We start from the raw sequence: 72,089 nt of genomic DNA on the forward strand, positions 1-72,089 counted from the left end.
GCATTTGTTGAATATTACTGTGTGTAATATGCAAAGATGTGGAGGTATTTACATGCTTAAAGGATCAGTGCAAAATAGGTTTGTGCTAGTGCTAGCACAAATGTAATCAAATGAGTAATGATAATTCTGATTATAATGATAACCAGCTGTGATAAACAAAACCAAGCACAGAGGTGACAAAGTAATTGATATATTCTTTATTTTTGCCATATATTATATAAACAATTTATTATTTTTTGTAGCCATGAAGTCCTAACACTTCCTGTAACAAAATCAGACTGTATGTTGTACCCGGGGGGGAGGTTAAGTGAGGCGAGAACAGAGTGAATGAAAATCTGTCCTGACTGGGTACTTTCAGGATGCCAGGGCACACGTGGGGAAAGCATGGGTACCTGTCACATGTTACTTGTATAGACCCAACGTCCTTACATGGTTAAAGTTTAACTGCTATTTTCCCAATGGATTTCATTTTCTGGTGATCAAAAAGAAGCGTTGATCTTATCACAGTACAAAATGCACATTTGCATGATTACAGGATGCTGTGCACTCACTCTTACCTGCACACTTTGAAATCAACCCACATAATCACTCAACCAGTTAGGAAAGAGAAATGTTTTTCAATAACAAAGTGAAAGGTTCAGTAGCCCACATGGTCAAACAGTGGTTGATCATTGATGCTGTGTTGACCTACCTTGTGTTCCAGAAAATGCTTTCAAGTAAAGGGGTAAAATGTTTGGTTGTCTTTCTTCAGCATTTCTAACCATACAGGCCATATACACCCAGTAACATGTAGTGAAACATTAAAGAAATCACATATTTTGTATATTTAAAGTGTTGTACATTTTTCAATCAACATAATCTTGTGGGTCTTTGAACAATCACTGAAAAACACTGTGACATCTGCTTAAATTCAGAGTCTCCTTTCTGATGATGACAGAAAATTGATAAAACATATAAATATTTGTACATTTATTCACATACAGTATATTAACACACCCATGCCTGACCTGATAACTGGTGTTTCCTAGATACAGGGTTCATATACAGTAAACTCTCCTAATATGGGGACTGTGACACAGAAACTTGCCAAGGATTACTTCACAGTGAGGGATTCCCCAAATCAATTTCCTTTATAAGGGAGCACCCTAATATGGTCGCCACACAGCTACAGATTCACTGTCTCTCCCTAATATAGAGGAGACAGGAGCCTGTGTTCAACGGAGTTGTGTTCATAGGGACACGCACCTTGTATCAGATCTACATATCCCTATGCACCATGAGCGTAACAAGAATAACATACTTCTTTATTCAAAGAGAGGATGGTGATGACTCTGTATGGTTATGAATTTCAGTAGTGTTGTGTTGGGTTAGCAGTTTGACGCATTTTGACCAAATGATCAAAAGAAACTGTTAAAAATGGCATGAAAAAAAAAACTGTGGCTACAAGTGACAATAATGGGATATGCTAAATGCTAAAACCTGTTATTACAGTAGCTCAAATGGAGAAGAAACATAAAGGCAAGTCCCAAACAATTCAGAGCCGTTGTACGAAGACTGCGAAGGCCGAACCAAAATGAAACAGTCTGGTCTACAGAGGATTTTCGCTTTGCATCACCAGCTGTGTTCACCCTTGCTAAGCGACAGGAACCTTGAAAACATACAACTTTTTTTTCACAAAATTTGAGGTTTTAAGGCCTGTTAGTTGTACCGTTAGCTGCCGAACTGAGCTGAAACCCAACACTTGCATTTAAAAGCGTGATCCTCAGGCTCTCTGTTGATGTTGTTTGCTGCCAACCACCTGGGTTTGAATCTGACCTATGATCCTTGACTGCATGTCATCCCCCTCTCTCTCCCTGACTTGGCCATCACAATAAAAAGGCAAAAAAAAATGATTACATAATTATAATAGAAGTAATACGTTCTTTCTACTTTAGAAAATACTTTAAGCTTTCATTAGCTGTGTTGTTAGACACACAGACAAACCTGTCCTAACAGTAGGCCCTTCAGTAAATTCAGTCAATGCATAAGATAACTGATTGGCCAAAGGTCGGCTTTGGCTTTTACAGATTTTAACCATATACTGTGCATGATTTTCATTATGCAGAAAACATGTTTTGGCTGCTTAAATGTATCCAACCAAAAGCCCCTGAAAGAATGTTTGCTCTCAAAGTTCAGACTAACTTTTTTTTTTTTTATTTATTTACAGACCTGCATGGAGGACACCAAGATTTTTGGCCTCTGCCCGACAGCCAGAATAAACACCAAGCAGACAGACCAAAAATACACTTTCTTCACAGACACCCACAGGTCAGGTACCCACAGTTTATGTTGCCGTTTCTCACACAGAAAATAACTCGTTTTCTCAGTATTGCAAATTCTGTATTTGGCCTGCCTGGGTTTATACTGTCCAGTTTCAAATGCTGGCAAACTACAGTCACACAGACTCATGAGTAACTAATATATAGATTCAGGCACAGGAAAGTTCATTACACTCACAGACAGGCAGCTGTAAATAAAGTTTTCCTTTTAAGGCCCAATGTAATACAAATGTATTATTGGGTTTAGATTTTATATGTAGAAAAAAGCAGAAAACCAGAAATACTACAAAATAAAAATTCTCTATAGACATATGTTACATGGAGCAGTAGATAGAATATACAGTCGTTGTTCTTGGTTTTCCTACTTATTCATTTTGGCTTATAAAGATGGCTCATATCATGTATATTGTGCATTAATGTTGATCTATGTCAGAGGTGCTGTGATAGTGCTAGTGCATCTTTCACTGTATATGAAAAAAAACTCACTGGGTCCAGAAAACATACGATTCGTGACCCCAACAGACTAACTTTCGTGCCTTTTTTGCCTCTCATACAGTTGGACAGTAACGTGATTAGATGCGAAACTGTGGCACATGATCTGGCCTGGTTAAATTGCATCTGTAGTTACGAAATTAAGCGGCGTGTGGATTTTATTCTGCTCCCTAAATTAGTAAACCTCATTTTCTCTGTACACTTGACTTTCAAGTCTCAGTTCACCTCCCTCTTCTTTTTCCTATGTCACACACATCCGCACTCACACACATGCACACACTACGTTGGCACAAAGAACCTCTGTATGAAATATGTGGGTTACATATACCAAAATGAACTGAGGTGAAATCAGTCTGTGGTAGGCGCCATTTTTTCCCAGTGTCGAAATTCATCATCTTATGTTTGCCATGCATAAGCTTAAGCTCTATTTACAGGCTGCAACAATTGGTCCTTTCTTTTTAAAAAAACCGTGCCATCCTCCAAGTCCAGTAGTGTTATATAACATACTAGTTCCATGGGAGAGGTTAGTGCATTGATATTTGTAAGACACCATTGAACTCATGCTAATTTGACAATGCTACAGCAGTTGGGCCTATTTCAACTTAATCACAGGATCTAAGAAAACACAACTGGGTATGGGTTTGGTAATCCTGTGGACTATTTTAGTAGTTTACAGTTCTCTGTTAACCCAAACTGTAAATGATGATAAATGATGAGGGCAGTTTAATTTTCAGGGAAATGACTAATCCGTGGTGATAAGAGCTTTTACAGAGGATTTAAATGCAACTTAGGCCAGGAAACGCTTCATATGGACATTTGTTTTCCCGTCAGTACACCACCACAGAGGACTAAAGCTCAAAGAAAACCTGTTCTGCAGGAGCCTGCAGAGCCCGGATAGCTCAGTCGGTAGAGCATCAGACTTTTAATCTGAGGGTCCAGGGTTCAAGTCCCTGTTCGGGCGGTGATGTTTTTGAAAATTAAAACGTCGTTATGTAGAGCATGCAGTTATGATAAGTAATTAAATATGCGACAAAGTACAGGGAACATGCTCTGAGTTTTGTGAGTGTTTTACAAGGCGAACTGAAAGTAGTATGGCTGTATAGCTGCGCACCTTGTTATGGCCAGTAGCAGCCTATATTGTAAATAACTGATATTATAGTGTAACCTACCCAAAGATGAATTAAGAGGTCTCTCTTATTTCTTATTTCGCGACCCTTCTGTGTAAACATCAGCTAAACTCTGTCCCTAAAACGTCCTCGGTGAAGATCCTGCGCCCCCCAAAACAAAAAGTGAAATCACGTGAATGAGTAGTGACGGGGCGGGTTCGCCGGAGCGCCTCAGCCAATCACCGCCTCTGTTTGGCCGCTTCCCATTCGACGATAAACATTGGGACTTGACCCGCCGGTGCCACACTGAGGCAGGGGACGTCAACGTGAGTGGGGCCGAGTCGCGGCCGTGGTCGCTGTTATTGAGACTGGAAGACCGGGGATTGCCCACCGACATTAAAGACAGGCACACTATGGTGAAGCATCATCCCGTTTCACAAGTAGGAGACGCGGATCCGTGGCTCTGACATCGACCTCCGCCGGAAGCCCGTTAGCTTGTGAAGCTAACGCAAGCTAGCGAGTTAGCTGTTACATACCGTCGTTTTTTTCATGCAACTGACCTCCACCACAACACAGACGCACTGAGAATCATTGGCTTGCTAGGTTGGGGTCGTTATCCCCCTGTTTTTTTTTATTTTTCTTCACGTCTGCTCCCCATTGTCCCCCGTGTGGTTCCCGAATATGATACATAATGAGTCAAAGAGATACCTTAGTTCATCTGTTTGCTGGAGGGTGAGTATGTTCCCATGTTACATACACACAAGAGTTTAGCTAGCTAGCTCCATGCTCAGGGCTAACTGTTGTTGCTAGCCCGTGTAGCTACACATACTGGGATGTTTGTGTTGGTTTGTTCGCGATACTGGGGCTTGGTTAGTGGGATAATGTTAACCTGAAGGTCCGTGTTAGCATCAGTGGGTCAGACGCCATCTAACCAGTCGTGTTAATGCCTGTGCGCCCGTAGGGTGAGCTCAATGTCATAAGTTACAATGACATTTCAATGTATGAATGAAATGGCTGGTGTGGGAGCCGTGTTCTGTATTCATTGTCAGTCATCGTAGCATTATTTTATTTTATTTTTTATTATTTTGTACAGAATGCTAACCTCAGGATTAGCTTCGTTTCGAGAACACATGTGTTGAAAGTGAGCCTAACCCACTTTCGGTGTCATCAGCCGCTATGGTTGGTGCATCAAAACAAACGTGGGCAGCCTGCCACTAAAGGTCACTCAGAAAACTGGGTTTAGAAACCACAGACAAAACATGTGTACTCGGATGTGACTGATACAACACCTAAATTGTGTGGACACGTTGGAGTGCAGTCTAGTCTTTTCTGCTATAGTCGTCTGCCCTGTATGATGGTGGGGTACATTTTGCTCAAATCTTATTTAATTGCAGTTTGGAATTGTTATAGGGAGAATATAAATACACATTTCTGCATAGACTCGTTGAAATTGGGTAAAAGAACATGCTGATATTTTTACAGACTCATGGCAAAATTAAATGTTGTAGATCTGTACCAACTTGCCTCAGGTAGACTATCCAGGTAATGAGTTGAGACATTTGGTGTACCATAATTATTTCCTGTGATGGTAAATGAGCACTTCACTTACCATTAACAAGTTACAACATCAGTGACTCTCATGTTGTCTTTTTATAGCCGTTATTATTTTATAGTGAGGCTGCACTGATAGATGGGTGACTAATGTCCTCGGATGAAGAATTATAGCAATATAAACTATGCCTTCAGCATTATGTGTCTCCTCATCCATGCATGTTTTTCCCGTGCTAATATCCTGTTTTCCTTGTGGTGTGTATAGTAGCTGCCTGACGCCCATCAGCTTACCTGTGCCAAAAAGTTTGTTGACAGGATTTACTATCTCTGTTCTGGTGCTGTTTGAAATTTAACCTCAACCAAAGATAAGGTGCTGGCGCTCCGGCTTTTAATTCCCTCTCATCTGGCCCTGCCCTGCCCAGTACAGTCCCATCAGGTTCAGGTTATTTATACAGGCCATGTAGATATTGTTTTTGTGTTTTCTCTTATCAGTCTTTTTTATATTTGTGAAATGAGCAGGTGACTTTCCCTGAAATACCTGAGCTGGTCATAAAGTGATGCCCTCGATGTTGTAATGTGTTTGTACAAGGCGTAAACTTATATATGTCTAAAGATCATGTCTTACAATTTTGTGAATGTTTAAGTGTTAAAATGTCTTAAATGATTTGTTTGACTATTCACCGTCGTCAATGTGCAGGTTTTGATAAACAGCAAAATGAGAAACACAACATATCTACAAACATTTATTTTTATATCAGCTAAACAGTTTAATGGAAATCCCTGTGATCATGCTTGCTACAAACAAAAAGTAACTTTTTGCAGCTGTTATTTGAGCCCTATTTGATAAATCCATGTATGAAAATACATATATCTGTGAGTTTGGAATGTGCTGTGGCAATGAACAGAAGCTTACTGTTGTTCCCCAAGAAACACAAAGCATTCCTGACTGGCTCTCGATGTTCCCACACTGTGTTATTTCTTGTCTACATGCCAGGGAGCTTTAGAATTCAACTAACCACACCATTAGCTAATCTATTTATGCAAGAAAATAACACTTTGCCCACCTATGACCATCTAGACTGTGTCACCACCGAAGGACGCTTAATATCAGCCTGTCAGCTGAGACTGGAGATTGTTTGCTATCTCACCTCCACATTGTCCACCTTTGTCTTTCTGCCAGATGTGGGGGCACGGTAGGAGCCATTTTAACTTGTCCACTGGAAGTAGTGAAGACCCGTCTGCAGTCCTCCTCCATCACCCTCTACGTGTCTGAGGTTCAGCTCAGTACCGTCAACGGGGCCAGTGTGGCCCGCATGTCCCCACCAGGCCCCCTGCACTGTCTCAAGTGGGTACTCAACATTTATCACTGTCACACTCATGCAACCACCATGTCTTACACACACTATGTTTTATATACATCATACAAAGCTTTGCTGAAACATAAACCTGAGTAAACATTGCCGTCTTATGGTCATTATTTGAGCTGTTCATGCGTGTAGCTCATGGTTCCTTTCCCCTGCTCTCCAATAAAAGACGTTTGGCTGCAGAGTCACAGTTCTTTCTTCAGCAGGCTTGTTGTTTGATCTGGCTCATGTCCCCCTGGCAAAACCTGCTACACCCTGAAACCCTAGTCCAAAGCTTCACCCTTTGGGAAAACCTCACACAAGAGCACATATCTGTCGCTTTGGCCAAACAGAAAATTTCATAACAAATACAACTATTATTACTTTTTTTTTATCCTGTGAGACTTTTATAAATTTCAGATTTTTCATGATTCAATGTGTCTGTTATGTCTGCCTTTCCTGCTTTAGGGGGCTGCTCCGAGCCTGTGGAAAAACTGTGTTTGGTGGCTTGATGCCACCGCTCAAATTCACTGAAGTATGAAGTCACATTTAACTGAGGCTCCAGTCACTGTGGCAGTTTTAACTTGGTTGTGTAGGCTGGCATTATATTCCTAACTAAATAATTCAGCCATGTTCTCATACTGCTGTTTAATACAGTGCTACAACCAGATGCTGACTAATTTCAGTTCTGTGTATCCATTTAGTGCCATTATTACTAGATTAAACAGATTGCAATAAACAGTGAGGGCTTGTATTTTTCTCAAAACAAAAAATACAGCTCTGTGGAGGTAGATTGAAGAACATGCGGCTTTTTGTAGGCGATGCCGGCCAGGGTACAGCCAGTGCGGCTGCATGAAAATTTCAACATGTTCCTCTGACCAGTGCCTGCACACTGCTGCCACATGAGCCAAATGTGGCACACCAGCATGTAGACATGACACACAGCTGAGGAGACGGCAGCAGATCTGCTTTTTTGTGAGCAAATTCTAATAAATGAGTAAATGAGTCTATGTTACATTGTTGTGCCTTTAGGTTAAAACTTGCTTTTCTGTAAAGCAGCTGATGTGTTTTTGAAGAAAAAACATGTAGATTAACATATTATGCAACTCGTTAGACTGGAAATTTTTTCCCCCTTATTTATGGGTGTGTTGTACGTGACCTCAAGACCCTGTAGTGTTCATTACCCCCAACAATACTAACGTGTTGAAAGGGGGAAAACAACAGACTACTGACAATTTTTCTATTTTTAGATCCCTACTAGTTTTGAATGTAGGCTAAAGTTCCTGCTGAGGGTGGGAGGAGAGAAAAGACCAGGCAGTCCTTAAAATAAGAAGGGGTTATCCTGCTGGGGGCATGAATGTGTTCAGTAGATTCAATGGCAAGTTATACACTGAATTCTAATATTATTCCTATAGAGGATTTGATTGGAGCTTGATGGTGTGTTAGAGGGATGAACAGGAGGCACCAAAAACAGAATTCATACAATTAAATCTCAACACCAAACTTTAGAATAATGGGTTAGTAGTCTTCAAAGTATTTCGCTCTGGACATGAGTGTTGATTGGACTGTAACTGACATCACCATCCTTGTGGGCCAAAGAAAAACACACACAAAATAAGTGACACTTGATAGACATGATACTTTAACTGTACCTCTGAGGAGTAGAAAGTGTTCATCTGCCTGTAATAAGTAATATCATATATATCATATATGGTGTTGGTAGAATCATAACATGTATTTGTCTGTGTGTTTGGTATTCAGATTGATACTGGAGAAAGAAGGACCTCGTTCACTCTTCAGGGGCTTGGGGCCAAACTTGGTGGGCGTGGCCCCTTCCAGGTGAGATGGCTCTTGTCAACTTAATCTTAATCATATTCTTAACAATGAATGCCAAATGATCATTGAATAATAAAAAAATATTAAGAATAACATAATTGACATTAAAAATAACTGTTAGCTTTGGCCTCTCAAGTGTTTGGCCTGCAATGCATATTTCTGAATATTATTTTGATGCTAGTTTTAGTGTTATTTCATATAATAACCAATAGCTCATTCCCCATTAAATAAAAGTTCACTAAAGAGAAAACAAGGCTTAAGGTCTATAGCCATGCTAAGCTATACCTCATCAGCTCCAGCTGTGTTTAGTTGCTGCTGTGTTTTGAGCTTAATGCTAACATTGTGCTAACATGCCTACAATTACTGTGTGAACATGAATATTAACTTTTGAGTTACCAGGAAAGCTGACATAGGTTATGCATTGATAGCAGTTTCCCATCACAACCACTTAGTAACCAAACAAACCCACTGGTGTCTGCTGTGCAAAGCCTTTTCCACAGCAGACATTTTAACATGTCATAGCAGAGCTCAGGTGGAATCAGCAGCATTAAGAGTGGCTGCACTCCATGTGGATGAACCACTTCAGTCTTCTGGTATTTTGCATTTCCTCTTTGAAGTCATGGTCACATTACTTTGCTGTTCTATGACATTTACCTCCACTTGGCCCGGAAAAAGGATGTGATTTCTGTGGGTGTGGGTAATTTTTTTTTTATAGATACATGGGCTGCTTTACAGGGAGGAAGAACTGTTAGGAACGTTGGAGTTATGTAACCACCACAGGGATCTTTGAGGTTACCTGGTGACAAAGAAACATGAGGGATTCACAGACATTTAGGTCCCATCTTCATGGCTTTCTCTGCAGTTTTTCTGCTGCTTACTGGATGGTGACATGCTCCTTTGGAAACGTGGCAAAAGCAGCAGCAGTTTGAGAACAACACTGGGTCATTGTCTGTGAAATACTCTGACTGCAGTTTGGTAATAACATATAAATGTCATGATCTTTAATTACCCTCGGTGGTAAGTGGCAGCTAATGGCAGTGGGCAGCGGTTCATGCTGCAGCAAGCAGGTGCCAGTGCTAAGTGTTTGTAGAGTGTTTGCTTAGCATGTTAGCATTGTAGGTGAAGAAATGCTGGTGCAGATCAGTGAAGGTGAAGATAACAAGGCCTCCTGAGCTGTGACGCAGTTTTAAAGATGACTGCACACACAAACACTGTTTCATCATGTGATTGATGAGCTTGGAGAATCACTAACAGTCCGACAAAGCACATTTGACTAATGACTGTAGAACTGAGCCAGATGGCACATTATGCAGTGCTATTGCAATTAGGAGGGAAAAAAGAAAAGCGGCTTGTATTTAGAGTATGGCCATGATCATTATGACCTTCTTAATTAGGTGAAAACTAATAAAGACACTTAGTGAAAACAGATCAAGATGTGCTTTTATACTGAAAAACCTCTTTGCTGAGACAGCTCATTAAGCTAAGCCTGATAGGGGGAGAGTTTCACTTGTTAATGTTGTGTAATTAATAAGCTCCAAAACGACAGGAGGTACATAGTAGACTGAGACTAATCAGCTGTATAACATGTGCTAACCTGTCTTTTCTTTTACTTCCATCAGAGCAATCTACTTTGCTGCTTACTCTACTGCCAAAGAGAAACTGAACGGTGTGTTGGAACCGGACTCCACACAAGTACACATGGCGTCGGCTGGGATGGCAGGTAACTCTACATCTGAGGGAACAGATAAATGTGTAAAACCATGTAACCTCCTGAACATTTCCAGCGTGTTTGTGAGAAATGCTGAGTATACGGACCCGGTCTGGTTCAGTGCCGGTAAACTTAGAAAAACAGTGGCGCTACATATAGGAACAGCTGTATAACGAAGGTGTTGAATTTCTGTTCTCAGCCTTTGTATTTGCATTGATCCCTCTGTAGAGAGCAAGCGGTGGTAGAACTAGTTTGTGTTATGTTGATGCAAAAGACTTTTCTCCTGAAGACCCTGTGTATGCAAAAACAAGCTTATCCAGTTTCTGTCACCGCTCACCCAGACTTTTCTTTCTACTGCTACTTCATCTCAAAACCGTTTAATTAAAAGTGTAGCCGGTTAACAGGCCAGACTTAAATGTTCTGTCATTATTCTCTGATGCTTTGTATGTCAAGGGGAGGTTATGTGCTTTTATGTCATACTGAACCAGCTGGGAATGCCGAGCCATTACAATGTGGGTCAGAGGGGCAGCTGCATCCCCTCTATGTGTGTGTGTGTGTGTGTGTGTGTGTGTGTGTGTGTGTCTGTGTGAATCTGACAGGTTCACGGTGGCGCCACTTTTAGCACACTGTGACTCAGACTTTTCAACAGCTCAGTCAAGGTCAGCGTTCGTCAGTTACATCTCTGTCCAATCAGACCGAGCTGAACTGACAGGGTGATGAGGTGTCAACCGTCTGGACATTAATCTAGATGTGTAATGATACATGATACCTACCGCAGAGTTTAGAGCTGACCTCTGCCATGGCTAACGATGGATGTACACTTGGTAGAAAGTTCACCCCAAGCTAAAACAGGATATATATATAGAGCCATACCAAAATGTTGACAGGCCAGTTTTATTCTCACTGCTTCAAATAACCACATTTTCTTGATTCATGTCAGAAATGTTTTTCCAATATTTGTTCTTATTTTTCTCAAATGTCAATAATAGATATCCAAGTACCAACACGTTAATGTAAGATTCCCTACTTTTAAGTAAAAGGTCCCTGTCAATGATACATTATTATATAGAGCTTCATTTGACTCCTAAACGCTCTTAATCTCTTAGTAATAATTACATATTCTAAGACAAATCACCATCAACTATAGCAGCTGCTATAAGAAATCGAAACCTTTGTGATTTTAACAAGATTACTTTGTACAACTTGCATGAAGAAACTACAAGCAGTGTCGATACTTAATGTCATAGCAACTTGGTTTCATCCATATCCAGAAACTCACAAAGCTCTCCTCTAAAGTCATTTTTTAAAGTCTAGTGTGTAATCTCTGCTATCTAACGACCCGTACAGCATTCAGTCCTCTCTGTCCTGCTTTTATCACAGACCTGTCTGAACGAGCTGAGACTCCTCGACTTGTCCATATCCTCACCTCCTTCGTGGAGCTGTGACATTTAGCTTGTGAATGTCTAGAGCTTATGGACAATGGTGTAGCCAAGTAACCTGAATATTAAATAAAAAAACTAAAAATACCATCCTTACCTAAACATACGTAGCGAGCCGTGTGATATACTGTAACATACATTAGTGAAGTTACAAATGACTTTAAATTTTCTTATTTCTGGACCAGAATCCACAAGTTCCTGTTTCACTTCAGCTCTCTATTCTGATGCATCAGTGTGTAAGCAGCATTTTACAGTCAGCGAGTTTAGCCCAGTGGTTCCCAATTTGGGATCAGACCCCTCCAAAGGGTCACATGATAATCTGAGGAGTGATGAGATGACTTTAATCCTCTCTTTTAGCCTCATAGCAGCTAAATGTTGTTACTGTATTGATAATTGTTTCTTAGCTGTATTCTTCCAACATGGCGCTGCTGCTCTTGGTTGCGGGATGATCATTTCACATGAATATGGTGGGTTCGTTCCTGGGGGATAATTGGAGGGAATGGGTTTAAGTTACATGGTTGCATGCCGGTCATTTTGCTACACACAAGCCTGTGTCTGTTTTAGGCTTTTACTCTACCGTAGCTCTCTTCTCGCAAGGGCATGAGACCCCCGCACCGCCAGGGGTCTCTAGCTGCATCTGTGAGGAGTTACTTGGGTCTGCGTGAGTACTCATCACAGATCTGTGCTTTTTTTTTTCTAAACATATCTGGTTCTCTTTCTCTACACATTTCTATCCTCCTCTCCCTTATTATCTAGGTCATTGGATAAGAGGCAGTGTTTTTTAACAGCTGTTTGCATGACACATACAATTTGTATGTCATTCCCTTGCTCCCCTACTCGCACACATAGGGTAGTCTATAGAGGGGCTATCTCTCTCTCTCTCTCTCTCTCTCTCTCTCTCTCTCTCTCTCTCTCTCTCTCTCTCTCTCTCTCTCTCTCTCTCTCTCTCTCTCTCTCTCTCTCTCTCTCTCTCTCTCTCTCTCTCTCTCTCTCTCTCTCTCTCTCTCTCTCTCTCTCTCTCTCTCTCTCAGCTGCCATTATGACTTTATATTTTCATTAAAAGATCATGTTTACATTGTTGTAACTTAACCAACATGAATGCAGCTTAAAGAGCATTTGTATCTTCTGTAAAGTGTTAGTCTGAGGGCACTTCTGTGTCGCAGGCAGATTGACACATTTCTATATTTTGAACAAAATGTAACCTTGTCTTTTTTTTTTCTCCACAGGTTTTACAGCCATCACAGCAACCAATCCAATATGGCTCATAAAGACCCGTCTACAGCTGGATGCTAGGTAAACATGACACTAGGGTGTGAGCTTTATGCATTACACATATTGGTTTCCAAATGGAGAGACTAACAGACTATTATAAGCCCTGTGACACAGGGACCTCCACAAATGTCTTTTTTGTTATTTTTAAAGAGACACCCACTACTTTTACTCCTGAATTCCTCTTTATTTTTAAAACCAGCCTCACAGAGACGCTGCTGTTATGGTGTGGAATCTGTTTGCTATCCCTGTGCCGCCAGGTTGGGTTCCATCTACTGCAAAGTTTCTTGCTAACAATTAACCTTATAATACATGTTCTACAGCTTCAGAATGCCTCTGTTTCTAGAATTTGAAATTTTCAGACTCCTAGTGGTGTTATCCAAAAATACACTGACACAGACAGCCAGGCATATTGTTTTGTCCCACCCCCGCACCCAAGAATTTGACGTGGGAACACTTAGAAAGAGGGGCTAAAAGCAACGCATGACTTGATGCTGCTGCGTAGTCAAAGTCTTTACCTGAGCTTTCATGACTTCATATTATTAATTGATAAACAAATATCAGAATTGTTGTTGTTATATAATGTTTAGCTACTCCAGTCTATGTGGGAATGTAATAAATAGGTTTTTTTAACAAGGGTAAACCCACTAAAAAAGGAGATTAACACCTTTTACACCGCCAGCCGAGTTTGTCGTTTCATTTGGACTGAGGACACACACACAACTGCAAGGAGTAATGTCATGGAGCCTCCGTGTGAGATGCTCCAATCAGTGACTGTGTGTTTTTAAAACATATTTCAGGGCTGCAGCTCACTCTTTAATCCCTGAGCACAGTGTAGTTACTGTGTCTCTGGTTTAACAGCACTGTGCTGAGGAGGTGACAAGTCTGTTTACAGTGTTTGTGCCCTGAAAGATATCACAGCATGAAAAAGGGCCAGAAAGTAGTGTTTTCATCCGGGTGTTTTCGTCTGGGTTCATCTTGTGTTTACACCCCTGCCGATCAGAGCTGATAAATACCTGTGTCTACTGCAAGGTCATTTGACCTGGGAGCAAATGTCGATTGTGCCCTTGTTAAAGCCCCATATTAGCAGGTTCTAACTGTTTTTTTTTTAACTATTGGAAATCAGAATTAATTCTGACTTTTAAAATGTGTCCCTTCCCTGCTTGTTCTCAGGAATAAAGGCGAGCGCAGGATGAGTGCGTTTGAGTGCGTGCGGCGGGTGTATCAGACAGACGGCCTGCGAGGCTTCTACAGGGGAATGTCAGCGTCCTACGCCGGCATCTCAGAGACTGTGATCCACTTTGTGATCTATGAAAGCATCAAACGGCGCCTCTTGGAGGCCAAGGCATCACAGAACATGGACGAGGAAGAGGAGGTGTCCAAAGACGCCTCTGACTTTGTGGGGATGATGCTTGCTGCTGCCACCTCTAAGACCTGTGCCACAACTATCGCTTATCCTCATGGTGAGTGTCAGATTAGCAATAAGCTAACATAGGCTTCTTTACTGGTCATTTTCCTTTAACCTCTTCCCTCTTTCTTTTTGCCTCTGTAGAAGTGATCCGCACCAGGCTACGTGAGGAGGGCACCAAGTATCGCTCTTTCTTCCAGACTCTAACGACAGTGCCCAAAGAGGAGGGCTACCGTGCCCTGTACCGCGGCCTCACCACCCACCTGGTACGACAGATCCCCAACACCGCCATCATGATGTGCACCTACGAGTTGGTGGTCTACCTCCTGAACGGTTAAAGTCCACCCCTCCCTTCTAGACATATGTAACCCTGCCCTTGTTCAGAGATGGAGAAAAAAGAAAACGAGATTAACTGCACACCGGTCAGCACTACAACCTGCTCACCAGAAGAGTACGGAGACAGCACGACGACCTTTGTCTCCGTGATGCGAGCGGTTGTTAAAAAAAGTTTGGAGTTTTGTTTTATAACCAAAGGGTCTGGTACAAGAAAGAGGGGTGAAAAGGTCCTTGCATTGGTTTGGGAATCTGGGTTTAGTTGTCGCAAAGAAACTCTCTCCCCATTTTTATTTTTATTCTTTATTCCATCCTTTCCTCCCTTTGGTTATACATGACAGATTCAGAGTGCTGATGACAAGAACCAGAGTTACAGTATATTCTGCCTCTAACAATACTAATAATGACAGAGAAATACAGTAATTCCAGTCCTTACTACATTGTGGATATAAGACCCTCTCCAGGTGTAGGCTTTGTCCTCATGGTGATGATCAGTTCTTAAAATATTTTATTGTGCAGCATTCCCTGCATCCCCAGAGGCCCTGAATACAAAGACGCCCAGACGTGGTAGTGAGCTGAAGTATTTGACGAAGGTTCACGAGTTAGTGCGAACTGGCTTGTTGAGGATGAACAGAGGAAAAAAGGGGAGGGAGGTGATTGGGTGACGTGCCTTGTGTGAAGACATGACATATAGACCGTGATGCACAATGGCTATAGGAGGAGGTGGAGCTCTGTCTACAACAAAGGATGTAGAAATGTAGTTGTACACTGGTTTTGTGTTATTCCAGGGGCCCTTAGTGAACCTTTTACATATCGTGAGTACGGACACACTCACCTAGAGGTTTTTTTACTAACCTCACACTGGTCGTGATATCCTCACATGCATTTACTGCTCTTTACACTACCTACTTACAGGAATGGATATCTGCTCGCTTATTACAAGTGAAGTCTGCGTAATGACACCAACCTGTGAACCTCTACATGTTTAATTAACCATGTGTGGGTGAAGAGTGATCACGAAGGTTAGTTAGAGGGTTAACAAAGTCACCAAACTAAACCAGATTATAATCCACTATTCTAACTACTGGAATGTAAGTAAACAGGCGGAATAACTTTTACTAAAAGCAAGGAAGTAAAACACTGACCAATATTGTGAATTAAAGATAAATATAATTAACAGATCTTAACAAATTATAATATTGATAGATATATAAAGTGTAAGTGACTGTGTTGCATTTGTCTGGTAAAATGCAGACATGTAGTGCATCTTCTTTAGAGGAGAGGGGATTTTCCTGTTTGTTGTCACCTTCTCAAACATGGGTGTTTTTCTTATCGCACTTTTCAATGTCTTTCTCTAGAATCTTCATCTTTTTTTATTTCTTTGGGAGCATGCAGGCTAGTTTTACAGGCGAGGACAATCCTCTTCAGTTTACTCTGGAAAACTTGTTGTTTAAACCAGTGTGTGGAGGAAGGATTTGCTTGTCATAAGCGCACATTAATGAAATCAGACCAGTATATATATTTTAAAAAAAAACAAAAAAAAACGATTACTGTTTTCTTGATTCCTTTCCTTTGTTCAGTTATCATTTAAGAAAACAAAATTTCAACACTTCAATCGGTTAAAAAATTAAATTTATTTGTTTTTGTTTGTCAGTATTTTATGTGGTGTTGGATGTCCTCCACATGGCATGGAAAGGTGCTTGCTCTCTGTTTTTTTTTTTTTTTTTTTTTTAAATAGCATTTTTATGTCATGCTTCAAACTGTTGAAGTGACAAAAACAGTGTTTTGCTGTGACCTAATCTATCCTACCAACCATATACCAGTAACTTTCCTTCAGTAATCATACAACACAGGAGCCCAGCCTGTTGACACCTGTGCATTTTCACAACTAACTGCGAACTTAGAAGGGCCTGGCTTTGCCCACAGTGCCGTGTTTATCTTCCACTGTATTGTAACTGGCATTGATAACTTATCCAAACACTTCACTGCTTCATAGGTCAGTGTGCTGGTGTGCAGCAGTAAGCAGCAAGGGCATTTTTTGGTATAACATTCAGATTGACTATGCTCACGTTCTCAATGCTGTTGTGCTTGACACTGCAGAAACAGCTTCAGTGTGTATCCCCAGATGCTTTTTTTTTTTTTTTTTTTTCTCCGCTGAAATTACTGACGTGATCCTCAATGTGAACAGTGAACAGTTTTACAGCACACATGATGAAGGATGCATTAGATTAGCCTCATTGTACAAGTCTTATTAGAGATGTGTTAACGCTTGCGACAGTGCCATCAACGCACACTATTGACATAGTGAGATGCAAGTCCATGGGTGACTCCGCTGCTGCTAGTAGTGATTGGACGTTTGTGTATCATGGTGCTGGCTACACTCCTATGGGTTTAAAACAGGACAAGTAGTGTGAGTTGATTGTACCTTATGTGATTAAAGGGTCAGTTTACCCAAATAACAACAACAACAAATTCTCTCGCACCTTCACACAGTTGAGTTTTTTCAATGCTGTGAGAACCGCAAACCAAATTCCATTCAGCTCTGATGAAAAAAAAAAAAGCCTGATTTTTCATTTCATTTCATTTTTTCCTTGTTTGGGTGAACTGACCCTTTTAACTGTAAATCTCTATGCATCTCATTTACTTGTATCAGATTCTGTTATTTGTCAGGTGATGCATTCTTCCCGCATTCTATGGTTATTTTCTTTTGCACCCACATGTTTGCATTGCGTGCGTGCGTGCGTGCGTGCGTGCGTGCGTGCGTGCGTGTGTGTGTGTGTGTGTGAGCGAGCAAGCGCGTCTGCCTAAGTGACAATCGTATGTCATTCAGTTGTGTCCTGTGTGTAAGAGACCATAGGAGTATGTATGCACTCAGAAGAATAGCTGCAAACAGTGTTGTTTTTATCTGTTTAAATAAGTTGTTGCCTTTTCCTGATGCCCTTTGTTTTGTTCCATGTTGTCATTGTTGAGCCGTCTGTGAGTGCGACTCAGTCTATGCATTCTCTCATACCTGTTTTTGTAAAACAAAGAAGTCAATAAAATGGAAAGAGTGCAAGTATATTTAAGTGTCAAATGTCTCTGTTTGCTGGGGGGGGTAGTTTACATCTGGTTTATCACAGCCTTTTTTACTGAAAACACTTACTGTGTACATAAATGCCGAGGGGGGCGGTGCGAGTGAATCAAAATCGCTGTTTGCTGGCTGCAAAACTAAAACAATGAGGCTGAAAGGCGCTATACTAAAGCTCCGTAGAGCTGATCAGGTGACCCCTCTCATACAGTACTAGTGATGGGATTCATTGCTAAAATAAACATACTGAATGACACTCCCTTAGTAACATGTTAATCCTCAGACATGTTAAATTTAGCTTAAAGGTGCATCTCCACAGTTCATACAGAGGGGAAGATGTGAAAGTGTGATGTGTGGCAGATGGCTGCACCATGGCAACAAGATTTACTTTTTCCATTTCTAAATGTTGCTGATTTACATGAATTGATTGTAATGTGACAGTTTAGTCATATTTTCATTTTTGTATTTTTTTGTTTTACATTACTGTTACATATAGATAGATAGATGAAATACTTTTTTAATCCCTTGGGGAAATTCAAATCGTCCATTAGCTCATTAATGTATTAATATTTAAGTCATGAGTCATGACCCACATTTAAGCTACTTACTGTGAATAAGGGGTAAATAAGTGATGTTCTCATCAATGACAGTATTTATTTTTAACACAATAGTGAGTGGGGGCCTTTTGCGGGACAAATGAGGTATTGTGCTACACAGTACAGACTGATGTGCTGATTACACTTATTGTTTTGAGAACTGTAAATGTGTCTCAGAAAATCTGCTTAACCTATAACCTTAAGTGAAGAACTGAACAATATATGAGTAGATTTTCTGCCACGAGGTGGCAGTGTTGAACTGCTGAGCTCCTGGCTAAGACTTCTTCCAGCACACCTTCAGCTCAATGGAGCAGATACTGAAGGATGACCTCCTGCTGCTGCTTCGTTACCCAGTTCAATAGAGAAAGAAGCACATGCCCACCACAGAGACAGTTGTGACATTAAATGAGGCAGCAGGCCACAGTGTAAACTTTGCCGACTAAAGCAGAACAAGAAACTGATGCCAGGTGAATGATGGCACAGCCTCGGCTGAGAAACACACTTACCTAATTCACAGATCATTTCCTGGCCCCAAACAACAGCATCACATCATCGCATTAGCTTCGCCAGGACCAGCCTGAGTCAGACAATACACATATTTGTTTTGTGTCAGACTGAAAGGAAGCAGGAATGTGTTCCCAAAACATGCTCCACAATCTGCCAGTAACACCAGTGTTCTTGAAATAATATAAAGTGCCTCCGGGTGTTGGTTGTGCTTCAATTGTAAACTGAGCTTTTGGGAAACACTGTGAAATGGTGGCAAAAAACCCGTTTGAGCCAGTAGAGTGTTATGACTAGCACATTGTTTACCTCTGAACTAGGGCGGAGGGTTAAAAAAAAAGGCTGTTATTACTGTTTTACTGTTTTCATTTCCACTGTCTCTGATGAGCTTTTGGTTCTGTGTTGTGATATTTTCTGCTGTCTGGCTTAATCCTAAAAAAAGGGAATCCGAGCACTAAGCTGTATTTGTGTTATGTGGAGAGATTACAGTTCTTTTTTCAGTCTTTAGGTATACATCAAGTTTTTAATTTCCTTGCTTTGGCCTTTTTTTCTGTAGCCTATGGTTTTGGCAAATGTTTTTTTAATTTCCACTTCCAATGAAGAGATTCCTCATGTCTGCAGTCCTGCAGAAGAAGGCTGCTAATCTGTCCATAAAAGGGCATTCGAATCATTAAGTTGGTGGATTCACAAGAAAAAGAATGGTCAAACTCAAAGAAGCAGAGCCTTAGATATCCTGACCTCAGCCCCTATTATGGATCAAGCTCCAAAAACAGTGGCTCCCACATTTACCATGATGCAATTTAGTAGCATCTTCCATTAGAACCTCCCTGCCTGGAAAATCTGAATGTCTTACAATTTTGTTCTACATTTGAAGCGTCAAGCCAAATTAGAGGTGACTCTGGCGACACCATCAGGGTTATTTTATTATTTTTGACACATGGAAATGTCCACTAGAGTTACTTGACCCTTGATCTATGGCAAATATGTTGAAATAATCATTTAGTTGAGCATTTTAAAATCCTACTCTTCTCTCTTTCTGTCAAACTTAATATTTTTTATGATTATGTTCTCTGGGGCACAAATTTATCCTGTCAAATGTGATGTGGGCTAACCAGCTAGCTATCTCCTGTCATATAAAACCGCACTTGATTTAACGTGTTAGCTCACAGGTTGTAGCTGGCAGAGTGGTGTCAGTCAGGAAAAGAGAAGTTTCCTGAAGAGAGTGGTTGTGCTCTAAATGATTAATTTCTCTCTTGTGCTATAGCACATGTAAGGGAGGTGTGGGTGGTAGCTAACAGTTCTCCACAGCTCTGTATCCATTAGGCCATGTCGACTTTTGAGCAGTTCACGGAAATGAACATTACACATGACGGAGGCTAAAGACGGTCTTACTACTGTTTCCCTGTGGCTTTACAGTGAGACACTGTAAAAGTTAGCTCAAACGTTACCACTGCCGTAATAAGTGGCAGTTAAAAGATCTTTCTAAATGCTAAAACCTTTTATATCAGTAGTGCAAGTGTTGAAGAAGACAGCTACACAGCTATATCCATCTAAAGTTTGCTAACTTTAGCCACCCTAAGCCAGTGGTCATACCAGACCAAGTGGCAGCAATACCTCTGTGAGTACTGTACTGAGCAAGGGCATCGAATTGCTAAAGTGTTGTAAAAAAGTACAGTCTGAGAACTACCTCTGTGACAAGTGTCGATGTTTAAAATCAGATAAGTTAAGCTCAGTTCTGCTTTTATGTTGAAATAGAAAACGGCTCTTTGTCCAAATGTATTATCTTACAGTGGGATCTTTTAATTAAAGTTCTATCTAGACTGCAATTAGAACCAACTTAATCGAAGAGCCCCTTGACAGCTCGTCCATTTTCTGTGAGAAATCTCAGGGCCCACTACCTCACCCCAACCTCGATCGGTAATTGGAGGCTCTCAGCGGTGCCTAGATACAGTGTCCTCCAGGTGAGTCATCCACTGGCTGCATGCGTGAACCTCGCACCAGTCAGAGCACGACTGCCTGCCTGCTGCAGCTGTAGCCGAGGAGGATTAAATAGTCGGTAGCTTGGATCTGTGAGCAGCCGGGCCCCAGACAATTCTCACTCCTCTAGCTCCAGATAGCTGCCCACATAGTCAAAGTGGAAAACCACAACTACGGCATGTGGCTGACATGCTCAAGGCGTTATGCACACCACACAGCATGCGTGGATTAAAAAGAAAATGCATTCGATCTGCTTCCCCAGCTCTTGTTCTGTTTCTTCTCCGAGCACTTAACCCTTATTTAGCACGGCTGTTCTGTGATCACAGGGATATTGTAAAATCATCATTGCTATTACGTACTTCTCACTTCTTAGATGTGGTTTCTTTCATTGCTTTGTGATCCAGAACCTGAAGCTTAATCTCGCCCTCTTTTCATCTAACTCTCAGCAAAAATAGCAAATGTCATACTAGTCCTTTCATATGAGGAGAGAAAAGGTAGATTTGATATAAATGATGATTTTAAACAATCAGACACAGAAAGTGTGAAAATTGTACATCACTGGACTAGAATTCAATGCATCCACGAAACACATGAGCACACTTAACTTTGGCAACTGTTTGAACCCTCCGCCCACTGCAGTCAGCTGGGAGAAGCACACACACAAACACACCCAAACCACCTACCTATGGGAGGTAAAGTGAAGGGAAGTTCAGCCAAGTCTAGACAAAGTACTCCCCTGTATTTATCTAACAAGCAGAAGCCCTCGTGGTGATTCAGCGACATTGTTTGACTGTCAGTACACCATCCAATTATGGCCGGGCTCCACAACAGGTCCAGGGAGAGAAAGACCCACAGGATGAAGCCGTGAAACAAGAGGGCTGGATAGAGAGAGACAGCCAGGGAGGAGGAGAAGGGGAAAAAGAAGGGTAGATGCAAGGGAGACGACATAATGAAAGATAAGTTAAAATGTACCTTCACTGATCCCCTGTGGGGGAAATTCAATTTGACACAGCAGCACCAGGGAACGTAGTTAACATCAAAGATGGAAATTTCCAAAGGCAGAGAATAAAAACATCTAAGTTACTGTCAGAAGACTTGGGGAGGATTCAGCGTGTGCTGGTGAGAACAGCCATGGCAGCTTCCTCTGAAGTCAGCAGTGAAAGGCAGGCAGACGGGCACACACACACACACACACACACACACACACACACACACACACATACACACACACACACACACGTGCTAATTTGCACACACCCAGCCTCAATCACGGACAGTAACCTGCTCTTACACAACATCAAATCCACTGTAGGCACACGCACAGCATGGGATCCCTGAGTCATTTTCAGTCGAAAATGTTTCACCAGCTGAATGAGTAACAGAAATTTTGCTGTGTGTGGTGGTAGAAGAGATAGATAGAAATATATCGACATGTTGGAAAAAAAAAAACAGTGTTACCCATGTTCTTGGGAAGAACTTTCATATCTGTGTGCTAAACATTATGCTACTTCCAGAGACAGTTAGCTTAGCTTAGCACAAACACTGGAGCAGCGACTGAACAGCTGGGCTCTTCCAGCACCTCTAAAGCTCAATGTTATACATGTATAAAAGCCACCAAAGTCTAAAAATGACAAGTTGTGATTTTACGACGTGTTATGTGCTGCACTAGCTTATTTCTTATCCAGGACCAGCGATTTCCTGTCTGGTCCATAACCCCCCATAAAACCACAAATTGTTGTTTTTACACTCTATGTATATTTTATACTTTTGTTCGGATAAAACAAGCTATATATAATGTGTTAATTAGAGGTGTTGGCAGGCAGATTTTTATTCCTCAGCTGTTTCTCCTCCTGTTTCTAGTCTTTATGCAAACCTGAGCCAAAAGTCTCCCGTCTGCAGTTTCATATTTAACAGACAGACATGAGATGTGTTACTGATGAAATTCTCCTCTAACTGTTGACGGGAAAGTGAATAAGCGTATTTCCCAAAATGTCAAACTGATTTTTTTTTTTTTTTTTTTTTTTTATGATTCACTGCAGAGGAACAAAGACAATCATGTGTTTTATGACATGCAAGTGATCTCAGCTGTGTTGAACCTATCAACTTCAATTCTCCTGTTCTCTTTGGAATTGATTCGAGGCCAGCTGCTCAGGGAGACAATGGTCTAGTTTTCACAATGAGCCTAATTTCATCCAGGTCTCTGTTACTGACTGAGCCTGCTTGCTCATGTTTCAATTTGCTGTTCTAGGTAAGATACAGATCTGCATCCAAGTTTATTTTGTTACTTGTTACTTTCATATAAATATATACATTGTATTCGAATAGAAATAGGAAGTAATGCACTTATATGTAAGCCTTTGCTAAAAGTGTAAATAAATTTAAACAGTAGACAGATGGTGATTATGCTCAGGATAAAAGTATGTAAGGCATGAAGTGGCCTCCACCCTGCGTCAAGTTTTTATAAAAGCTGGAATTTAACCGGAAGTTGATAATGATGCATACAAAATAAAATCATGGACTTCATCACGTTTAGGAAAAATAACATAAATACAAACATAAAATACACAAAACCTCTATAAAATCATTGAATAAAATGTGGTGCGACTATTAGATTCTAAAAAAATAAAAATAAAAAAAAAAAGCTAAATATAAAAATGGAAAGTGTTTCTTTGCGGACGTCGTGAGCAGACAACGCGCGGTTATTCTCACGGGCTTGACACCATCACCTTTTCTTGATCCCGGCGCTCCAGCCAATCAGCGGCTGTCAGGGACACATGAACGGGATCATATCCAGGGAGCAGGCTGCGGGCTGGAGGAACAAAGAAAGCCGCCCCTCGCTACTAAAACGCCTTTTCACTCCGACTTCACAGGAGTGTTTTCCTCTTTGTAGCCTTCCCCTCCCTCAGAGACGCGCTTTACCTCCGACTGGTTGTATTTTACTGAGGAAAGAGGAAACTTGGCGTCGTTTTCTCCCCCTCGCCTCGGATAGGTTTGCTGGAAGGGAACGAAGGGTAAGTTTTTAATTTTCCTCTTTCATGAGTTTGTGATATTGCGTCGAAAACAAAAGGCTGCGAGCCCTGACTGTTTTCTCCTGTCGCGGTATTTTGCAAGAAGCAGATATAACTCCAGTCTCAAACTTTCCCCTTCTGTTTTCTGAGGAAGCGGTCGCGCCGATTCGTTGCCTTCGCACGCTGCCTCAAGATCAGTGCCTTTCCCAAAACTCTATGAAATAATGTGCAATTTTAGTGCTTCATTCCCCTTTTACAAGCAGACACACCTAGAGAAAGTAAAGCAAAGACATTTTCTGACTATGAGTTGTCCACATAAGATTTCGGCATTAAACTGTTAAAGCAAGTCTTTTTTAAAAATGTATTTAAACATGATTCAACTTGTTGAATTGTTCAGCCACGCACTGAGCAAACAGCGTAGACTGGCGTGCAGCTATAGGCAGGACCGTTCACATGAGGCAATGTCTGCTGTTGCAAGCCAGGTAGCTGCCTGTTAAAGGAACACTTTTGTTTTTCTTTCGTGTAAGCACAGATCAAACGATAGTTTCAGTTCTCGTTGTGTCTGCTGGGAAAGTGTATTTATGCAAGAGCAGAGTGACGTGGTTCTGATGCCAGCCTTTTAAGTTGCCCAAATACTTTGTGGAGTTTTGAACTTAGCAGAGCCAGCCAGTGTTTTTTTTTTTTTTTTTTTTTTTTTTTTCTTCCAAGCTTTGCTTTGACTAAGCAAAGGCTGACATTATTCCAGATGAGCAAACAAGGCAGTTTAATACCCTAGCTGCAGTAGAAAGTGCACTGTTTGTCTCCTTTCAGTACCCATTTGATGCGAAGTTTGCCTGTTATTCAAAGGCTAAATGCTTTGCCTGTAACCGCACCATCTGCTTTGCCCCTCCTGGGCATTGGCAGGCTACTGTCCAGATCAAGTGTGATGGGAGATTTGTGTGGGAGGACCACAGCAGATGGTGAGATGGAGAACATAACTGGCCAATCATGACTGGTAGCTAGGCTTATTGTTGTGATGGTTGCTCCTGTCTTAAGTTGTGGTTCGTGTAATAAACGTATAACCACAATGTAAGCAGTTTCTCCAGGATGACTTCATCTTAGTATTACACATGCTTTGAGTGTTAATTAGCTTCCCTATGCTGTTGAAAGCCAGCTCATATGCTTTCATCATACAGAAGCTAATGACCCCTGCACTCCATTTCTCACCATCTGGGGTTTGACCCTGTGACTGCTGTGACATCAGTTGACCTCCCTCTTACCGTGTGGGTGGGTGGCACAGACGTGACCAGGTTCACAGTAATCAGAAGTCAACCGTGGAGTTCATGTTTATTTCATCCAGCGTCTACCAGGAAGCAAATAAAAGGGCACTGATTATCAGTGCTTTGACGTTATCTGACCTTTTGCACTGTTTACAGTGGACTGCCGACCAATCATTGATGTGTTTTTGTGCATGCATCATGTGCGTATGTGTGTGTGTGCTGTGACTGAGAAAGGTGGGACACAACCGTAGGAATGAAATGGTCAACTTGTGTCTTGGTTTCTTGCTGTAAATCACACTGAGGGAAATCAGGTGGTATTTTTGTTTCCATGCTTCTTAGGAAGAAAAAAAAAAACACTTCATGTTCTCATTTCTTCTGCTCCAAAGGAAAACAGTGTGTCATCCCAGCTACACATAAAAATCAAATAATCCTGTTCTGTTTTGGTTTTGTAAATGTATATCAAAGGAGATTGTAAATCAGTTAGTTGTGTTGGTAAAATGAAAAAAACGCTTTGGTATAGGATATTATGTGTTTTGTTTTTTTTTTTCTTAATGCAGGCCTCACATTTTGACAGGGTCAGTTTTACCGTAACACACAGTCGACACTGCTGAGCACTACGTAGCAAATGTGGACAGCAGTGGTTTGCATTTTGAAATGTGCTCGGCCAGAATGATAAATCAACTAATACCGACTGTTTTGGAGATACATTGGTATCTTTGTGTCTGTAACAAGAAATTGCAATCAGAAATGGAAGAATAGGTTTTAGGTGATTTAGAAACATTGTCCCCATTGCATCTGCCCACCACAGAGAATTGACAACTTTATTTTGCATATGTAAAATCACCCACTTGGTATGTATCTTGGTCACAATTCAAAAAAAAAAAAAAAAAAATACTGTTTACATGTTTCTGTTTTTAAATTTTACATTTTTAAATCACCAAATATCAGTCAGTCTCCAACGTCCAGTGTCAGTCAAGCTGTAACACACTAGTCGCACAAAGATGGATTGCCAGTGGACACCAAGAAGCTGGAAACCCATTTCTGTTTCCATCCTCTTGTGTTTTCCTGCTTAGAGCAAATCAGATTTCTCTCAATAGAAAATGACGAGAATTGTCACAAGTGCTTCCAGAGTTTTTTTCTCTTTAACGTAATTGTCGCTGCTCACTCCTGCTTATGTCCTCGCTGTCGCCTCATGAGACTCAGCATATGAGAATGAGTAAAGACGAGCACAGTAATGACTTCTACATCAGGTAGAAATGTCCCATTGTCTTGGACATTAACACTCATCACCAACAAGCAGTCAGCTGTAGTAACCCGACAGAGTAGCCGTGCGCTTTGTGGTAAATGGATGACACGACTACTATGCTCTCAGCTGGCAGGTTATTTGTTGAATTTATGTTGATAAATGAGGTGGGAAACTGTTGCTGTGCTGCTCCACAGTCGCTCCTGTGTCAAGTATACAAATCAGCTCTGTCAGCTGTAGGTTACACCCAGGTAACGACAGCTTACTCCCCCCGGTCTACTGCTGCTCCCATAAACTCAGCGCTAACATTGATCATGAAAATGAGGTTCCAGCATGCTTTGCTTCTGTTGCCCTGAATGTGGATGTTGGATCCAACATTAATAACACTTGTGTTAAGTTTTTATCACCGAGAAGCTGCACTTTGTTGATCACTGAATCTGACCTGGCGTATATGAGGTTACCCCTTACTTCTCATATAAGGCAGCACATTTTTCTCTTGTTTTCCACTGTTTTGCTGTTTGTAGACTGAAAGATTCGGTTGAATAAATGTAACCTTTTCCCTGTTGTTGTGGCATTTCAGCATGGACACCTTTTCATAAACAACCTATTGTGCTGGTCATATATTCATTTTTTTTTTTAAATGATGAGCTGCTGAGATCAGTGGCTTTGCAGCAAGTTTGGCAGGTTTTTTGTTGAGACAGTTCTTTTTGCCATTGTAGCAACTGAAATTTTCCATTAGTGCAGTAGCATATGAATAATTGTCATTAAGGTTACAGAAAACATCATCCAAAGTCACAACTACAACAGAATTTCAGTGGGTCAGCTGCATCATGTCAGGAGATGGTCTTACCAAGACAGTAATTACTTTATCTGTCTGTCAGAGGATCTTCATGCTACAGTTATTTCTTGGAGTTATACAAGGAATAACTGTAATAATTATTCACCTTGTGTCCAGTCACTCCTGACGCGTAGACACATACAGTGATACAGACACACAGTCAGAGCTGAGGCTGTCTCAGCAGAGGGGCACTGATGCTGACTCAGTAGAACGTTAATGTTGTGAAATCCCATTAAATGCAATCGGGTGCTGAACAGGGCCACGCCCGGGTTTCACAGGACAGCGGGAGATTTTTAAAGGCTGGCAGTGCCCTTGTGTTTCCACTGTGTAACAGAGTCTAATCACTTCAGTGGCTGGCACTAAAATGAATTGCTCTTTTAAATCTCTGCCATTCATGTTTAGTTGCTCTTGAAGATCATTTGAATGATTTTTGGATTTTTAGTGCTGCAGCTGCACTTTGGTACCTGTGGTAAATTCTGCTGAGTTTTGCCTTATTGCTTATGACACTATTGTGTGAGGAGAAACCAAGCGAAAAAATAGAAGCAATTACTTGTTTCCATTGTCTTGTCCTGATGAAGTTAATTGATCTGCTTGCAAAGTAGCACCACGTCCCATAAGTTTCAGGTGTGGGCACCTACAGCTGGACTTTCTCTGCAGGAGGGGATCTTGCCCACCCTGTCAGCAGTACGTCTCTGATAGCAGCATAGTGCCAGTGGCTTCACACTGTCAGTATTGCTTAGACAGGACATGAAACCCTTGTCCAGCAAAAGGGTCTCTTCGACACACATTCCACATCTGAAGCAAATCCTACTCATGGTTTTCCTCCTGCAGGAACAGCATGCATCATTATAACAGAATAGGTTACTGCTGGGTGAGTGATGGGTGCTGGAGTGATGGATCCTCACCCAGCTCTACAAGCAGATGGCTGATGTTCCTTGTTGCAGAGAATAGTCAGTGAGAGAGAGAGAGAGAGAGTTAGAGGGATGCACCAGACAAGTTACCGGGGCTGTTTATCTTTCACATCTGAGAAGGATGTGGTGTTAAAGCACCCCTCCTGGAAAAAACTTCCACCCACATGCTTCTATACTGGTACACTGAGTCTCTGCATTGTGTGCTGTATTTAGCAACAGACTCGTGCCAATGAAAGGAGGGGTTATAGTACTGATAATGAAGGCAGTGTCATGTCAGTGATGTTGATGAGAAGTGAGAAAATCCATCTCATTTGGATCAGCTGTAATTCTTATGTTCACCTTTTATTCACTATGGATTCAGTATAGTCTTAGATGATAGTAGGATTTCCAGCATTAACAGCAGTAGACCACATGCATATGTTTGTAGCAGCATACAGTTAAAAACTTTTGCTCTGAACCCTCACAGATGACAACATTTTCATGACCTGGCTATACAGATCCTGATGGATCCTGGTCCTGAGACTCACAAGTGGCATACAAGGAGACACAGAGACTGAGGAGATGGGTATATCAGCTGAGTGATCAATAGCTAGTGGAAGAGGAGGGTTGCCAGTCGAGGATGGCTGCAGTGATTGTCCTAATAGAGTCTCAAACTCTCAGACATTTAGTTAATTAAGGTTTAAGATGCCTCTTGTAACTGAAGCCATTATCCCAAGCTGTTACGAGCACAGAGAAGATGCACGGTTATAGCAGTGACAATGAAAACAGCGCAATGTGATTGATTTTTGGTGAGAAGTCAGAAAATCAATCTCATTTGGACGTGCTGTAGTTTGATTAGTGAACCTGAAGTCATTCGTCATCTTCTTTTACAGCTCCTGAGGGCATCTCATTTGTGATCTGTACACACAAACTGTCACAAACAATAGGCAGAGACAGTTTGTTGTGTAAATGAAATGAGCTTTTTGTTAAAGCTGCAGCACATGTTCTTTGGCGTGTTTTAATTGAACTCCATGGTTTAGAAGTTTTCTGAGTTGAATATAATTGTGCTGTGTCTCTGTTCCTTATGGAAACTCTTTTGGTTGATTTTGACCTGAGGCTCTGGAGATTATCTTAAAAGCTTCAACAGCATTGAGCTGTATTTAAAAAAGGTTAAATCTGACCTGGAAGCAGGAAGTTTCCTCTTTAAATGTTTAAAACCAGACATCCTCCCCCCTATCTCACCCTCGCTCTCTTCCTCCTCCCACTCTATGCCTTCTCCTCATCCTCATCTGTTTTCCTGCCGTAACAATGTGCCATGCAAAACAGTGTACCCAGACCGCTGGGTCACTGTGAGGGCAGAGTCCACATACACACACAACTCATCTTACCTCTGGTGACCTCTTTTGTCAGTGGCGTGTATGTGTTGGTGCACATCTGCAGTCATACATGGCTGCCTGCTGTCAGCGCTGGGAATCAGGAGCACGACATATGCACTTGTAAATATACTGAAGCAGCTCATGATGAGTCTGACTTAAATGGTTTGTCTTTTGTAATTATAGTGAAGCATGACTTTCTGCTTGAACTTCTGGTGTGTGCATGTTTAATCTTGTCATAAAATTCAGCTACAAGAAACTTTAATGTAAAAATTATTGTGGAACAGGCATAAACACCCTGTTTGAATTTCACAAATGAACAAGGACTTCTTTGTTTTGTGCGTACACAGCCCCGTGTGAACACCCTGTGCGCAGGATTAGTAGAAACTAAAACTAAGCAGTTTAATTTTTAAGGTAAGAAAACAAGAGTGGTTCATGGCAGCCATCCTGTTCTGTTTTACCATGACCTCGAGTTTCAACTGCTCCATGAGCCCAGCCATTGTTGAGCCACACTACACTGACATGAATAATTGAGTTGTCCTATGTACTCATGGATGTGCTCCACTGAAAACCTATTGCTCCACTGATGTTCAGCAGCTTTGTTGCCTGCTGGGTCTCCCTGCAAGATATCAGGATCTTTGTGCACAGCGGTGGGATCTTTGTAAAGAAGTTTTCCCGTTTCTCTGTTTCTGCCTGAATAGTTGAAGGTCTGTTCAAGGTGTGCATACAAAGTAAAAGACACCACAAAAATAGAAAATGAATGTATTTGTTTAAATGATGGCTTGTAGATTTATTGCACTAATAATTACCTAGATGCTTAGATAAGTTTGGTGTGCCAAGGTATGCTAGCACCTCAGTTCCCCTGAGGTCAGGATGAACAAATGCGCTGTTGGGAAAGGAAGAGTTTAGATCAAAGTGCACTTTTCTCACCACTGTCCCTTTTTTCCATCTCTTCCAAACGTTGTTTAGCACTTTTAAGTAGAACTCAGTCGAGTGCTTGAGCACAGCAACCCATTAATTACCCAAGTTCATTCACACCACGTTTGACTGTAGCTAATGACTCATTTTCTCAGGGGTAGACGAGGCCACAAGCTCTGCTGCGGCACGTTGAGATAATTTAGCCTCTAAAGTGACATGACACTTTTGATCAGCTAACATGCCTCCCAGTTAAACTCCATGTCATCAGAGCTGGCCTTTGGCCTATACATGCGGAGCGTGTCCAGTCATTCTTGAGCATATCCACTTACACTGTTAAAGTGTACCGCGGGTTGGCCAATTTAGTGGAGGAAATATGTCAAGGAGTGACGCAGTTTTTGTCCTCCTTAATTGCATTTTTGGCTATTTTTTGAGACATGTTTTTTGTTTCAGACAATTGAGTGAGCTGGTGATTGGTTCTTAAAATGGAAAGTTGGACTTAATTGCCAGAGCAGTCACAAAGTTCTTAAAAGAAGAAAAAACAGACAAGAAAACAGAAAATCTTTACAATTTGCAAAACCCCAGTAACCCTAATGCACTGAGTGCACATTGAAATGTGACCAGCACTGAAGATGGGATCAGAACGGGGACAGATCAAGAACAAATTCGTGCTGCCAGTGAGGTTGACTGGCAGTGGGACATTTTTTGACAGTTTTCATGGAAGTCTTTCTTTGACTTTCTCATTTCAGCCTTGTTTACAAGTTGTCAGCTGAAGTCTTTATTGTACAGATCAATGGCTGCTGCCACTGTTTCAGCCTAGGCCCATATACAACTGACTGAAAAGTGATTGGTTGCTTGAGAATGTGTTTGGTATTGAAACAGGGGTGGAAGAAGAGAAGGTAGATGAGGCAGAAACGATTGAGGGCTGTAGTCTCCCAGGGGCCTCCTCCTGATAAATGGTTCACTCCCTCTTCCCTGTAACCATCATTAAAAATGTCAAATCATTAAAAGCTGCAGTTGTTCATAATATCCCCCCCGACCCCTCCCTCGCTGATGGTACATTTTCTGCCAGCTCAGCTGGCCTCTTTTTCTTGTCTTGTTGAGCGTGTTAAACTGCACTCCCAAGTGCTTGTGAGCTAAATTACAGTTGTACATCGGCTGCTGCAAACTGATTGTCCTTTGTGTTATCAGCGGGTGATAAAACAGCAAGGACAAAGCAGAGCTGTATCGGCCGTACAAGAAATGCTAATGAAGAAATATGCACTAGTTCAAAGATGGCTGAGAAGTTTAGGTTAAGGGCCCTGAATGAGAGCAGTGTGTTCCTGAAAGTTGTTCATAGTGTTGCACTCACGTTTGTGTTTTAGCACATGCACCTGATGAACTGTCACACCCACAGGTTATGTACAGGAAGTAGGCTCTTTGACTTAATGCAGCACTGGATAGTGCTGACTTAATTTGATGCATGTTGGTTAGAAATAGAAAGAGGCGGCTGCAGTTTATTGAGCCTGTCCCACATGTTTTTATGAAGAACTTCAGATCTGTTATCTGCTACGGTTATCTCTCCCAAAGTGGATGCAATTTATATGACCTTCTTCTGGCAGCTCATTTTTTTAACATGTGGGCACCAACATTATATTTTAATTTACAGCAAGAAAGCTGTAAAAACAGTTTAGTTCAGGAGTTTGTGAAAATACTTTTTTTTTTTTTTGGGAATGAAACACTGATTATGCCTGCACTGCTGCTTTCAACTTTCATTTTTCAACTCTGAACTCATTTTTTAAAAACTGTGTAATCTAGAGAGTAAATGTAAAGAAAAAACTTATGTAAAAGAAACTTCTCAGATGTACAGTAGACTGCTTCCTCTGGTCATCTGTTTATGACCTTCAGATCACCTTTTCCTTTCAGATCACCTGATCACTTTTGTTTCCACACCAGCTCAGAGAAACAGCTCACTGACTGTCACTGGATCTGTGTGTGGGCAGAGTGGGAGGAAACGGGTGGTGCTGGTCAGCCACTGGAGAAAAGGCTACTGTGTAAGACATCCTGCTGTCTCCTTAGACCACACATTATCACAATCTGGATCTGTGTGTGTGTGTTTTTTTTCTGAAGGACTGATTATTTGGAAGAAATGCATCCTGCTGCCACCAAATTTAATTCAGTGGATTGTTTGTGAAGCCCTTCCACCTGCATCTTATTTCAAAAAGCTCCTGTTGGAGCTGTAGTTGGCTACCACAGTAATATGCTCCTGGGATTATAGAGACACGTCCTAAACATTTGCTTTGTCTTTCAAGAGCAAGTTTGTTTTTCCTCGCTCATTCATTGTACGTTAATTTTTCATCAGTGAATTAATTGAAAACAGTAATTTCTTCATTACAAGGTGAAGTTTCTTAATGAACTTGATACCGATACGTCAGGGGACTTTGATGTCTTAAGAGAGGAGCTGCTGCTTTGGTGTTCTGCGGTTCATTTAATCAGCGTGAGAATCCACAAGGCCCCATTGACTCATGCTGATTCATTTTACAACTCTGGTTCTATCCAAACCCACCCTGCTCCAGTCCAGCTCTGCTCCCATTGCCAAACATTCCCCCATTGCTCATCTGAATGCATAATTATCAAGTCTTTTAGTAAATGCTCTATTGCAAAAGTGTGTGGGTGGGTGCACGTGTGTGTTTTTAAAAAAAAAAAAAAAAAAAAGAGAGTGAAGAGTGGCAGTTCTTCTTAATCAGTTGATGTCTCACTGACTACATGCACAGGAAAGAAGGTTACAGGAGAAATCTGTCTGTTAACTAATTAATCTTTTAATCATTTCATCTGGTAAAAGAAACATTTTTTCTCATGTATATGTTTTTTGCAGTGGAGTTGCTGTGGTGAAGAATAATTTGATTTCTAAAGAAGATATAAATGCAGTGATTGCTGCTGTCTCTCCAAGTGGCCCAAGACTCAGCAAACTGATTTACAAACTGAAGTACATTTTATGGCTGTACTAAAACAAAAGTAAACTTAATTTAATCCTATAAAAATAATGAAGATAATAAGTTACTAAATTAATGGGAAAAGAAGCCAAATATCGCCTTGACATCAGCAAAGGCATAAGCAATCGCTCTGACGATCATCCATCAGCACAAACCTCGTCAATGCGAAAGAGTTTTCATTTTAAAACTGCATTTTTACAACGAAAGCGACCTCAGTCCAGGCGACCGTTTTAGCCTGATAGCCACAGTGAGCGAGACAGGAAAAGGATCTCTGTCCATACCATCACACCTGAAAACACATATCACACGACCATGTACACTGGGCATGTGTGAGTTGCAGAAAATACTACAAATGAGGATCAGCAAAGACAGTTGTGGTGTTAAATGTAGAATTTAACTGAACAACAGCTGCAAGCAAAGACAACAAGGTCATTAACACTTGTCATTCATTATCCATGTTGCTTTCACCACTGGTAGTTGAGGCTGATAAGAGCCGATCAGGGAGCGCGACCGTGGGAGTGTACGTCATCGTTTCCAAAGGTCTCCGCTACTGCCTGTCCAGACTACAACACAACCCGGACTCAAACTAAAACAGGGCCAACAGTGTTTTTAAAGGTCTCTGTTTTGGGAGCTTGGATATGTGAATGTATCTAGTAGAAAGTGTGTGTGTGTGTGTGTGTGTGTGTGTGTGTGTGTGTGTGTGTTTTTGTGTGTGTGTGTGTGTTTCACTCATGGACCCCAAAGAGTTGTTGCATCAGTTTTCCCCTGGCCCGATCACTAACTTGAGCTGCTATCAACAGGCAGGGGACACCACCACCACCTCCACCACCCCCCTGGCTTTTTAATGTTTGAAGAGGAGTCATCTTAAAATCTGATGAACATTGCACAGGCTCATGAATATTCAAAAGAGCAGAGGTCTCCCTCTCTTCCTCCCCCTTCCTTTATTCCTTCCTTCCTGATCTCCCTTTGTCGCCATCCTCTTATTTTGAGTTGTTTGATCTTGGCCTGAATTTGAACTGGACCCAAACAAACATGGGTTTTCTCTGGAGGACATCCACCAGCGCTGTGGTGGCACAAAGCATGTATAATGCAAAACATTATGTCAGAGCATTGCCTCTAATTGTGCTGTCGAGTGTTTAGTGTTGGAGCTCATTTATATGTGTTGCAGTTAGCATTTATAATATTGGCAGCATGTCTTCCTCGGCTGCTGTAAATGGAGCAGTGTGCAGTGACCCACGGGGTAAACATGTATGTTATCTGGTTTAGTAATACAACACTCCGCCCACGTGTCTCAGCGTCACTGATCAAACCTTTGCTGCTTTTTGTCAACAGGAAGTAACCAGAGCGTTGACATTGTGACCTGTGACCGGTTGACTTGGCAGAGATGCACTTTTCTCAAGACACCTGCACTCAAATGGATTAAGAGGTTAGCTCCCTGCCCCACACCCAGCTGTGCTCATCCACCCTTCATTACATACTTCAGCAGTGCTTAAGAGCTGGTCAAAGCTATGCATTGTGATAAATGACATTAATGGTGATGGAAGGTTGACTTTCTTTTCATAGTGAACCCTCCAAAAGAAAGTGAAGTAGCCCCCTGTTGATGAAAAGCGGCTGATGTGAGGACGAATTGACTGATTTCAAAGATGTTGCTCACATTTTAACCCCAGCTGTGGAAACCTGATCAGGCTGGTTTCAGATTACCTGTTGGTGCAGGGAAACTGATCCAAGATGGCTGCTGCTGAATATTTCAAGAGGTCCTAAAAAAAAAAAAAAAAGCAGCTGATATGTGGAACAGGATTAGAGAGTTTTGCCTAAGGTTTCAACCTAATAGCCACACTTTAGTACTGCAGTACAACAAACTGACCCAGGTACAGGCTGATCCATGTGTTTGTATGTGTGAGAATTAGAGCTGCAGAATCAAGTATTTTCCAAAACTAAATATCAAAGTAAAGTTTCTGAAGTTATACAAAACATGACATAACTTAAAAAAAACAAAAATAAACCAACATCATTAGCTGTGACTTTGCTCCCAGACACCAGGGTGATTAAAGTGTTTTATGTTACAGGCAAATTAATCAAGACCACATCATAAATAATGCAAAAAAGCTCCAGCTCCTAACAGTAAACTATTACACCAAGTACATTTGGTTGGAATACGAGTTGACAAAAGGACACTGTGAACTTTTAAGCAGTCTATGCATTTGCTCTTCTCATTATCTTATCCTCATCTTTTGTTTGGTTGAGTGGTCGTGGTTGTATTCATTATTTTCTTAGTGTTCCATGTCATTTGTGATTGAAGGTTTTGTTTATCCTGAAAACAACAAAATATTAATCATAAAAATATAATAATAATTAGTTGAGATGAAAATACAGGAGGGAGGCTTCGCAATATTCAACCCAACATGTACCGAAATGGAAACCTCATGCTGAACGCTGAGAATGACAAAATGCTTTGACATGTGAGGGCAACGTGTCATATGCACCAAATCTATTCAACACTACACAACCTCATGTTTGACAAAAGAAACAAGGGGGGAAAAAAACACTGCACATTGTGATGCAATCCAACGTAATAGTCCTTTTTTTTAAAAAATAAATACTGGATTATAAGACGTGTTTTTCCTTGTGGAAATTATTATTTAAAGAGTTTGGTGTGGTCTTGTATTTGAGGACATTAGCTGTCCTCTTAAGAACTGGGAAGCTGCTCCTGTAATCTGGATCTTGTGTGAGGATTGTTGGGGTCTGCAGTCCATAAGAGGCAGGGTACACTCTGATCAGGTAATTCATTAGCACATGACTAACATGTCTATATACGGTCATTGTAGAATTAGTTTGTTTTTATACTTGTATTTCAGGAGTTAATTCAACTCAGTGGTAACATTGCTGAACATTGCTAACTTTATTCTGTTCTACCGCATTAATGCCGTACAGGAGATTTTCCTCTGTGGTGATTTTCTTTGTCTGTTGTTCCGGGAGCTCCAGCCAGCACTACCATTCAGTAACAACAGGTCTTGTCTCTGCGAGCTTCCTCGGCAAATATGGCAGCAATACTGGAATTTCCCCATTTGCAGTCTGTCTTTTCAGTTTAGGTGAACTCAGTGACCCCTGGCACCCCGACAGTCTCCTTAATTGACTGCAGCACACAGTGGATCCTGCAGATATCACGATAACCACACTTTGTTCAGTACAGTTGGATGTTGACTGGGCTTATTCAGCTCGCCTTGTAATGTATGTGCAGCCATTTTTTCTAATCTCATGGGTGTGTGTGTGAAGGGACTATTGGTGTGTGTATATATAAGCTTATGAAAGCATGACAATGTCAGCGCTGAAGCAACCAGTAGCTCATTCTGTCAAGTTTCCAGTCTGATCACACAGCTATATTCAAACAGTAGACTTTAATGGCTTCACCCATCTCATAAAGACAAACGGGGTTTCTCCTGTACGCCTTGATGGCAGACCCAAACACAACCATTTGCAAATATTTTCAGCTAACTAACCATGGAATAAAAAGAAAAAGAACTATCATGTCTTTTTCTTTCTACTTACTTGGCCCTTTTTTTCTCAAAAGATATTTCCACCTCCCAATGCCATGGGTTGGCATGTTGTGATATTGTCTGTCATTTGCAGTAGTCCATAAATCCTAAAGTGTGAAAGATATTTTTAACTTTAACTGATTATTTAAAATTCTTAATTAATCTGCCAGTGATATATTTGATTAATAGATTAATAGTTTAGTCCATAAAACGATGATGATGATGTCATCATGTCAACTGTCCAAAACCCCGAAATTATTAATTTTTTTTTCTGTGATGTAAGATGAAAAGCAGCAAATGCTCACATTGGAGAACCACAAAACGTTGGATGATTTTATTTATTTATTGTTAAATATTATTACAGCTATATTGATAATGGATTTATTGATTATATCTTATTATTGACTAATTGTTGCATATCTGCATATAATGATCTTTAACTGCTACATTCACTTCAATAATCTTTTTGTCTTATCCATAAAACAATCATTATCTATGAGAAAACCATCTATACACCCAACCTGCCTTGTCCTGTTTAGGGTCAACATACAGGTTGCAGCGTATCCCAGTGTGCACTGGGGTTAAAGGAAACCCTTGACAAGGAACATAATGCTGCAAGCAGCTATCAGTAATTCAGTTTCTTTTTCAGTTCATCTGCTTGTGATTGGACTGAGAGGGGAGTAAGAGCAAATCCATAGAAACACTCAATAACAATGTTGAGGTATTGAATCTTAATATGTATAAATGTGAACATCATCAAGCTCTAATTTAAGCCCTGTTTGCAAACAGTTATTTTCTATGGCTTATTTTTTTGGCAGTGTAAAAAAAAAAATATATATATCGCATCACACTTCACCACGAAAAGATTTCTGTCTTTTCTCCAACACTTGGAAAACGTTACCACGGAGGCAGGTTTACCTTTTATGTCTGTGGTGTTTGAATTGCTGGTGCTTGGAGAAAGAAGTGGATTCTCAGAGAGGGTTAGCTCCAACACATGGTTGCCAACAGATTCTTCTCCTGGGTAAACGGAGACATGGAGACAGCAAACTGCTGCTCATCCTCAGCTGCTGGGTGTGTCTTTGTCTGGAGGAGCAGGAAGTCATTTTGACAAATAGGTCTATTATTGGCTGTCCTGCCACCGTGGTCAACCAGGCTCTTTGATCTGCACATTGTAAAGTCATCCATCTACTTCACTGGAGACGAAAGGAGGATGGCTTTAATGTTTTTTGATCACAGTGCAGTTTATATGTTTTTGCTGTTTTATTTCCATCGAGGGTTAACAGCCCTGTGTGCTATCATCTTAAATTCACACCCTCGGCTGTCTTTGCTTCTTCCCATGTATTCATTACTTGACTTATCTTCATCACCCTGTTGCTGTTTTCTTGCCAATGTTTCCAGTTTTCCGTGTCCTTGTAATCAGCCGCCCTGAGTCCTGTTTCCACTTGTAGTTCCTGGTCTTCTCACAATGACTTGTATCCTCAAATGATTGTGCAGTGTAGCCACCCACAAACACATGCATGAATGTTGAGTGCAGTCCGGGCCCACTCTCTCTGACACTTGAGGTCATTGAGCTTCTCGCCACACTGCTATCAATACACCAGGCTGCGTCAAAACAAGGTAGTCCTGGGGCAAGCAGCAGCAGCAGCAGCAGCAGCAGCAGCAGCAGCCTTCAGTGTGGATGGCTGTGATGAATCTATTATGAATGTCGTGAGTGTGTGTGTTTTTTTTTTTTTTTTTTGGTACAGTGACTCTTCACAGTGGTTTTTGTTGCTTTGAATTAATTTGAGCCAAGTCACACTGAGTTAGCATTGGCTGAATTCAGCGTGCAACACTTCTGAGGCTGAAGAGAGCGAGCATGCACAGAGGAATGCTGTTGTGTGTTTTCAGAGGAGGAGGTAACAAGTGAGAGGAGGGCTTTCTTGTCTCCCAGGGGAGAAAGATGAGAGGGAGAGGAGCACGGATACACAGGTAGAGAGCGGGGGATGGTGTCAGAGCCAAGGAGAGAGGAAGGGAGAGGGAGAACGCTTGGGTGGGGTAGCTTGTCATAACGGAGCTCATCAGACAGACGTCTTCTTCTCAAATACACACATCCTTCCACTGATGTAAAATCTCAATGCACGGATTATAAAAGGCTCAGAACCTGACAAGCAACTTAACCTTTCCCTGTTGTTCAGTCAAATATGTGCGGTGGTGAAGGTATACAATTGTCTCACCAATGCCTGCAGCAGCTAGGGCAGACACTGCCACTGATCTTCCAAATTGATTCAGTTCCCTATTCAATTCAGTGAGAGATGTTTCAATTACAACACCAGTGCTGATTGGAAATGAGATTATCAGAACTAACATTACGTTTCAACACATCTCAAGAAATAATAGGTATGTAGGTAACCAGCTACAGTGTGTGTCAACAGGTACACACGGCTTCCTTTTACACGTCTTGCATGTGGCTTTACTTTTATCCAGCTCGTCACTGTCTTCATAGTTTTTAAATCTGAAGTGCAACCACACATCTTCCTCCAGTGAAACGTCGGCCATGTTTCTGTGTCATTTAGATCTGTTTGCACCAGAAGGGTGTTCACATGAGAATAACGGGGTTACAGCTTCACACATTCACTGGAGACTGTAAAAGGCAAATATTAAAAGATTGCTCACCTGGATTTTATGAATCGATATTCAAACGAAGATTGATTTGAATTGCACAGACTTTTTTCACAGTAGCAACATGGACTAATGCAAGAGTCTTTTACATTGAGCTGTTTCTGGACTGAATGTCTTAATTCATATCAAGAAATGGCAATATTTGTCTCACTGTTAAACTCATCCAACAAGGTAGTCCGAGGGAATCCAGTCAGCCTCAGGGTCACCATCTGGGCTGTAGAGTTTCAGTGCTATTTAAAATGTTTATTGATTTTAGTAAAATTACAGAATTTAAAATTTAAAACTAAATTGTAGGAAAAAAACACAGATGTAAATACCTTCATTAAAATGCATAGCAAATGTCTGACTTACACAAACCCTAATTTCCAAAGCAAATGTGAGAAGCAGTATTCAGTTCTGCAAATGGAGATGAAAAGATGCGGATCCACACGAGATAACACCAACTGAGCCAGAAGTATTTCAGCTCAAGTTTAAAAAAAAAAAAAAAAAAAAAAAAAAAAAAAATTTGACCTATGGGCAGATTTTCAGTTACCACAAGTTGTATTACCCTCAGAACAGAGATAGAGGCAGGAAGGGTCAGTTGTTTAGAGGAGAATAGGTGGAACATGAGCTCCTTGTAAATGTAGAAATCAGTCTGCCTGAGCCTTCATACAGAGTCTGCTTGTTATCACCATAAACACCACACAGGTAGCACAAAAGAAATCCACGGGCTGCAGCATGACTGCAGATCGAAATGAGAAATAAACTCACTCCATGTTGTATCTGATCAGTTTGCTCCTGGGATCAACCTCCGCCTCAGAGCGAAACACAAGTCGGTCTGACTTCCTGCAGCCACATCACAGCTTTATTAGGTGGGCGTTGTGTTGTGAAGTATTGTGGTATAATATATCGTTTAACTCGTTTCCCTCCCCAATCTAATGTTTATAAAATGCACATTATTTAGACTAGAAATGTGCAGCTGTCACCAAGCTCTACAGAGGAAAAGTGAAACTCAAATCCTTAATTTAGCATGTGGTTTTGCTGACTAATGTTTTGTGGACTAGAAGTTACAACTATTGTTTGACTATAACAAAGGATGGACGTCTGAAGAGCTGGCGTTTTTGGCCTGGCCCAACATCCGCTCCCATCTCAGCAGAGGAGATTGGAAATCAGCTGTAAGGTTGCAAATGTGGTGTGTGTGTGTGTTTGTGTGTGCATATTTCTTCCCACAGTTTTCTAGAAGCGCAGAGTCAGTGCATCTGTGAAAGAGTGGGTGGTTTTGCACTGCTCAGGAAAGACTTTAAGCGTGCTCCACACTAAGCCCTCCCCCTTCTCCCTCCCTCTCTATCCTTCCCTCTCTTCCCTCCTCCCCCCCAGCAGCTGTTTTCCAGTCTTAGCTGGGAACTGGAGCCAGGGTTTTTTTTTTTCTTTCCCCATCCTCGCGTCACAAGCAGGAACTCACAGACTTACCGACATACACAAACACACACACACACATACACACTCTTTTTGTTTTTTTTTTTTTCTTTCTCCTGTCTCAGCCCCATCCCACACTCGTCTGGCTGTTGACTGTGTACTAACCTCAATTTGGACAACAGACTGAGGAGCAAGTATTCCCACTCTCCTACTCGGCTGCTGTGATTGTGCGTTCACATTCCCGTGTGAGAGCCGCCTGACTCTTTCAGAGAAATGCTTTCATGGTAAGACGTCTCTCTTCTCACGGGCCAATTCTGTCTCTTGACCTCCTGTTTGTGTCTCCTCGGTCTCCGACATTTTCTTTGGTTTTCCTTCTCTCTGGTGGCAGAACTGCTGCTGGGCTTGTTCCGCTGTGTCTGAAAGTCTTTCAGGCTGCGTGCTGCAGCATTCTCTGGCTGTTTGCATGCCCCAGAAAAGTCTGAATGAAACGAAACATCAAAGCTGTTTCATTTGAAATTCAATATGGCGTTCAGTTCTTCCTGGGTTTTTAAAAAGTCGAGGTTTTTTAAGTGTAGAGATATTTATTTTAATTCTGAGATGTGCCTGCTTACTTGTTGTAAACAACTTCTGTGGCTTCTTCACTTAATTAAATTTTCTATGTTTGGTTCTGCATGTAGAAAGGACGCAGTGTGTTGAATCACTGCTCCAGCTGATCAGCTGTAGCCTGCATTAGACCTTCAGTGTAGTGTTTCACACACGTGAGTGTCTGAGAGGTGGGAGAGTGACGCATGATTGAAGAGTTTCTGTATTGTGTTACACTGCTGGTACATGAAGCCATTGCAGTCCCGACTCATGATTACACTTCGGATGAATCTGGTTGTCTGAGCTGAGAAGTTAAACAGTGCACGGGGGGCCTAATGTGGCCCTCCAAGTTTGTGCTTTGCATCAAATGTTTTGCATAATTTCTGTAGATAACAATGTGTTTACAGGGCTGGTGTCAAATCCCAATAAATAGACCTTGTGCCATCTAATAATAGTCAATAATTGGCATCAAAAACTCTAATAGAAAGAGCCTGCTAATATTTTCTAAGGCTACTTTGATTCAACCATAAATGAAGCAGGTCACTGTTACTAATGAGTAATGTATTTCCCAAATAATTAATAATGAATTAAGCTGTAGCTCTCACTTATCTGCAATCAGTTACAATCCTCAAACAAACTGAAATGAAATAAAATATCAAATAAAGTATTTACAGCATACATCAGATGCTGCACTGCCACGCACTGTAAAACTCTGTTGGCCCCCCATTTAAAAAAACAAACAAACAAAAAAAACAGTCCCATGGTTGAACCTGGATGCTGACCCCTACTTTATGTCATATATAGTGAATAGTTTGCGCTGCTTGTGTTTAAATTGCCTGAATGACGATAACATGCTACAGGGCTTTAATCTGATTTTGCCCAGTCTTTACATTTCTTTCATGTTGAGCTGCACATTACAGGTCTGAAGGTCTTGTTTGTAATCGGTGACACTGTATGATATTAACAAAAGAAAAACAGATTTGAGCAGAGACATGTCATCAGCTTGCGTCATCCTGCGCCGCTCTCGCCTTTTAGAAAAGAGACAACAATAAACAAGCAGTGGCCGTCCTCACCAGAGGAGCAGGGGAGGTTATGAGGCCTGTGGTGACCACGGGAAAGGTGGAGAGGAGGAAATAGGGCAAAGTGAACCTGAATTAAGAGAGAGTTTTTAGTTCGCTGTGTATTTTGCTTCGTTTCCTGTCACATTCTGATTGATAGAAGGCACATTTGTGTGGTTTTAGTCCTGAATGACTAAATGACTAAATGAATGTCTAACACTGTGTGAATTTTGGTGGCAGTGGACTTGTCTCCCAGTATGACCTGCTGTTTTGAATGGACAACTAATGATTTCAGTTTCTCTCACAACTGTCAGCTTTTGTCAGGGACAGCAGAGTTACATGGTGCCTTAAGTCTGCTTCAAAAAATGAATGTAGACAAAGGCTGACTGATAAACGCCGTGTGTTCCGTCACCTTGATTTACTCCTAACCCGAGCCTCAGCCAACAGCCAGCTGACCACTGACCACATAAATTCTACGTGTGCAAGATGAAACCTAGTTAGTAATCAAAACAAACAAAAAAAAAAAACAAACATTTTCATGTAACTGTGGATCTGTAATAAAGGTCTTGTTATATGCTGAGAATACAAATTACACTATGTCTGATGAAGAAGATGCAGCTGAAGCTGTAGGTTTTGTTGAGCGTTGCTTTGCACCAACGTCATCAGCTCGTGTTTGGGGTTTTTTTTTTTTTTGTGGTTGTAGAAGATAAAAGAGATAAGATTCAAAATGCTCAGAGCTTGAACTAACATTGGAATTCACTGCATATCTTCATGTCAACCACTATTATTGTTTTAAACTTTGGATTTTACTCTGGGCTGCTTTGGCTCTCTCTCCTCTGCTGTTGAGTTTACAACCATCCCTTATTCCTTATTTATTATCCATGTCACCTGTTGTTCAACAACCCCTTTAAACCTTTCCACCCCCCCCAACTCATCTTGTTGAGCAGTTGAATAATTTAATGTTATTTTCAGAGTGGAATCTGAAAACACACACTCAGTGAGACAAAATGTAAAGGTCACACTTATTTTTCAATTTGCAGACAAACGCACATATTGCCGTGTGTAAACTGTTTATTCATCCCTGTAATGGATACTGAGTGAGCCTGCCAGTTTGTCATTGTCCCAGTGAGACGACGTGTACATGCTCACATCCATGTCGTCATCGCCCCCAGCTGATTTCTTTCTGACGCCGGTGTTCAGATAAGAGTGTGTGCATGTGTTTGAGTGGGTGATACTTCAAAGTCGCCACATGACCAGTCTGCATTTGTGTGCCCTTAAGCCATGTGTGTGTATGTGTGCGTGCGTGTGCGTGCGTGTGTGTGCGCACACGCGCGCATCTGGTTGCTTGTGTTAAGACTGGCTGCACATGTTTGATATGCTAACAATGGCTGTCACGCTACCAGGGGCCTTCTTCATGTCACTGCCTCCCTTGCTGGAGACAAGTTAGTGCCGTGGATTCTGGTCAAGTTGCATCTTGAACAGCTCCAGTTCCTCCTCGCATCCCATCTGTCCTGCACTCAGAGCTTAGGGAAATCACAGGGCTGATCTTTTTTTTTTCCTTTTAAAGAAGTGGGGCAGATAAATAGAAGTCAAACATGAGGGAGATGGTGCAGGATGCTCCTCTCATCTTTTTTTGTTCTTGCGCTTTCTTTCAGACTTCCAACCATGACCCGTCTCTCACCTGCTCTATCGCTGTTTCACTCCTCCATAATCACTTCTCTCAGCTCTCCCCTCCTTCATGTTTCTTCTTTGCTTCTCCTTTCCTCTCATCTCTTCACTAACGCTCCACTCGGCTCTGAACTTCTTCCCAGCCTGCTTTTCTTCTGCCCCTTCACTCACCTTTTAATATTAAGCCAGCCTCTCCTTATCCTCAGCTCCAGGTGCTGTACAGTAAAAGGGTGAGGCTGCTTCATTTTCACTGCACAGTACATGTATATTGCAGGTTCTGCATGTCATATTACACCTGCATGTCCCTATGAAGACAGCAGTAAGAGCTGGTAACAGCCTTATGCAGGGGAAATGTCTATAGATGTTCACATCCAAGGGTAACTGCATGTAATAAATCTTCAAAAGTCAGTTCATGCTTCTGTTGATTGTGAGTGTGAAGCCAGCATCATGTTGTCTTTCTGCCATATTGACTCCCGGTCCCTCTGATGTCTCTCAGTGCTCATTTTAGAATCAATGACTCTTGGTGATGTTTCACAGTCATAAATGGTGTTTGCATGACAGAAGTGAGACGTGCTAAGTTTCTTCTTTTACTTCAATGAATGCTGGGTTTCCTACTATCTACTGCTCTATTTAAATAAGAAATGAATACACTTAATATTCGAAGCTAAGTGTGTTATATAGGCCACACATTTAAAGTCACCAGCAGGTTAATTGATCAGGGCTGCAGCTAGGCTTGGGCAATATCCAAATTTAATAGCTCAATACAGTGCAGCTCAGCTATAGTGATATACGATATTATCAGGGGGTTTACTATAATTGTCTTTTATTTTTCAGTTTTTTTTTAAAATAATGCATAATTATAATATTGTATGATGTGTCGGGGATAAAGGATACTGCAACTTATCAACAGTTCAAAATTCAAATCACATGTCAGTGTACAGTAAGAAAAGCAGAGAAATGAGGGTCAGAGTCGGGTCAGACTCTGCAGCTGAGCAAACTAGGGAAAAAAAAAAAAGTGAAATCAGTGAAACATATCCCGTTTACTTTCAGATAAAAAAGCATTGAATTACCTGGTTGCAGTTTTTAGAATTATATAAATAATTAATGGAATTGAATCAAACTATCAAGGTGGAAAAATATTCTGTCAGTTATCAAAGCAGCAAATCATTTCAGCTGCAGCAGTGATCAGAGAGTGTACGTTGGCAGGATTTGTTGTTTGTGATGGTCTGTCTCACTTTTTCTTGCTTTATCCTGCAATCATCAGTCACTACGTCATTATATGAGGGTAGAAACTTCCCTTCTCTCAGACTACCATGTTTTTGTTATTTTCTTGCCTGCAGAGGTTGTAGATAAAGGCCTCAGTCAGTCACAATCAGGTGTGTCTGTGTGTGTCTGTGTGTGGGGACAGCACAGAAGGGCACTGCTGGTCAAACACTGGAGTGAAACTGATTTTGAAGTTTGATATTCAACAGCTGGAGGCGGCGTCAAATATTCCCAGAGGGTTTCTGTGAGAGAGGCTGACAGGACCTCATCTCTGCCCCTGTCTTCCTCTCTCAAAACACCCTCTGGCTGGAACCCCCAGTTGTTGCTGCAGTCTGTATCTCAGAATCGAGATTTAGGGTTTTTAGCCACATTAATCATTTTGATTTGTTGCTGTGTTATTGGCTGTGCAGAGCAGACAAACTTGAAAATCCTTTCTTTTGTTTTTCTTCTTGGCTACTTCTACTAAATCTTTGCTGTAATATTAAAACTCTGCAAGATACACATATGCAGATAATAAAGTCAGGAACATCTGATTTTGTCTGTGAAACTCTGCTTCCTGGCAGCCCTGCTCCCTGCCACCATCACCACCATGACAAGTCTGTTACACATACTTAAAAACTCCCACCTAATAATAGACTTGGACTCAAACTCAGACAGACCCCGTAGACTTAAAGTGCTGTGGATACACAACACCAGATTGAGTGAATACAAAATTAGATGTGTGTGTGTGTGTGTTTGTGTGTTTGATCCAGGCCTGGCTGCTGTAGTTGCATTGTAGACATGTGTGTACGTCACTGTAAGGATCTCTAAAACACAACTAATTATCCTTTTTTTCCCTCCCTCTGCATCTCCTGATCATGTGAATCATCTAACTCATCTCCTAATTGTTTGGCCCAGTGTTTCCCAACCGATGGTTCATACTTGAGGAGCTGCCAGTAAAATCTGTTTGTGCATTGGCAGCAAGGGCACGCATATGTCATGCATGTGACACAGACACACATCAATAAAAGTCAGCTGAACAGTCGATGGTCACTGTGATTACAGTTTCATTGTGGCTGGCTACATTATGGCGTGTGATAAATAGTCCCTTCATTTGTCTCATAATGTCTCCATACATCATCTCTGATGGTATAAATGAATATTGGAATAGAGAGCTTCCACTCTTTATGCGTTGTGGTTATGTGACAGTGTTCTGCAGATGAATGACTTGCAGCAGGTGTGTATGTTGAGACTTGTGTGTTTTCAAAGCCGTTGCCCTTTTCATCACATTGTCATTAGCTCCATTATTTGCTTGCATCTACTTTCATCTGGACAATTCACAGCGTACTGACTTTGTAGCATTTGAACAGAAACACTCAGCGGTTTCTTGAAATGCAGGGAGCATTGTCTCACGTTGTCTCACGTCGTTCACACGAGTTCTGTGTGGGGTTGCAGGGGTTATCTGGTCGGAGCCGTTTTCATTTGTTGTGTTTCAAAGTGTAAAACATGCACATCTTGTTTCAATCCCTTCATCTGTTTCAATCTGTCACACACACACGCACGCAGCATCTGTGTGTGTTTGTGTGTGATTGAAGCCTCCCCTGGTTGATCTGTACCAGTTCCCTTCTGTACTTTCCCTGGAAGAGTCATGTGGAGTCCTTTTCTGAGAACCAAGGGGGTGAGAAAAACATTTAAGGGGTCACTTATATGAAGGACTGATGTCAGTACAGCAGATTTGGATCAGCTTCTCTTGACTCGGTCACACAGAGAAACCACGCATTAGGTTTGAAAGTACTAAGGGCTCTCAGTCTGCTAACTGTGAAGTTTTAAACATGCACATTACATTTGGCTTATTAAGAGTTATAAAATATGAATTGCATCACATTTGTTTGTTTGGTGAAGGAGGGATTGGCTAAAAGGGGCACACATGAAGTCAGCAGCGTGTTTCAGCATATCCTCCCTGTGTCGGTGTGTTCCTGTGCCAGCTCATGTCTAGATTGCTGCAAGCTCTTTTAGAGCAGAGTTGGGTTTTTTTCTTTTCTTCAAATTACTGTCACGGAATTAAGCAACAAACAAGCAGATACATTCAGACAGGCATGAACACAAATGTGTGTTTGTCCACACTTTAAATTGGCAACTAAAGACCTCAGGAGAGCTGGAAGTAAAGAGAAGTTTACCCTTTATTTCTCCTTCCCTGTCAGGTCCCCTCCTCTGCAGCTCTGGCAGAAGGCCAGCGCTGTCAATGCCATATTCCTGCTCCTGTTCCTGCCAGTCTCCCTCTGTGTGTTTACATACACACACCTCCAACTACAAGTGTTTTATCTGTCAGGCTTAAGGTGACATCTTCAGATCTTTTAGCCGAAAATCCAGTGATAATCAGTTTAGTAAAACTTCTACAGTAAATTTGGTGCCATCAATAAAAAAACAAAGTTGTTAAAGCAGATTTTCACAGGAGTCTCTTGAAGCAGGTGTTTCAAAAAGCAGCAGATCCTCACATTGGAGACACAGGAACTAGGTCATGTTTGAAATTTATGCTTGGGGGGGGGGGTTTGTGTCGATTGACTGATTAATCGACTAATCACTGCAGCTCTACAGCTAAGTGTGATGTATGATGATTTAAAAAAAATATTATTTATACTTATGTACAACTTTTCTGGCTGTAAAATATTGTATTTTTAATTTATAGTTTAATTTGGACACATTAGACTTAATAACATAATGTTTATTGTTTGTGTTTCAGGAGTGTGGTCCCCCCGGGCTGAAGAGACCTGTGTCCAGCATTATCTTTCCACCCAGGACCCATTGTGTTGTTGCTGCGCCCATGAGGTAACGTCAGGACCCACCGCCCCCTCACTGCCACCCTTGGTCCATCCATCTCCCTCCCCTCTGCCCCTTCCTAACCTGGACCTACCCAGCCATGGGCCAGAAGATCTCAGCCAGTATTAAGTCAGTGGATGTAAGAGGGGAGCCTTCGTATCATCCAGTGCGCCGCGAGCTGCGGGGCCCAGATTTCTGTCGGCCCCCCAGGCTGGACTTGCTGCTGGACATGCCACCGGCCAGTCCTGAGACTCAGCTTCGCCACGCCTGGAACCCTGATGACCGGTCCCTCAACGTCTTTGTTAAGGAGGACGACAAGCTGACGTTCCACCGACACCCTGTAGCACAGAGCACAGACTGTATCCGAGGCAAGGTGGGCTACACCAGGGGCCTCCATGTTTGGAGGATTCACTGGCCAGCCAGACAGAGAGGCACCCATGCTGTGGTGGGCGTGGCCACCGCTGAAGCACCTTTACACTCAGTGGGCTACATGGCCCTGGTGGGCTCGGACTCTGAGTCCTGGGGCTGGGACCTGGGTCGGAACAGACTTTACCACGACGGAAAGAACCGACCTGTTTCCACATCAGCACCCACGTACCCCTGTTTCCTGGAGCCAGACGAGTCTTTTGTGCTTCCGGACTCTCTGACAGTCATCCTGGATATGGATGAAGGGACTCTGAGCTTCATGGTAGATGGACAGTACCTGGGAGTGGCTTTTAGAGGGCTAAAGGGCAAGAGACTGTATCCCATTGTCAGTGCTGTGTGGGGACACTGCGAGGTGTCCATTCGCTACGTCAACGGACTAGATCGTAAGTCACACACACACACACACACACACAAAGCCAGTCACTGACAGTACAACATTTAAAAGTGCGTGCACAGCAGGGGTTGTGTAAGTTGAGCAGTTATTTTAGTTTTGTGCTGGCAGGTAAGATTAGTGTCACTAAAGTGTTTGAGATGTAAAATTATGAGGAAAATATGTAAAAGTGAACTTTTGTCACGTTTCTTCAGATCTTGTATTTTCTTAACTCTTAAGCCTCAACACTTGCTAATTCCTTCTGCACATTGCAGCCATGTGATTTATAAAAACATGTTAAATAGCAGCAAATAGGTTATGTGTAGATGTTTTTGTTCAGAGAGACAAGTTTGTCCAGATACTCTGCCAAAAAAACACCATATCTACTTGCAGTAACAATGTCCCCCGGCTTTAGAGAAAATGCACCCAGGACGGCGAGGTAACCTGAGGACACTAAAGCTCATTGCTTTTCGTCCATGCAAGTTGATCTGCATCCATGGGCTCACCTCTGTAGTAGAGCTCTGTAGTAGAGCTCTGCAAATAGCTCTGCCATGGCAGATTATTTCTGGCGAGGAGATGATGTCTCAGATGCCTCTTGGTCTGCTGAGGATGAACTGATCACCTGGACGTCACTGTGTTGACCCAGTAGAATGAAATGACAAATAGTATATTTAGTAGTTTTGAAAATATCAAAAATGATTCTCTACTGGGCAGTGGTTAAAAGGCACAAAAGTGGGGTGTTTGGTTATATAAATAGAGCCATCGCAGGGATGATTTGTGAAGATTAGATTAACTTCAGTTCTATAAAAAATAAAATCACAATATATTATATTTTCTGCTGAGAGGCTTCCTGTGGGTAAGGCAGGGACTTGAACCTTGGATCCAGGGCTGTGGTTCTGTGCAGATAGTCCTGAAAATCTAGGTTTTAGAAGTCAGTCATTAAATTCTTAGTGTGGCTGAAATGGTATGTTTACTGTTTAATATCTGAAATATTAGTGATTTTTAATTTCAACAAGTATGTCCTTAAATATTAAAGGTTTGACTAATTTCCAAAGACTGACACCTCATCCTCGCTCTCCTGAAGGATACAGGATTTAAGGTTTAAGGCAAGACTGAGAAGACTTTCCTTATGGATTAGTCCTTTTCTTCAGACAGCATGGAGGATTGATATGCAGTGCCCATTTCTGTCTGTACGGATCTATAAAAAGCCCACAATGAGAGGGGCTGCTGCTTTGTTTACCGATAGGAAGCAGCTTAAACAGGCTCTCTGTGTACTATTTCTAGTCTGCTTCCCTATTTCGCTTTTTAGCACTCCCCCAAGTCCTCAGACAGTTGTACTTTAACACACTCAGGGAGCGAAACAAGAAAACAGGCTCCAACTCAATGATGTAATTTGGAATATCTGTTTACCACTCTCCTGAAGTCACAGAACAATCAGTGTGACTTTGTCTGTCTCAGCCGGCTCTTCTCCATGTTTACCTCTGCCCTGTCACGCTTTTCTGCTAAATGTCATCATTCCAACAAGTTTAGTCATTTCAATCATGACAACTGCACCTCAGATTGTGCAGCCCTCATTCCTCCCTCCCGCACCAGCCTGAATGTTGCACAAAGACCCAACCCAGGTTGGGGGCGTTGCTGACAGCGAGGCATGGACACTGTGTCCATGGCTGTGAGCTGCGTGTGTGTACTGGTGGACGGCAGCCAGTAGAGGAGGAACTCTGGAGGATGTCCCAGTGTGCCTCTGTGATCAGCATCTGGCCTTGCATTGTGGGAAACGTCGGGCTAGGTGTGCAAGTGTGTGGTTAAACAGCTTGCACACGCGTGATATTGAATGGCCCATATTGATTGTACAGGTGAAAATCTTTCATACATTTGAATGATCATTGTTACTGCAAAACTGTGACCCACCTGGTTGTCACGGCTTACACGTGTCCAACCAAAGTAGTTCCACAATAATCCACTCTGCTTCCGTTGTCAAGTAGTTCAAAGCCACTGAATTTCCTTTCCTGAAATACAACACTAAGCATGAAAGGACATGGTATGAAAACCGTATGACGCCACAGCTCATCTAGCCTCCACTGACTTCCTCAGTTCCACAGTTTAACTGAATTAAATGTGCAAGGTGCACTCTCTTAAAGTGACAGTACCTAATTCCCACAGAAAATAAATGAAACAACCTTTTCTACATGTAACCTAAAATAAAATTTTATAAAAAAACATACTAATCCATTATGATTAGTTTACTTTTAATATTCTAAAATCCAAAAAGTATAACTATGTAATGTACATTTTCTTGATTTATGAAGTTATTTTTAAATAATACTATATATAAGGTGCTCCACTGCAAATATTTTAAGTGCCAAGTACTTTGTGACACAAATACCTGAACAATAGTCAACCCTCACCAGACGTAATATTTACACTGAACATAAATGTATAGAATGTATCTCAGGTGATAACATCCCAGTGTGTAGTGAGTGATTGCTCAGTGATCAGTGATTCTGTAAGTGTCGGAGCCTCTGTGTGAGACAATCGGTGTCTGTGTGTTTTTAAAACTTATTTCGGGGCTGCAGCTCACTCCCAGGAGAAGGTGTAGCCGTGCCGTAGTTTGTGCTCTGAAAGATGGAAAAAATGTTTACGTCAGTGCCAATCCAGGCCGGAGCCAATAAATACCTGCATCCTCTGCAGTCATGTGACATGAAAGTGTACCCTTTTCTGTTGCCAACAAAAGCCAATCATTAGCAGGTTAGCAGGTTTTTTGAGCAGTGAAAAATGGGCTTTAGTAAAGATTGTAGATAGAGCGGAGGAGGTAGCGGTGAAGTGCCATACCTTTCTAGTGGGAAAGTTGGAGCTTTAGAAGTTTGAATTGTTTTTGCTAGACAAATTTTTTTGCTTTGACTAATGAAGCTTGGGGATGGCAAAACGGTTTGCTAATGAAAACAGCTAATGGTGCTAACTTATGAGCTTGAACTCGCATCAATCACTTTAGTTTCTTTTTTTTCTGCCTTATTGTAGACGTTAGAGATGATAGATTACTGATACATTAACAACATGATTCATATTGTCATTATTCACTCCTGCTCATGAGCCTGGTAAAGACAGAGTATATGATCAGTTGAGTTTTGAAGTTCTTGTCTTCTGACAGAATGCACATGAGAGATGACTGTATGATATCAGGTTTAAGGCACTTCTCAATGTGATGAAGAATGGAGGCATCAATATGTATGCTTGGAGATGACGGCGGTCCCCTATTCCCACATCTCGCTTTCCTGCATCCTCTTATTGCAACTCAAAGATGACTCACTTTTTGTTCACTTTCTGGGTTCTTGGTCTTTTGCTTTTCTTGTAGTCTCTTCACATCCTCTTCTTTTCCTCCTTCTCTCTCTCGTTTCAACTCTTTTATTCTTCCATCTCTTATTCCCTGGGAAGCAAGAAGAGACAAATATCCTTACACTTTTCTCTTCCTGTCTGCATTCTCCCTTAATACTCTGCATTAATGCAGTTGTCTCATTCTGACTGCATTTCACAAAGCATGGAAGTCCTATGGCCCTCAGTCCCAGAGACACTTAAAAGCTAACCCTACTGAGACATGATTTTTGTTGGTTTTCACACTTGCTAACATCTCTAAGAACAAGACAATGGGGTTACTAGATCTTGCAGTCCTCCTTCTATTCTAGGAAAGCCGTTTTCTTGTCTTCACCACAACAAGCCTTGCGACATCGCAGTGGCCCGGCCAGCGAAGCTGAGCCAAACTCATTTACACCTGCACGAGACAGACGAGAGAGGAGGAAGCGTTTCACACACTCCACTGACATGGCTGCCCTCCCCTTGTGCAAATGAGCCTTATTTGACTCTAGCTCTTGTTGTGTTTTATCTCCTCCCTTATGCTCTTCTGTCTACTGTCTTCCTCCTCTTCCTTTTCAACACTAATCCTTTCTTTCAGCATTAACACACCCAGTTGTGGTGGCAGTTGCTGTGGAAACGGTTTACACTGACTTTATGATGAGTAGGTGGATAGTTGATTGTTGACCAGGCAGCTTGCTCACTAGTTTGTTGGCCAAGGGCTTGCAAATGATGTGTCGTCCTTCTGCCTGTCTGCTGCTCGGAGCCGTTAGCGGTGTTCACAGCACAGATACAAGCTGTAACTTCAGGATTGAACTGATGAGCTGCTTCACAGCTACTGTGGATAAAATAATCGGTGCTGTTTGGCTTGTTAGAACATGATGCAGTAGGTGAACACATGCATTTTAGGTTAACAATATTAAGGCTAAACTGATTCTGCTCATTTTAATCCAGCGAAGTTGGTTCTCATGTTCAGAGGGTTGAGTTGTTAATTGTGGTGTGCTCTTACTTTGAAATAAAGGCAAAGCAAGCGGGTTGTCAAAACCATAATTCATCCTCATGTGATTGGCTGACTGCTGATCATGTGATTGTACTCGATGTATATGTGGTAGGTTGTAGTGTTGACTGCAGGGGAAACCTCCCAGTCTCTAAGCCTCATCTTGTTTTTCAAGATTCTTACTGGTGTCATTGTGTTTTACATTGTGCTGTTATACAATTAGTTATTATGAGTGAATGTGGTTAGACCATGAGAGATGTTTGTTGGTGAGGTTCTCCATGTTATGTACAGTTGATGTCGTTGCTTGACTGCAAGTATAATGAAACCAGAACATTTCATGTTTGATCACGGTAATTTCATAGTTTTCTGTCTTCCTTCCTTTCCTCTTCTTTTTATTATTGTCTCTGTCTGGAGTGAATTATATCTAGGCCCGAACAAAATGCGACATAAAATCATATTGTGATTGCAATGAGTAGTAATGAGTGAGTAATATGAGTAATAACAATTTCTGTATTTTAATGTCACTGAAAAAAGTTATATGATGATACGCTTTTTGTTGGGGCTAGTACCAAACAAACATGTTCCCTTACGTCTGGAGAATGTGATTTGTGGGCTGAGGCATCTCTCTGTATGTAAATAAGGACTCGCTCTGGCAGCAGCAACTAGTGATTCTGATTTTTATCTACCCAGGTAATGCAAACTAACATTAATATCTCTTTTTTTATATATTTTATTCTTATTAAAGATTTGCAGGTAAAACCTGTGATCTCTCAGGGCAGCCACTGGGACTGCTCTCATTTCTCTGCATTCAAATTCAGTGAGAGCGGTTTGTTGTTTGAGCCGTGCTGGTGATGCATCTGTTTCCTGTCACATTTTCATCCGTTTTGATGAACTAACTCTAACCCTGTTGAACCGTCTCTGGTCAAATAGGCTGGCTTTTTGAACAGTGGTGATAAAAGCACAGAGCCAGCAGACCAAAAACAGTGATTGAATGAACAAAACCTGGTATATTGTTGGGATGATTGTACCCCTTTACCTGCTTATGATGTTTTGTTAGCCCTCGTATTCTGTGTGCTGTTACTGTGTAAACAGAGCCCTCCTGGCATATTTTGTCCTTCAATCATGTTCCAATACCATCTAATGGGCACATCATACAGTGCTGTTTTCGAACAACACATCAGTGCTTTTACTGCTCAACCTCTAAATAAAAATGCAAAAATAAAGAAAATGATTATTTGGTCCGGAAAAACAAGATTAAAACTTGAGGGAAAAACTGAATTTTGAATATTATTTGTTTTAGTTGAGCATATTCAAATTGAAAGTTAATGAAACTTGTGGAGAGGGGGAAAAAAAAAAAGTAAAGTGAATTTAATGTGTGATGAATGCTACAGATAGGTTGAGCTGAAAAGAAATATTCTCGTCCTTCAGAAACTTTAACCTCAGGCTGGAAATCTCTCCATGGATGAGTGTGTCATCCTTGCCAAGAGTATGAATGCGTGTGGATGATCGTTGAGGAATGTGCCTACTTGTGTGCTGTTTGTCAATCCATCCCAATCCATTACAGTGAGAGAGCACCTCGAGGAGCAAGAGGCCAAATTGATGGGAGTCTGGAGCTCACTAGCTCAGCAGCATGAGGTATTCAGATCAGTTTCTGACTAGTTCAGTGAGCAATTGCTTTCCGCCCTGAGTGGACGATTCAATTTGGACACCTGCATCTTCCAATTAGGTGCAGGGTGACGATTTGCTCTTTTTCATCCTCCCTCCTGCTCACCTCACCGCTCTGCTCCAATTTCCTTTTTTTTTTTTTTTTTTTTATCTCATACATCATTGACCTAATTCAGTCCGTCCTGAAATACATTCCCCCTCCTCCCCTTTTTTCCCCCTTTGACCTGTCAGTGAATAACATTTTGGTGCTGGGGGTGTGTCCGCACCTTAAGGGCCTGTATATGTAGACACATAAACTCGTCATCTCAAAACTGGGTCAGACAGTCCCCAGCAGTTTTATGCTAATATATTAGATAAGCATGGCTGGGGGTCTGCACCCTCTCCTGTTACCTGGGTACATCTCCTGTAATGAAAGGAATGCAGAGTAAGGTGGTGGAGCTAAAAACGATGGGTCCGTCTTCCCTCTTATTCTAAGTAGGACATAACTGGGTCGTGTTGTCTCCTGGTTGTGTATGCAGTGCACACATACCCATATTAATTCAATTGGCTGCGGGCACGAGAGTAGAGGAAACTGTAGGGAACTCTATAAGCCATCTCACCTCGGTGAGGGCAGACTAACTGACGCGCCACCATCCTCAAACTTACCCCCACCCTCCGTCCTCCACTTTGTTCTCAATAAAGTGTCAGGTAGGTGCACACACCGGCCAGCCAACTCAGTCGTCCCGAACCACACTCTCCCACACTCCATCGCCTCTGTAGTGGGCCATATATCTGTCAGAAGCTGGTCTCCAGGACAAAAACGTGCCTGCTTCAGAGGAAAGGGAGAATGTAGATGGAGACAGTTACATGATGAATTTGAGGGAGACGGAAAGATGAAGAATATGAGCTCCACTATTCACCACTACAACTGAAATGCTTCCAGCTAATGAGCTTTGGATTAATTATTAAACCTGCCTGGTCATTCAGGGTTTTCATGTGTGATAGATGATGTACAGGCTGCTTTAAAAATACACACATTGGTCTCAGTATTCATAATTTTATAGACATGAATGGATGTATAATGTAAATATTATCTAAATTATATATCAAGCTAGTGTTGCAGCAGAGATATCTCTGAGGAATATATGAATTTCATGAATGAGGCCACTTCACAGAGAATCGTTTTACTGACATTACAGACTTTATTTGTAATGGTGATATGAACCAGTGCAGCCCATAACTGGTATTTAAAATAGTCTTCACGAATGGCAAATGTCATCGTGTTCCCCAGAAACCCACGGCAGACGTTTGAAACGGCCGTAACTCACACCACAATCAGAATTTGTATCAATGTGATGTCACCCCAGGTAACGGAGAGGAAAGTTAAAGTATGTAGGATATTTTATTGGTTGGAACATTGAAGGTCTTCATTAAATGCGCTCGTTTTGATCTCATTTGAGCAGAACTAGTCTGTCATACCAGCTGCTGGACGGTGTGCACCTTCTGTTGGTGCTGGGGACCACTTATCGCCCAGGGCAACCCTTACCACGGAGACCAGTATGTGTCAGCAGGGACTGGCTGGTTTTCAGGAAGTTGGTAGCATCATTACAGCATCGCCTCTCTCAGGAGAGCAATGCAACTGCCTGTGGTGGCGTCAATCTCGTTCCTGCAAGCAGACACGTGTCACTTCTGACATAATGAAAGTGTCACGCCTGCACTTTGCACCCGGCATCTAATGACTCAATTTTTTTTCTGGTCCAGATGATAGAGGGGGGTACAGTAACTTGAGAGATGCGACACTGAAGCAGAAAACTAGTAATATATAAATGCTGGTTGAATTAAAGAAACATTAAATAAACTTTCTTCCTTTCCTTTAGGAAATCTTAACACACAATTGAACAAAACTAGTCCAACTCCAGTTGTTGTTTTGACTGTAATTTGGAGGAATGTGCAGCTGTCTCCCCTTGTTTTGGGGAGCTCTTATCCTGCTGTAATACATGAGCTGAAATGACACTGTAAGTGTGTTTTTTCTTTCCTGGAGACACTTTGTTGAACGGTCTTTATACTAAACATTTATACACCATTATTGATACATCAACATTTGGTTGAACGTTTAAATAGACAGCAATTCTAGACATGTACAGTATGTAACGTGTGCATCTGTGACCATACACTCCCTGTAGAGTGACAGGAACTGGTTACTATGGAAACTACCTATATGCGGGGGTTGTGCTGATGAGCAAGTGATATAAGGGTAGACTGATTGATAGGCACCGTCAGGCCCAAACGGAAAGTACATCCATCTCTGGAGGTTGTGTGCGTGCGTGTGTGTGTGTTCGTGTGAGAGTGAGCTCGTTGATGAGAGCAGAGTTCAGACAGTCACAAGCTGCAGGATGAACTTCCAGCTGTATTGCTCTATATTTCTCACCTTGCAGGCTGATGTGCTGCAGAGTGAAGGTGTCGCAGGTTTGTGATGTGATCATCCTGCCAAGTGTTTCTGTAGCTGCTGTGAAGAATTATCAGCTGTGCGGTCTCATTGCACACGTCACCGCGCATCGTCTGTATTCCGTCCGAGCTCATTCTATGCGTCTTTCTGGGCGCTAACCATGTTGATGCGACTACAAATGAATCCACACTCTGCCACATGTCCCTGTGGTGCTTTTACAAAGGCTTTTCATTAAGTACACGGAGAGTCAAATAAATCCACATAGTGGCACTCTATTGTCTGCACCCTGTCAGCTGTTGTTCACTGGTAGATTTCATTATTTCCCCTCACTGCTGTTTCAAAGGTCACTTTCCAAACCACAGCAGAGGAATTCAGGGAGAAAAGATCAGCATTAATTGCAAATAAGATCACAAAGAAAAAAAAACACGAGAATTTTCTAAATGGATAAATCACTAGAAAGTTCATCATCATTTATCCTAGGAGAGACATTTAGAAAGATTTCTGCTTTTAATTAGCATCCTGATGTGAGCTGAGTTGATGTTTATCTGATTCGTGTTCAGACGAGCTCTTGCTCCCTTTCTGTTCAGCGGTCATGCAGCCACAGGGGCAGCAGCTCATGCCCAGAGGAATGAATGCCTGAGGTCTCTGGACCGGCTCGCTCTGCCCCGGTTCCACGAACACACTTCAGACCAGACGTCACGTATTTGCTTCATATTTGTTTGGCGGGTTTCTCGGTTTGTGGTAATGTGGTGCACTTTTAATAGACTGCGGAGAGAAACGGCTCAATCAGTCACAGAGGAGGCTTGTCTGGCCGTGTGTGCCTGTCTGTGTATATAAATGTAAGAGGTGTGTGTGTGTGTGTGTGTGTTATTTTTTAAACAAGCCCTTCATCTGTTGCAGAAAATGTATTTTTATTCTGCAAAATATGACCTGAAACAACATAAAAAAATGATGCAGTATTAAAATGAGATTAACAAGACTGGATAGCACATGGGACATGCACCGCTGAGGGGGGGCTGACTGCAGACAGATGCTAAATCTCACTCATGGCCTTGGTGCTATGATTTATTGATACGACCGTTTCAAGGCCTTTGTCCAGAAGAAAATTTTGTTAAAACATTGCTTCTATCAATAAATCATTGCATCAAGGCTATAAGGCTAAGTGTGTGCGAATGCTGACTTTTGAATAGCAGTCATGCTGACCAAGCGGCCAGGCCACCTCTTGGCAACTATGACTGAATCTCCTTTTCAATCTTTACCCTGTCAATTAGTGTGTGCATTATGTTTGCATATGTGTGTGTAGTTGCCCCGACTCGTGTCCTTCACACAGTGTGTGAGTGGACTCTGAGCAGCAGGACTTCTGCTCCAGCAGATGGTGCTTCCAGGTGGAGCAGCTTGACATCCATAAAGGGGCAGCAGTTAAGAGTCTGTCTGTCTGACATGCACAGACAGCACTTACATCCAAAATTGGGTTGGAGGGAAGTCGTCCAATTCCACTGGCACACATTGACAGTAGTGATGACATGTGTGACTAGTGTGAATATTTTAATATTGTTAGTTGCTGCAGCTGCTGCTTCTCTTCCCACTTTCTATTAACATGCAGGTGATAGCAGGGTAATGAGAGAAGCAGTGAATTTATTCCATGGCTGAAAAAGGAAATTGGACACAGTCTGCATTCATTTTAACTACCGTTGGTTTAAGAGTTCACTGACTTTCAGCCACAGTAACTACAAGCAATAACTGTTCATGTATAGGAAGTAAAGAAGTCCACATCATGTTTGTTTTATCGCCTACTTCATAAGTATATAAGAATAATCATGGACGGGGAACAAGGGTCCTTTCTGTCAGGTTTCAGGGATGTAAATACAAATGTCGCCAACCTGTTTTGCATTTTGTTGGTTGAGTAAAGGAGGAATTGATCTCAGCATGTATGCAAATGACTGATTCAGGTGTACAGGTGTATTTTCTTTTCTATAAATATATTGATGTTGCCTACAGTGTATGAATTGATCTGTTGATCTGCTGCTTGTATTATCCTGCATGCAGCTCTATCTCATCAAGTTTTACCGTTTTTAAAAAAAAACTGTATTGTGAATTGTATTGTGCTAATTCAGTGTAATTTTCCTTTTTATAGGGGTTTCAATTGGAAACAGCTTTGCTAGATGATAAGTCACAAGTTAAAATGAGAGGATTACTTTTCCATTCTTCAGCCTGTTCCATGTTGTTTTCACAAACACATCTGTCCTCAGACATGGGGGGGAGGAGAGGATATATTCTGAGGAGGGGGACTTGAGTTTAGCTGCCACCACACTTAGACTCTGGTGTAAAAATCAGCTCTAAGTACAAACAAACTCAGATGCAAAGGGTCTGTTGACACACTTGCAAACTTGTACTCACCCTCTCTCTCTCCTCTCTCTCGTCCCTTGCAGCAGAGCCACTGCCGCTCATGGACCTGTGCAGACGAGTAGCTCGACTGGCCCTGGGCAGAGAGCGCATCCATCACATCGACACACTGCCACTGCCACAGACTCTCAAGAACTACCTCCAGTACCAGTGACCACACACACGCGCGCACACACACACACACACATACACACAGATGGGAAGAAGCTGAAGCCCTATTCTTAGTATAACCAGCCTCCAAACTGGACTTAATCACAACCATCAGACATCTGCTGAGGATGTGGACTACAACATTGCCTACGAAAGGTGGCGAAGACGGCGCTGCAAGGGGTTTTGTTTACACCAGTCGGGAATTTCCTATTTTGGATGTTTTTTATCTCCTGGTTTTCAGCTTTTTGTTTTGTTTTGTTTAGTTTTTTTTTTCTTGTTGCTGACTGCTGTTTCTTTCCTGGGCAGGAGACTGAAATGAAAAGAATGAGAGATTAAAAGAGAATATTGCAATTCAGTTTCCTGCTAATCATATATATATATATATATATATATATATATATATATATATATATATATATATATATATATATATATATATATATATATATATATATATATATATATATATATATATATATATACACACACACACACACACACACACACACACACACACACACACACACACACACACACACACACAGAGATGTATACACATGTCCTCTGTCAGAAAGGCCATCAACGCTGTGGTTTTTGGCCGACAGTTTACCCAACACACTTAGCTTCCTCGGAAACATGTTGGTGTGTATATTTATATTCCCGGCAACACAGCAGGTTCTGTGGATACACAACAATCCCTTCAAGCCACGAGAGAATGAGAGAGAGAGAGAGAGAGAGAGTGAGAGAGAGAACAGCTCTTTTTGTCAGTGTATACACAGTGTGGCAACATGGATTACATGAATACAGTATATGTGTGACTATAGAAACAAAGCCCACACTGTTTGTAGGAAGAAGACAAGTGACTGACATATGAGCATTTCCCACCTACAGACTCAAAAACACAATTCTAGTCTGTTTTCAGCATCCCCACCTCTCTCCCTCCCTCCCTCTCTCTCTTCATCTCTCTGTGTCTCTCCATCACTGACTCCAGTTTGATTTAAGCCTCCATCCTGTTTGGTGAACCCAAAGGTGAAACCTCGCCTGCTGTTGTCGGCTCTTTAGCTCCTGTAACGCTGATAGAGATTGATCTGACTGTGTAGCTTTGTCTTTGACTGCTAATGTGCCTGCTCTGAGACAGCACACACCACACACAAACACACAAAGCACATTACCCCTCCCCCACAAAAAAAAAGTTTTAAATGCTGCTTTTTCTTTTTCTTTTCTGCTAATGTGGGGTTTTATCCTGGATTTACTTTTGAAATTATTGTCTTAAAATGAGATTTTTTTTTTAATGTTCTTTTTTTTCCTCTGAGGGACTGGATGTCTCAGTCCTATGGTAGAAGAATGTGCTGCCATTAGAATCTTTTAAATGTGAATAAGAATAAACTCAGCTAAAGAAGCGCTGCCTCTCACGTGTGCTCTTTGAATGTCATCACTTACAGGACTGTAGATGTGCTGTGTGTAAACCTCACCCCTGAACAGGGATTGTCCAGCTTTTTAAATACATTTCCAAAGCCAAAAACACAAGAGCAAAGTGCAAGGAAGGAATGAAGAGTGTGTTTATCTTCTCTTGTGTAAATTGCAAACATTAGCATGCCCAGCTAACTAGCCTAATACGCACATTACAAAATATCCAATAAGTTTATAAAATATTTGATATAAAATATGTAGTGAAGTCAGGCTGGTCCAACTTTAAAGGAATAAAATGATAAAACTTAAAAGCGTGCGTGTATGCGGGCACAAGTGCAACCGGAAACTATTTAAGCAGTCCTTTATTTATAATAGTCACAGCTGATGGAACGAAGGACCTCTTCCAACCATTTGTCCTGGCTACTGGGACAGTGCGTCTGCAGCCTGATGGCAACAGCTGAAAAGCTGAGTGGAGGGGATGAGTGGGATCCTGGTAGACCTGGTTTTCCTTTTGCATTAAAACCTGGGAGTGTAGGTCTGCGAGTTGATGTTGTCTTTGTCCAATGATCTTGCCGGCTTGATTGACAATTTGTGCCAGTTTGTTCTTTTGTTTGACCAGGAAGTTTCCATACCATGACACACTAATTGAAAAGGCCTGACTAGATTAACTGAGGTTGCACTAATGTTTTTAATGAAAAATAACAATTTAGAGCGGCACATCCACCAAACCGCCTGTATGTCAGTTTGTAGCAGTGGTATGGGACCTTTTCTCTGGTGTTTTTAATCTACAGCACAATCCCTTCAGATTTTATTACTGTTGTGGTTTTGAAATATAAATATGATAAAATGATTCTGGGAGGTGATTTCAGTTTCCATGTAGATGACAACACAAACGTGTCTACCTGTGCTTTTAATCCTATTCACCATACCCATACCTGGGATCATATCCTTGACCTGGTCTCCACAGTGGGCATTTCGTAACCATCCTTAGACTTCATCTCTGATTATGAATGTGTTAACTTTGAACCCTTTAACCTACAAGAAAACTGTGCTCTACATCTGCTGCTTTATTTTTGAATGCTCATGCTGATGGAGTCCAGGGCATATTTCAGCCTCCCCATGTTGGTGATTTTGTAATCTGTTATAATAATGCTTTCCATACTGCTTTGAATATTCTAGTACCTCTTAAGCACAGATCCATTGTGCCAAAAGTCACCTCTATTCAACCACTGCTGGGAAAAAACAGATCTCGATCCTGCTGCAGCCCAAAGCTTAAGACCATCTTAGAAAAAGTTAGCCACCTGAGGTTTTGTAAAGGAAAACAATTCATTTGACCATGTCCAGCCTGGCTTCCATCAAAGGCACAGCACAGATACAGCTGTAATCAGATCATGGTCCAAACTGCATTTTGGGTCTTGATTTAAGTGCTGCTTCTGATTTTACTAGATCTTCTAAAAAAAAAAAAAAAGTGGTTTGGGACGTCTGGCACAGCACTTTATGGTTTTGTTCCCCTCAGATCTGTTCCTGGGCCTGTTTTATTCTCTCTGCACTTGCTTCCTCTGGGGCATGTTTGTCAGTTTTCTACGCTGACGATGTCCAGTTTTCTGTATTTGTTAAACCTGGTGAACTTTAAAATCTGTTCATTTTACAAGATCGTTCTAATCTATTTCCCAGAGTTTCCTACAGTTAAATCATCACAAAACTGAAGTTCTGGGGCTGGTTGCACAAAACACCTTACACTTTCTACTTGAGTATGACAATTCAGTTTTAAGTTCTCCTTAGCTAAGGGAGTTACTTAAGGGTGTTAACACACAATCTCTTAAAAGGTTTCCTTGGTTAAGGCATTTGCAGCAGTGAAAGAGGTTTTCCTGCAGTAAAATTCCACTTTTTCCATGGACACCATTGATTTGCTTGTGATACCTGTTATCACTTTTGGGAAGCCGGTAACAATAAAGAAGTGCGCTGCTATTTCATCCTCATGTGGCTCTGACAGGAACTTCACCACAGACTTCAGCAGAGAGTTGAAACTTGGTCATTGACCCAGCATGCCGCTGATCATGTGACCTGGCACACTGATCTGTGGACATGAAACACCTCAACTACACCTGACCAGAAAGATCATTTGACATAAAACTGTAGAGCAATCATTTAGCTGTGGAAAGCAGAGTGATCTGTGATGTAGAATCAGTTTCTCGTCATTAAGGGTGTGTCCTGGTTGAGGAACACTTTTATTGGGATGTGTTCATTTTCTTAAATTATCACCATAAACTCGGCCATGTTGCAGTCAAGATCGATTCACCTTTAGTTTTTTTCCTTAGTTTGGTCACTAAGGTCTTTTGTGCAATGGTTTAAGTGACTTTAAGTTATTCCTTAAGAATAGGACTAAGGTAAAGAGAAAACCTTAAATACTTCAGTGAACATTTTAAGGATAGGAGAAGATTTAAGAGTGTTTTGTGCAACTGTTTTTATTTGAAGGAAACCTTAAGTCAGACTTTAAGGAAAATCTTAACTTTAGGTGTTTTGTGCAACTGGCCCCAGGTCTTTTCAACAAATCCATCCTTTGATGGTTTTCAGCAGCACTTAGTTCCCTTGTCTTCAAACTCAACGTTGGTCATTTTTGATTCTGTGTTAAACTTTCAGAAGCATCTTAACTCAGCTGAATGCAAGTTACTTTACCAGCACCGTTAACATCATAAACACAAGTCAGACTTACTGTGACAGAGAATCCTGTGCTGCTGTCAAAGCCCCAGTTGCTGGTTCTGCTGTAGTGTAAAGATGAGCCCGCTCCAAACTGGATTCCCCATCCCAGGACAGGCTTTGAACACAGAACAAAGCCTGTTGTGATCAAAGTTCAGCTCAGCGTGGCTTTCCCTGGCACTGCCAACAGAAAACCCATTAATGCTGTGCAGCTGGCAGCAGCCTGTGTTGATAATATCATAATCGCACTGAGAGGCGTAGCTCCCACTGCTTTTAGCCGCGTCTGGGAGAGGGACATGACCTGCACTAACGCAGGAGAATTGATGGACATGGACATTTAATGCTTTAATCATGGTGATGGTAATGTGTCTGTTGACTTTAATGATGATATCTGGCTGAACATGTGCACGGTGGCTCAGTGTTCAGCCAGATAATCATCATTAAAGTCAACAATTAACAATTTAACATCAAATAAACACAAAGATAAAATTGTGAAAGGCAAGTCACTCCAGAGAGAGGAGCTCTCCAGTCTGCAATTGATCCCCAGCTGTAGCCTGTGTGTGCCGCTCAGCTCGCAGTGCTGTTCAATAATGCAGGGACCAGCCCTTTAAATGATCATTGAACAGGCCTGAAAGTTAAAGCTAATGACTTGTTTGATCGGGTTAGAAGTGACTTGGCTTTGCCAGATCCATATTTAGCTTCCTGTTGACAGTGAGCCTTCACTTCAGTTTATCTCGCTGTCTTTCCCTCGGCCTCCTCCACATGCTGTCAACTTCCTCTCCTGTCTCCCATTTTCCTCTGCTCTGCTCAGGCTATTTAAATCCTCCCGTCGCCGTTTTCCTTTGCTCACGAGCACGTCTTCCATCACAGAGCTTAAACTTCTGCCTCACCTGCTTTAACTCAAGGTGAGTTAACCTATGAGAACTGTTTGTCATGTGCCTTCCTCTTCCTTTTCTTCCTCTATGCATACATGTTATACATATGCATATATGGAGAGCAGCGGGATGAGCTGAGGAGGAGATGGATGGCTGGAGCCCGCTTGTCTGCTACAGAGACGAGCAGAGATCCATAATTTATGGAGGAAAAATCCTGCGCCCGCTTTGCTTGGTAAGTCATGTAAAAGCTAACGTTTAATATTTCTCCTGACTCTTGGATCTCTCCTCCAGATCACACGCAGAGATATCTTCAGAGGACAAATTTCCTCAAAGTGAAGGATGTTTCTTTGACCTACTTGAGGATTTTTTACAGTCACAGATGATAAGGATGCGGCTGCACGGCATTTATGTCCAATCTGCGTTCAGCAGCATCAACATCAAAGACGCATCATCTCCCCTTGTTTTGTTGACCTTTGGGTTAAAGTTAACGATTCATCTTCAAATAAAGAGCTTCAGAAAAAAAGCCAATGTTTTTCATGTAACATGTACACATATTTTACAACTTTGAATCACATGATGTTTGTTTGCTTCAAGTGTTTTGCTGTTGTTAAAAGTAAAAATAAAAATTGGTAGAAACTGAATCGACCGTGGTCGGGATTTATCAGTTTCTGAGATGTGGTGCTGTTTGCTGATGGTATCACACAGACACTGTGACAGACAGCTATCCCAATCTGCCCACCCCCACAGATCTGTCCTGCACAGAACTGGCAACAAACAGGCTGTACTGAAGTTAAGTGGGAGTTGTATTTTTCAGGATACAGAAACTTACACCGTCTCAAACAGCCACTAACTTCTTCTTCTTTTCTTTTTTTGATCCACCGCCGAATTGCACAACTATTCATACCTGTGCTGAGTAGCCGGGCAAGAACCTGCTGCTGTCTCTGAAGACCTGATATTTGCTCAAATGTGGCCATTGATGCACACCGCATCCTCATACACTGACGAGCCAACAAACGCTTCATTTAAAGCAGACTAAGCCCTTATTGTTTCACTCAGCGAGCTGCAGGCCATCCGTGACTGATCAGTACTGAGGTCTGGGATCATGAAGAAACTGTCTTTGACTTTACATGGTTTGTTGTGGCTTCAAAGCGGCTATTTGTAAGTTTTGCTATTGCTACATAGCTAACGTTAGCATCAACAGCCGTTAACTTACCAGGGTGTCCAGACGAAACATTGCGAGTTCAGCATCGTACTTCATTCCTTTACTGTCGCCAGCAGTAGGAAGCAAAACCATACTAACTCTCATCTCTATCACTTCTTTTCTTCTACTGAAGTTAGCATGCTAACCAGCTAGCCCCACCCCTTCTTGTCATTTTCCGATAGCAACTCACTGTAGCCTCCAACCTGCCCTGAAAACGTAGCGCTCCTCAGAGGACGTTACAAGCTCTTGTATCATAAGGATCGTGAAGGCTGAAGCTCTTTTCAAGCGCAATCGACACCACTCGTAGCTGACAAGAAACGGTTATTGGCGACAGAGAAAGCTTACAAATAGCCCCTTTAAACAATAAGACCTTTCTTGGTTAAGGTAATTTGTATATTTTGTTACCTTACACCTGCCTGACAAAGTCCTTTCCACCTTAAGGTCACTAAGAGGTTGCTGACTATCTGGTAGGATAATAGTAACACGTTTTTTAAATTAAAAAAAAATTTTTTTTACATTTTTTGTTTTTTGGTGTCTTAGCCTTTACTCGGTAGAGATACAAACAAGAAACATGGGGAGAGAGGTGGTGAATGGGTAGTAAGGGCAAATTTTATATTTTTATAAGCAGTGACCCCACATTAACACCCCTTATAGTGAAGCATCTATAAACATTCAGTGACATTTAATTAATTTTCTTCTTAGATTTGTTTCCCATAGTTAGTTTAGAGCTAAAGATGGTGTGTTCTTTTGTTGACCAACCGCCTAAAACCCAGAAGCATGATATGACTTAAAAACTGCTTTAAAAGGTAGAACCAGCAAATGTTCCCTATTTAGCTTGAGAAATGATTTGAGCAATATATTCATGATCATTTGATTAATGTACTAATAGAGTATTTGTGCAGATTCAAGCCTAAAAGCAGTGTGTGCAGTAAGAGCTCAGCCTCAGTGACAGCACTCTCTCAACCCAGCTCAGCCCAGAGCTGAAAACACTCCTGAAAAGATACCTGAACAGTGTGTTCTCCCGGCTGGAACACGGTGCCGAGATCTGGAGTTAAAGTACAGAGAAAACGAACAAAAGATGCCAGGAAAAGTAGGAAGGGAGGAGATTAGTGAAAGAGCGGAGAGAGTGAGCCGGGCTGAGGGAAGATGGTTACTGTGGGGTGACAGAGAGTGACAGTGGAAAAAAAAAAAGATAGAGGGAAATTCAAGAAGGTGATGGTGGAACAAGTGAAGAAAGGAGGGCTATTTTCAGCTGTGCTGTGTTCTTTTTCTTTTTAGCATCTCAGCGGGGATGCATGCAAGATGAATGCATCTTGTGTTTTGTAAACAGCAGCTTAATGAGCATATAAACGGTCAGAGGATTGAATTCTAATTTCAACAGCACCAGTGGTGAGTGTTACCTGGGCACCTTTAGAGTCTATGTGAAGATATGCATGAGTCATACTCTTATCTCACTGTCATCCACACAGTCACAGTGGGAGAACACAGTGTGGGGCCCAATAATAACAGTGCGGTGCCTTTTCTTATCCAAACTTCATCTTTCTTCTGTCTGTCTCACTTCCACCTTCTTCAGCCTCTGTACATCTTTTTTTTTTTTTTATTTATGTCTGCGTTTCCTGTTGAACGAAAGAACAGAATTCGCAGGAGGAGTGTAATTTCGACCTCCTTTTTTTCTGTCTCTCTTTTTTTTCCATTGAGAAGTAAAACACGCTGGTATGAAGTTTCCGTCCGGTGCTGTGCTTGTTAATATTTTCCCAGGGTTCCAGTTGGACCTCCTGCCTGCTATCTCAACCTTTTCAAATGTCACCTGCTGCCTGTTAGGCAAAAACAAACCACCTTACTGCAAGGGTGCATCTAAAATTAGTGATAACATGTCCACGGGCACACACACACACACACACACACACACACACCTACTTTAATTGCTGGCCACAGCCTACAGGCCCTACAGCTGTGGCTCATCTGGGTGAATATGTTGAGTGTATTGGTTTTGAGTGTGTGTGTACATCAAACCACTGCCTGAGAGGTTTACATCCTAATCTCATCAGGGCGACACACACACACACACACACACACACACACACACACACACACACACACACACACACACACACACACACACACACACACACACACACACTGTTGCTGGCTACATTGACTCTGGGCCAAAATTTTTTTTTAAAATCCCTCATATCTACACAGACGGTGTGTGTGACGTCAGCGTGCAGTGAACAATGTCATCCGTGCCCACCGGCCTGTTCTGTTTCCTCAGCATTGTGCCCACTACACCTTGTGTAAATATGCAACCAGCCAATAACAGGCAGCGTTTAGGGTTCACGACCTTTATTGCTGTTATCCTGGTTTTGTTGGATCTGTTACAACTAAAAGAACAATGTGCTTCTTTTTTATTACAGCGTGTGTGTCCAAGATTTTTGCTGTTTGACCGACGAGCCTCTCATTCACTGGATCCTAATGGACTGGGGTGATGGCGAGTCACATTTTGCTCACACGCAGTTGTGCAGGCTGTCATGTTAGATTGAGTTTATTGTGCATGATTAACCATCACAGAGGGTGCTCCTGAGAAAAAGATAGTTTTGAAATCTGTTTGAGTTTGTTTTCTTTGGAAACCAGATCGAACATGAAATGAGAATCAGTCTGAGAAATCTCCTCCACGCTGTCTGCATATCAAAACATGACTCCACATGTGGCCTTGACTCAAGACTGAGATGCTTATCCAGATGGATTCAGAATTTGATGCATTATTGCTGCCATCTTTTGGTCATCTGCAGTTACTGCCACACTATGGCTTCATGTAGGCATTGTATGGGAGAGAAAGGGAGAAACCAATATGGAAGAGGAGTTTTTAAAGGGGTATTCACGACATTTAGTATTACTGTAATGGTCGGAGAATCACAATAGACAGATCTTTATGAAATACAGGTTAAAGTATTTTTAAGGTAAAAAGTATTCAGACCCTTTGCTATAACACTTGAAATTTAGCTCAGGTGCCTCCCTTTTCTCTTGATCATCTCTAAGATGTTTCTACACTTTGACTTGAGTCAATTAAGCAGACAATAAAACCTGCCTGCAGAGCTCAGAGACAGGATTGTGTTGAGGTTTAAATCTGGAGAAAGCTACAAAAAATGTATTGAAGGTTCCCAAGAGAACAGTGGCCTCCATCACTCTTCACTGGAAGACGTGTGGAACAACCAGGACTCTTCCTAGAGCTGGCAGCTGGACAAACTGAGCAAAATAAATGAAATGTTTATCACATGTTCCCAGAGCCCAAGGTGATGTCATAAATATCTTGTTTTTTTCCTTTGAACAGTCCAAAACCCAAAGATGTTCAATTTATTATAATACAAACCAGAAAAAAGCAGAATGTCCTCACATTAGGGAAGCTTGCAGCAGAGACTGCTTGGTTGTCTTTGCTTGATAAATTATTTCAAGAGTTAATAGAATAATTTTCTGTTGATTGACTTATCCATTTATTGGCTAATAGCTTCAAAACTGAAGCAGCGGAGGCAGCATTATACTGACCTTAAGTCTCTAGTGTGGGGCAAGTTCCAAAAACACTGGATCCTACATTTCCCATGATGCAGTTAAGAGCTTTTTTTTTTCACCTGTAAAATGCCCTCTTCTTTAGAGTGAATGTTTCTGGCTTTCTGTTGAAGATGTTTCATTTCCACACCCAAGCTAACACAACCCTGACGACATCACCACAGCATCATCTTCACAAGGCAAAGACATTGCAGAACAATTTGACAGGATGAGTAAACTGACCTAAAAGGTTCGAATTTCTTCCCCTTTAATTTGATAAACCTTGTAATTTGCACCAGCTGTAAACACTGAGCTACTTCCTGTGTTGATTACCTTCCTTCTTTAGAGTGGCATAACTCATTTTCTAGACACTACTCTTATGCCGGCCTCATAATTAGAGGGGATTAGTGCGTCCTTGACACTGAAGTGGTGTGGTGCTGCTGGCCACTGGAGTTGTACAGCCTTTAACTTTTTATAGCATAAAGCAGACGTGTAATCCCAACCTGCTAAGTGGGTTCGTTTATGAGGTGAATAAGAAGGGGGTTAGTGTGCTTGAAGGCTGTGAATATATATGAAAATTCAGCTTTAAACCAGCTGACAAGACCTTAACTCAAGGTTCACTTACCTGCTTGTCCTGCTGCTCACCACACACTTCATCAGCACACTGAGTTTGCTCAGCTGCCATGGAAATTTAGATGAAGATTTAGCTTTTTTTTCTTATCAATGGTGACTTGTCTTTAAGTTGTCTTTAACACTGAATTCTTTAAGTGATTCCAATCAGTATTCTTATATATTAACAGTTTATCAAATGATTATGTATAATGCGAACGGCATCGCTCGCATTGATGAACTTACACAGAATTATCACCCAACTCATCAGCTTCTCTCAGCTCAACTGAGCCTTTCATCATCTTTCAGTTTATTGTTTTGGGGTCACGCTCACTGCTCTCATAGTGCTGGTTCCACCAAAAAAAAAAAACAGAACATCTGGGAGGTAAAATATACTGAACAAACACAACACTTTTGTTTTTACTCCCATTTTTCATGAGTTGATTTTTTCTACACACAGGGAGGCTTTGTTCTCTTAAATTATCTTCACAAATGTGTTCATCTTTGCAAAGATCATTCATCCTCCTGACAGGTGTAGCATATCAAGATGCTGATTACACAGCATGATTACTGCACAGGTGTGGGCTGGTCACAGGAGTTGGTGGTGAACAGAAACAGAGCTTTGGACTTCCGGTCATCACAAAGCTAAATGAAGGCATATATCACTCCGTATCTGCTGACAACTGTTTGTGTGCCAACATAAAAGTTGCTTGTTTCTACTGTCCCCAAGTGGCCATAATAAAAAATCTGTTATTATAATCTTATCTGTAATCTGTAATTAATCAAATTACAATCTTAACTCAAGGTCCACTTACATGCTTGCTCTGACGCTTTTGACTTTTTCTCTTGGACCTCCAGTTGCTTCGTCAGCTGCTGTTTCCTAAGGTCAAGAATGAACTGTAAAGCCCTGAATTAGTCACAAACACTTCATCTCTGAGTGAAATTATGCGTCAGCTGCACAACCTCTAGTAGCTTCCTCATTCTGCTTCTGTAGAAGAGATTATATTTTACCGACCATCCCATGATTACCCAACAGACAGCTTTAGTGAGGATGTCAGGGAAGGTCTACAACAGTGTAATATATGACATTTTACAATTCTAGTTTACCTATAAAGCCTTTAATTTCTTTGGCTTTGTCCACAGGAAACTGAGAGAGCAGGTTTAGGTTGTGGTGACGATGTTGACCTGCAAACTGCCAATCAGCTATCAGCCAGGTTTACACTCTTAACCTCCATCATCACAGACTCTGCTGTCACATTGGATTTTCCCAGCCTCCCTTCACCCTCTTCCACTTGATGTGACAAAGCAACTATCACATTAATACTGTGGACATTTTTCTATGTCAAGTCAGTTTGAATCAATTGAAAATTAAAGTGACCATGTCAGCTCGTCGAGGGTGGAGAAATTTTCTTATTCAAAATATTTTATAAGCGATAAGAGCATACCCTGTAGGCGTGCTGGACTAGTTTTGGCAATGAATAGTAATGTTTACGAGGTTTATACAAAGCTGTTGGGTATTTATTCTGAAAAGTGCTCTCTGGAAATTCCTAGGAAATGTTGACCTATGTCTCAGGCCAAATATAA

At 41.6% G+C, this 72,089-nt stretch overlaps 2 protein-coding genes and 1 non-coding gene across 6 annotated transcripts; all 3 read left to right on the top strand.

Annotated features, from left to right (window-relative positions):
- The first annotated feature begins 3,698 nt into the window (after window positions 1-3,698).
- trnak-uuu (transfer RNA lysine (anticodon UUU)) lies at window positions 3,699-3,771 on the top strand. The gene has a single exon. It is a non-coding gene; the product is annotated as a tRNA-Lys (tRNA).
- A 434-nt stretch (window positions 3,772-4,205) lies between these two features.
- On the top strand, window positions 4,206-17,863 carry LOC139614377 (solute carrier family 25 member 36-A-like). The gene is made up of 7 exons (XM_071471576.1): window positions 4,206-4,648; window positions 6,648-6,812; window positions 8,572-8,649; window positions 10,266-10,366; window positions 13,020-13,086; window positions 14,236-14,525; window positions 14,615-17,863. The coding sequence occupies exons 1-7, from the start codon at window positions 4,608-4,610 to the stop codon at window positions 14,806-14,808; spliced, it is 936 nt and encodes a 311-aa protein (XP_071327677.1). The 5' UTR covers window positions 4,206-4,607; the 3' UTR covers window positions 14,809-17,863.
- A 5,837-nt stretch (window positions 17,864-23,700) lies between these two features.
- On the top strand, window positions 23,701-60,608 carry LOC139614428 (SPRY domain-containing SOCS box protein 4-like). 4 transcript variants are annotated; one of them, XM_071471686.1, is made up of 4 exons: window positions 23,701-23,955; window positions 34,775-34,868; window positions 48,319-49,204; window positions 60,050-60,608. In XM_071471686.1, the coding sequence occupies exons 3-4, from the start codon at window positions 48,496-48,498 to the stop codon at window positions 60,175-60,177; spliced, it is 837 nt and encodes a 278-aa protein (XP_071327787.1). In that variant the 5' UTR covers window positions 23,701-23,955; window positions 34,775-34,868; window positions 48,319-48,495; the 3' UTR covers window positions 60,178-60,608. The 4 variants fall into 4 exon arrangements, with proteins under 4 accessions (XP_071327787.1, XP_071327788.1, XP_071327789.1 ...); XM_071471687.1 differs by lacking the exon at window positions 34,775-34,868; XM_071471688.1 differs by lacking the exons at window positions 23,701-23,955; window positions 34,775-34,868 and adding an exon at window positions 41,145-41,312.
- The last annotated feature ends 11,481 nt before the right edge of the window (window positions 60,609-72,089 follow it).

The sequence above is a fragment of the Trachinotus anak genome, unplaced genomic scaffold (assembly GCF_046630095.1).
Source record: "Trachinotus anak isolate AG129_WGS33_773 ecotype Australia unplaced genomic scaffold, CSIRO_AGI_Tana_v1 ptg000034l, whole genome shotgun sequence".
In the NCBI taxonomy this organism is placed as follows: domain Eukaryota; kingdom Metazoa; phylum Chordata; class Actinopteri; order Carangiformes; family Carangidae; genus Trachinotus; species Trachinotus anak.

Coding starts and splice junctions, on each gene's coding strand:
- LOC139614377 (XM_071471576.1), top strand. CDS start 4,608: ATGAGTCAAAGAGATACCTTAGTTCATCTGTTTGCTGGAGG. Junction 8,650..10,265: donor GTGGGCGTGGCCCCTTCCAG/GTGAGATGGCTC, acceptor TACTTCCATCAG/AGCAATCTACTTTGCTGCTT. Junction 13,087..14,235: donor CGTCTACAGCTGGATGCTAG/GTAAACATGACA, acceptor GCTTGTTCTCAG/GAATAAAGGCGAGCGCAGGA.
- LOC139614428 (XM_071471686.1), top strand. CDS start 48,496: ATGGGCCAGAAGATCTCAGCCAGTATTAAGTCAGTGGATGTAAGAGGG. Junction 49,205..60,049: donor CTACGTCAACGGACTAGATC/GTAAGTCACACA, acceptor CGTCCCTTGCAG/CAGAGCCACTGCCGCTCATG.